Consider the following 72089-nt stretch of genomic DNA (forward strand, 5'->3'; position numbering starts at 1 on the left):
CCAAACCGCGTAACGCAGGTTTGGTAATTTCGAACTCCAATAAAATCTCGTCGATCAGTCTAAAACTTTCTCGACCACTTATTAGGGTACTCGAATATTCGAGCTAAACTCAAACTTCTAATACCCAAGGCGAGACTAAGTCTCAAGCCTAACGATAGTTATACAGATCATTGCTGAAAATAAATCTGTTTAACTATCCGAGTAATTCTAACTCCTCTCTTTCAAGGTAGCGAATCACTCCGGATTACATGGTTCTGCTAAACAGTTCCACATAAATCCAAATTCGCAGGTTCTGCTAAACAGTCCCCTACAAACCTCTTCGCAGATACACATGACTCCTAACACGTTAGGAAGCTGCACATTGCGGAACGATGATTAGGTAAGTCACTATTTGACATTACAATACTAATCATCAGGGTATTAAATACCCGGGAGAAGGAAAAAGACCAATCCGTGTAACACAGAATCAACGATTTTTCCCCAATTAAAACCTTTCAAAATGAGCGAAGAAAAGACCAAACCGTGTAACGCAGGTTCGGTGATTCCCCCTAAAAAATTTTTCAAAATGATTGAAGAAAAGAACAAACTGTGTAACACAGGTTCGGAGAAAGACCAGATCGTGGAATACGGAATCTGTTAAGTTTTATCTTTATTAAAAATCTTTCAAAACTCGAGTAACTTGAGAGAATTTTTGAAGGTCAAACACCTTTTTTTTTTTTTTTTTTTTTGAGCGAATTCTCTGGAGTGAAAAAAAAGATGCAAAGCATTTTACTGAAATTTGAAAATCTCTGTAGTGAATTCTAGATTCCACTGGGATAAAGATTTTTCAAAGAAATTCAACTCCAAAGGAAAATAACCTGACTAAGAAGCTCAATATAAAGAGTGTTCGAACTTCTTTAGTCTCTATTTTATAAAAATATTTATTTCAAATCTCAATGATTACTTGACATCTTTTATGACATAAGTCATAAAAGATGCCCCTAGTATGATTACTTCCATGACAAAATTCATTAGAGAGCAAAAAAAAGGGAATGGGCCAAAGGCTGAACATTTGAGATTACAACAAATTTTTCTGATAAACACCTGGGTTTACAAGGTTTTTCATAGGCACCAGAAACTTGTTACACCCGAAATTTTTTCATCTTTGCCATCTGCTGATATCGAAACTGAGCTGAAAGCTTGCCGACATATGAACATTGCTCTGCTTTACATTATCCACAGGAACCACAAATTCTCTGCTTCTCTAAGCTTCTGAGTCTTTATCACCCCGGCTTTGGGAAGAATACTGACTAAACAGGACTCTGGAAATTGACTTTGAGTCGACAACAAACTAACTTTGACAGACAATGATTAAAGACTTTGACGAGTTTTAAACAAGACTTTAAAAGAGACTGAATCTGCTTCTGAAACTGATAAACATTTTTAAAAATGGTTAAAAGTCCACCACTCTTAGGGCCTTTTTTTTGTTTTTAAAATATCATGTTTAAAGATGTTTCAACCTCTTTTCAAGATCTCCATCATGGTTATTATACCTTCAGATTACTTAGTTTCAATTTCCTGACTCAAAGAGTAACCAAAGAAGCTCTGATGGCACTTATTCAGACATTAAAGAAGAGCCAAAGAGAAAAAGAGAAGTTCAACTGGCTTTCAGATAGCTCTGTCCTTCATGAAGTCTTGCCGTGACCAAATCGCTCTTTTGGGTTTTCGATTTAGCGGACCGCGTGCCTTAATTTTTGCCTGGACTGTCTGCCCTTGCAGATTTTCCATCCAGCAGGCTCAATGCCCTTATTTTTGCCTAAATTGTCCTTTCAGGTTTTCAACTTAGCGGGTCTAAGACTCCATCATTTTTTTTTTTTTCGCTTCTCTTTTCGATTTCTCTACAAATCTGGGTCTAAATACACCAGGAGGACTTTCAGGTAGGCTTAGGTTCAAAAAGGCAGAATACCTAAGGTTCTAAGGATTTGGACCGAATCTGGTCTAGCCAGACTACCTACGTATCCCTGAAGAAATGGGAATCAGATCCGCGTAGTTCGCCCCATTTGGCTTTGTGAAAGACGTGACCGAACCCGAATTAATCAGGCTACCTACGTACCCTTAAAAAGGGATCAGGTCATAACGTAGTTCAAACTACTTTCTTTTCTTTTCTTTTTTTTTTTATATATATAAAAAAAAATGCCCCTAGTTTGGGTTCATCAAAGAAACAAATTGTTTTATAGGCCCAAAGGGTTTGCAAAACGGTTTAAAACATTTAGGCTGCTGACTTAAAGCTCAGGTCGATCAAAGACGGCCTCCTGGTGTACTTAAGCATAATACTTTTTTAACTGATCCAGGTTTGTAGGTTCATTTAATTTTTCTCCATTTTCATTGAGGAGTCTTACGGCTTTTCCAGGCAAGACTTCATCAACGATGTAAGGACCAGACCAGTTTGGCCTGAATTTACCTCGAGGATCAAATACCGGTGCCCTGTAGGACTTTAAAACAAGATCTCCAGGCTTCAGATCTCGAACACGAACTTTCTTATTAAAAGCTCTCTCGATTCGCCTCTGATATCCCTGAATATGGTACAAGGCTCTCAACCTCTTCTCGTCTATCATATGCAGCTCATCATGTCTGGCTCTGGCCCAATCAGACTCTGGCAAGTCAGCTTCCATCATCACTCTCAAAGAGGGAATCCTTACCTCAACGGGGAGGACTGCTTCCATTCCGTACACCAAAGAATATGGAGTTACACCTGTTGAAGATCTGATCGATGTCCGATAAGCCCATAAGGCATATGGAAGCTTATTCGACCAGTCCTTATAAGTCTCAGTCATCTTGCTAATAATGACTTTAACATTCTTATTTGCTGCCTCTACAGCTCCGTTTGTTTGAGGTCTGTAAGGAGATGACTTGTGATGTCTTATTTTAAATTCTTCACATAGGTGTAACACCTCTTTCTTGAAATGCGACCCATTATCTGAAATCAGCTCGTGAGGCACTCCATATCTGCAAATAATGTTGGCACGGATGAACTTCGCAACTGTGTTCGATGTTATGGAAGCATACGAAGCGGCTTCAATCCATTTCGTAAAGTAATCAATTGCGACTAGAATATACTCATGCCCGCTCGAAGATTTCGGATAAACCTTCCCAATTATATCAATTCCCCAGACTGAAAACGGCCATGGAGAAGTCATAGAGTGCAACTCCGAAGGAGGAACATGAATAAGATTTGCATAGATTTGACACTTATGGCATTTCTTCACAAATGCGAAGCAATCTGCTTCCATTGTGGGCCAATAGAATCCAAGCCTCAAAATCTTTCTAGACAACATCTTGCCATTCATATGAGGTCCACAAACTCCCTCATGGGTCTGCTCAATAAGCTCTGCGGCTTTGTCTTCATCAACACAGAGAAGCTGTATGCCATCAAATGACCTTCTGTACAGCTCTTCACCACAAATAACGAAGTTGGCAACCAACTTCTGAAGAGTCTTCCTCTCTTTGCTTGAAGCTTCTGGAGGATGCCCTTTACCAGCAATAAAATTCTTGATATCTATATACCATGGCTTCCCATCTGGACACCTGGCTAAAATCTCTATTGCATTCACATGCGAAGGGGCCCACTGAAGTCTGACAACTAGCGGCTGAACCTCCATTGATATAGAAATGTCTAACATCGAGGCCAAAGTAGCCAAAGCGTCAGCAAAATGATTTCTGGTCCTTGACAAGTGAGTGAACGTAATGCTCTTGAACTTTCTGACCAAAGATTCCAAATAAGTGTTATAAGGGATCAATTTATCTTCTCGAGTTTTCCATTGCCCATTAATCTGGCAAATGATCAAGATAGAATCCCCAAACACATCAATATCTTGAATTTCCAAAGCTAAGGCTGCCTCTAACCCGGCGATGCAAGCTTCATACTCGGCCATATTGTTCGTACATTCAAACTGTAGCTTGATAGAAACAGGAATATACTCTTTCCGAGGGGATATAAGCACAGCTCCTACTCCTTGTCCTCGACTGTTTACAGCTCCATCAAAATACATAAGCCACTTAGTACTTGACGCTTCTTCTTCAATATCCATTATCTCTTCGTCAGGAAATTCTGCCTTCAGAAAAGCATTCTCTTCAACGGGTGCATCAGCCAACTGTTCAGCAACGACACGCCCTTTAATTGATTTCTGAGTGACATAGGTGATGTCAAACTCAGACAATAACAACAACCATCTTGCGGTTCTTCCTGTAAGGGCGGGCTTCTCAAACAAGTATTTTAGCGGATCCATCCGTGAAAGCAAAAAGATCTTGCTCGAAAGCAAATAATGTCTAAGCCGCTGGGTAGCCCAAACTAATGCTAGACATGTCTTTTCCAAAACTGTGTACTTTAACTCGTATTCCAGCATCTTCTTACTGATGTAGTAAATGGGCTTCTCCCGTTTAGACTCTGAATCTTGCTGAGCAAGCATGCAACCCATCGCTGTATCTGTGATAGACAAGTACAACAATAATGGCTGGCCTGGTGTAACTGGCGATAGGACAGGGGGCAAGGATAGACACTGCTTAACCTTTTCAAATGCCTCCTGACATTCTTCATTCCACTTCTTCGAGGAATTCTTTTTCAAAAGCTTGAAAATGGGTTCACACGTCATCGTCAGATGTGATATGAACCGTCTCAGATACTGAACTTTGCCAAGGAAACCTCGGATCTGCCTTTCTGTCTTCGGCGGCTGCATTTCTTGAATTGCCTTAATCTTTTGCGGGTCTACTTCAATCCCTCTTTCACTGACCATAAACCCTAAGAGCTTTCCTGATGTAACACCAAAGACGCACTTACTCGGATTTAGGCGAAGCTGATACTTCCTGATCCGTTCAAAGAACCTTCTCAGGGCAACAGTGTGCTCAGGTCGAGTCTTGCCTTTCACAATCATGTCATCAACATATACCTCGATCTCTTTATGGATCATATCATGTAAAAGAGTTGTAGCAGCCCTCTGATATGTAGCACCTGCATTTTTCAAACCAAACGGCATCACCCTGTAGCAGTATGTACCCCACTGAGTAATGAACGCTGTCTTCATCATGTCCTCGGGCGCCATCTTAATCTGATTGTAGCCTGAGAAACCATCCATAAAGGATAGAAGAGCATGACCAGCTGTATTATCAACCAGGAGATCAATATTGGGAAGAGGAAAGTCATCCTTAGGACTTGCCTTGTTCAGGTCTCGAAAATCGACACACATTCGAACTTTCCCGTCCTTTTTGGGCACCGGTACAATGTTTGCAAGCCATTCTGGGTATTCAACTACTTGAATGAATTTTACCTCCAACAGCTTCTTAACTTCTTCATAAACTTTCAACTCCCATTCAGTTTTGAGTTTTCGGAGCTTTTGCTTCTTTGGCTTAATACCAGGGATTAAGGGTAAGCGATGTTGAACAATTTCTTCACTTAACCCTGGCATGTCATCATATGACCAAGCAAAAACTTCCTTGAACTCTTTAAGTAAGGCGATTAATTCCTTGCGTTCTTCAGGAGATAAAGTTTTACCAATTCGAATCTCCTGAATCAAGGTTTCGTCACCTATATTCACGGTTTCAATTTCCTCTTCGAGTGGTTTTGCTCGGCGATTCTCATCCTGTTGAATCATGTATTTGATTTCAGGAGGAGTGTCGTCGGCATCCTCATCAGAGGGGGAGTCTTGATTGTTATTATTAAGATTATCAAATTCTGAAGCAGAAACAGTAGAAATAAAAGTAGAGACAGGAATGTACTCAGAAGAATTTTTTATTTCATTGAATGCTGAATCAAGTACATGAAATGATGAATCACCCACATCGGGCTTTACAATAGACTCTTGAAACAAATTTACGGACTCAACGAACATATTGACATTTATGTCAATTGACTCTGAACTATGTATGGAAATAATATCTGAATCAACGATAGAGGCAGCATCTGACTTGATCCCTCTGGAAGAAGAGGAATCATCATCGACTTCAGGAGACTCGACATTTATATTACCTGCATCAAAAGAATTATTAGAATAAACAGACTCTGAATCAAACTTAAAGACTGACGGGTACTTATGGACAACTGACTCTTTTGGAGGGACACGACTGTTTAGGAAAGTAACCTGAGGTATGACCTGAAAAGTCCAATTGGTCAATGGTTCTTCTGCCGGGATGATTAAATGGGTAGGGTTCAAAATTGAAATCCTCTGGTCGATCACAGCAATAGTCTGTGAATCTTCAAGAAACAATGAACTCAGAAGGCTCGACTCTACATGCTCTGCCCAATCAGCTTCTGACTCAACTTCTGAAATCTGCAGACCAGTCTGCTTGTCTTCCAACTGCAAATCGAAGAAAATTTCAAAGCCTGGCAACCTTTGCCCTGAACTCTCATCCAGCCAAGTCTCGGCAAAACCACAAAAAGGGACATCAGCACCTTCTTTCCTAAACCGGCCGTTCATCGTCAAACTAATCGGCGCCATTGGTAATTCTAACCCTCTGCGGCGACATTCAGCCCATTTCATCATCAGCAACCTCATTTCTTTAATTTCCTTCTTTGAGGGCTTGTACCCTAGCCCAAACAGACCATTGAAGGATTCGAACTCAGGGAATTCGGTCAAACCCTGATGGTATTTCCCCAGCCCTGCACCTGGCATGTATCCCTGTCGACGAACCATCCGAACGACATTCGAGTTTGTACTGGTCAGGAAACAAATTTCCTCATTCATAGCTTCTTTAAAGGTGATGGTAGCCACCTCTAGTGAAAATCCAGTTAAACTAACATCCTCAGACTTCTCCATTGTCAGGTCCTGAGTAATCAGTCCTACTTCCAGGTCCGGGTCTCCCTTTACGGTTACCACTCCGTTTTTACGAAGAAATTTCAGCTTTTGGTGAAGAGAGGAAGGAACAACCCCGAACTTGTGCAACCAGGGGCGCCCAAGTAACAGCAAAAATGAGGCTTTGATGTCCAAAACCTGGAATTCTATTTCGAAGTCTTCTCCTCCGATTTGTATCTCAGTTACTAGGGTTCCGATCACATCTCGGCGAGTACCATCGTATGCCAGAATACCCTGTTCAGATGGGATGAAATCCGCAGGACCAAATCCAAGAGTTGTTGCAGTACTCAACGGGCATACATTCAGAGCAGAGCCATTATCAACCAACACCTCTGGTACTCTTTTCTTATTGCAAACAACAGTGATTTTCAGAGATTTTGTGTGGTCTCGACCCTCAGAAGGCAAATCATCATCAGTAAAAGACAAGGTCTTAGACACTCTCGTCATGGCAACCAAGCTCACCAATTCATCAGGAGTGGTGTCTACAGAGACTTGTGCCGAGTTGAGTTCTCGAAGAACTAACTTCCTGTGCCTGGACGAAGCCATGAGTAAGCCCCATACAGAAATATTGGCCTGAGTCTTTTTCAGCTGCTTCAGCAAACTCTCTTCTTCTTCATCTGCGCTGACCTTGTTCTGCCTCAGATTCTCTGCATTTCTTGCAACTTCTGCAGGATTTTCTACACATAATTCTTGAGGTTTGAATACACGCCCACCGCGGGTCATGTGACGCATCTCGTCACAATGGTTATCCAACAACAATAACTCATCTTCTTCAAAGTCCTCAGCCCTTAAGACATAAGGAGCTGCCCTTGCATTTCCGACACTGTCAGTCTGAAATACACAAGGCTGGGATGATGATGACTCAGCAACTTCGTCATCAACGAAGGAAATCACATAACGTTCTCTCCTTTCTACTGCCTCCAGCTCCCTATCATCAAACTTCATGACATAGGTTTTTTCTGTTGTAATGGCACAAATGAGGTTTGCTGGATCAAGCAGAGGGTCGTCAGTAAAGATGGCGTTGGTAGTAGGAGGAGGCATGGCATGATGGTTAGGAAGTGGGTTTTGAGTGACGTTTGGTCTCTCCACTGCCAACTCATTTTTGTCAATCATGTTTTGGATGGCATGCTTCAAGGCTAAACAATTCTCAGTCAAATGCCCTGGACCTCTGTGATATTCACAGTACTGATCCGTCTTCCAGAATGTGGGTAAGGGATTGGGTGGAGGTTTGATATCTGGGAGCCGGATCTTCCTGTCTTTCATAAGCCTTTTGAATATTATTATTATCGGATATGGAAGAGGATCAAACTTTCTGTCATATGCAATTCTCCTTGGAGCAGTCTCTGCAGCAACTCTGGCCACAGGCCTGGTATAACTGACAGCATGAATTTCTTTGGACTGGACCATAGGTCTTTTCCCGTCTCGGATTTCAGAAGAAACCTTGGCTCTCAAGCCTTTTGTTATGGCATCTTCTGTCTGAGTACCCGTCTTGATTAAATGGTCAAAGCTCGGGTAATGCTGAGGAGCAAGAAAATGAAAATACGTGGGAGACAAACTCTTCAGAACCAGCTTTATCTGCTCTGATTCAGTCATTTTCTGGCTTAGCTGAGCAGATTTGCGTCTCCAGCGCCTGATAAAGAAAGTGAAGGTCTCTTGAGGACCTTGCTTTAGCTGTTTTAGGTCTCTCTTCGTGACCTCAATACCCTCTTCCATTGAGAATTGCTCTATCAGTTTCTCCGAAATATCTTCCAGGGTTCTCACCTCCTCGGGCTTTAACCTTAGAAACCACTTCTTTGCGATCCCAATCAAAGAAATCGGGAATAATTGGGCCATCTGCTCACGGCTCAGACCATACTGCTGGGACAAAATGATAAACCACCTCATGTGGTTACGCGGACACCCGGTTCCGTCATATTTGTCATAATCAGGAGCTTTGAAGTTGGGCGGTAAAGAAACTGTTGAAGATAGTATTAATTCAGATACGTCAAATTTCTTGGGTCCCTGGACTCTCATCTGCTCCATCTCATGAGCCATCTTGCTGAACTTTTCAGACATTTCCTTCTCAAATTTTTCAAATTTTTCTTTTTCTCTATCAACCTCTGGAGCACAATACTCTGCAGCATACTGATCATCATCTAAATTCACCTCGAAAGACTGGATAACGGGTCTATGCGACTCCGGAGCTGGAACATGAGAAGGCTGAAGTACGGGCCTAGACGTGGAAGTCTTATCACTTATCTGTGTTTTCATGTTTGCCATTTCTTCTTTCATTCCTGCCATGTCTCGGGTGAGGTTTTTCATCATCTCTTGCATGCTCATTAAAAGTTCAGTTGTGTCTGCCATTTGATTTACTTCAAAGGAACCGGAAGACTCTGGTGAAGAAGGTGAGTGTACTGCGGATGGCACAGGAGAATCAAAATGACGAACAAGTCTAGACACTGAAGTAGGTCTAGACCAGGCAGGCTTAGCTTGGGAGTCTTTTTTAGGAGCGATGGTTGCTATCTTTCAGAATCCTGATTGGAAGTTAACAAACTAGATTAATTGATTGACAAATGAAATAAAAGAGTTTGTACCAATAGAGACAAAAGTAAAAACAAACATCCTTTGTATTGATTATACTGGCGGCAATCGGTTACAATGTAAAAATGCTGAAAACCCTGAATCAAAAAAAAATTCTTTGAACAAATGAAAACAATAAAATGACAATCTTGATCCAAAGATCCTCATGGTTCATTAATTCGAGCTCTTCGGTTTGCAGGCTCCCCAAATTCTCTTCCCTTTCGAAGTTTAGACATGAAAATAGATCTCCTCTCCGTGATTTTGTTTCTCCAGGCAGCTACTATGGATGCAATGAGATCAGGAGTAAGGTCTTCACAACAAGGTGGTGTGATAACCTTAGGAGGACACAAGATTCCAATAATCTGAGAAGGGAAACACAAAGGTGCATAGAAAGATGATTTTTCTAAACCCATAAGATGGACAAATGAGTATGGGCAAGTACTGGTAACAATTTGTGGACATGATTGACTCACCCAACGAATTTGGCTTTCCTTTATGGTCTGCAACCAATGGTGCCATTCTTTAAGCTGAGATTGCTTAATCTTGGTCTTCCAGGAATGAAGACTTTTAAGGGTGTACTCAATGCGGTTCTGTGGCTGAAGGATAGTGAGTTTCTCACATAGCCACACATATAACAGCTTGGCACAGCCGAAAAAGTTATCCTGTACCTTTTTACTAGCAATAACGTCTAAGCCATAAAAGGTTTCAGCTAGCATTGTAGGGACAGGATTTCTCCCCTCATTTATCTGATCTACAATTGTTAACAAGGTGAAAGGAGCAGCACTAGAATCTCTACGAAGAACATGACGTGCAAAGACAGCAAAGACTAAGGCATTACGTCGACACTTCTGAAAACGGGAGTCAGTAGGATCGACGTTTTGAGAAAACAGTTCAATGAGGGTTTGAAATTGCACATTTTTCTCAGTTAAGCAAGGCAGAGTTTTCACGATCTTATTTTCAAAAAGTTTGTAAAAAAGATCATGAGGGGAGTCTGTGCTTGAAGGTCGGATCCAGAGTCCCTCGGGAGGAAGCTTTAACAAGGCACACCAGTCCTCAAATATAGGACAGAGTTGAAAAGACCCGAATCGGAAAACATGGAAAACAGGATCCCAACATTTAGCAGCTGCTTGAAGAAACTTCCAATTTATGCCACGACTATTCAGATGAGTAAATGAACCGATGAAACGCTCAGTGATACTCCATTCTTCACACCTTAGCGGAAAAGATTTAATAGTCTCGGCTATCCACTTGTCTAACAGATTGTTCGCCATGATCAGACCTGACACTCAGATAGAACAAGATGATAAGGAAGGGAAGATAACCTTTAAGTGATCAATAGGAATAAGCTTGACAATCTGGGACATGGAATTTTTTCATCAAAGATGAGTGATCACACATCTTTGATCAAACCCTATAATTAACAGATCAAGGACTAAACCTGGCCAAGATAATGGCGACCAAAAAGCCACTGACTAGACTTAGATCTGAATAACGGAATGGATATAACTGATTGAATTAAATAAAGAATCTCTGACTAAGAGGAGAACCATAATATACATAATCAGTATATATATAGGTATATACACATACACACAAATCCTAACCAGGGGCACCAGCCCTAAATCTAATCTAGCGGAGTCGAGAAAATCTCGACTCAAGACAGACTGATGAGTGTGCTAGGACCGTGTTGTAGCCACGCAAGGTGAGCTACTCTAGTCTACAGATGGGACAAAGCTCCTAACTCTAGGCTCCACATGTGTAAGCAACACATGTTCGACCCTATATGAATGCAATCTCGAAACGGGTACTTCCTAGTTGGGCTTTACTAGGTTAGTAAGTATATATAATATATATAAAACAAAGTAGGGCTCCAGACTCAATCTATCGGGTACTATGCGTATGAAACATACTTAACATGTATAACACAAGTACGCCCCATGTTATACATAGTATGTTTCATTGCTCATCGGCTGCTGTAGACAAAAGTACGCCCAATGTCTACGGCTGCAGCACCGGCGCATAGCTTGGAAATAGATTCAACAGTACCATCAGGGTAAAGATATCCCAGTCGGGCACGCATTGAATCTATCCCGTGGAACCAAGAAGGAAAAACAATGAAAGAAATAACAATTATGATAATGCATGATGTGTAGTGTGTGAATCCCTCATTTTAATTACGCGCCTATCTGGTGCCCCTGGATTCTAACGATAAAGTTCCCATTTAAAATGATTTTAGCTCAAATTTCTTCAAAGTTAGTAAAAATGGCATTTTTATAGAGTTAGGCAATGTTTCAAAAAACTCCCCAGCAGAGTCGCCAGCCTGTGGACCCCGATCCGAGAGAAGAAATGAGAAGGTGAGGGAACAGGCCCCCTACACCATCCTCTGGATCATCCACGTGAATGAGAGCTCTGCCAAGGAACTCTCAAAACGGATGCCACCCTCATAGCATATCACGAGTGGCGATATAAAAAGAAAGAGATATGTCTTGATCCGGAACCGAAGTTCAAAATCGAGACATACCTAAAATAAACTCAGAGTCGCCATCCATGGACATGCCATGGAACCCTAAAATCAAATCCTCTGTGCAATGGATAACCAGAAATATATATGGGTTCGTGCCTGGTTACGAATGGAGAAGGTCTGAGAGCACCCCCAATTCGTCCGAGTGCAAGCACTTGGTCTCTTATGCCATTTTCATTAACTCTAAAGAAGTTGGGTAAAAATCATGTGAAATGGGAACAATCCTCAGGAATCGTCTACCTAAGCATGCATTTCCTGAGAATGAAGAAATAAACACATAAAATGAAATGAAAAATGTGTCACCTAAGCAAAGCTAGGTTATGAGTGACATGCCTAATGGGTGTCTAAGTTTCTGGTGGACACACACATGCAAGCTACAACCAAAGGTATAGTATCAGTACAAGAAAGTAAGAAAACACATCAAAACATGAGATACAAATCTATGCTATATATGACAGGACAAGTCCTAACTCTAATGCAGGACTGGACTCGGACCAGAATGGCCATCCATCCTAGCTGCGCTACGTATCCCGGCCTCGGGAAGAATCGGAGCCCACGTAGTTCGATGCCCTATTCTAAGCTAGGATGCCTAAGACACCTAGACCTTTATCCTAGACTCGATCTAAAAGACCGGACTAGTTATTAAAGTTTCTTACACAATTATTTAAATTCTGGTAAATTGTGAATTTTAGGACACCCTATATGCCCTAACTAAATGTAGGTTAGCCCTGGGCTAATGCAGGTGGTTCCTACAACCTATGTGTAACTAGGCCGTGCATCCTAAGGAAAACTATGGGCTGACTATATGCCTAATCTAGCCATCGGTTCGACTAGATGTCTGACCGATCGACTCGAGGCCTCCTAACTCTAGAGACACTCACACGACAAGACATACCATATCAATACCAATCAAGACAAACTCTTAACTCTAGAACACAACCTAAACAGCTAGGACATACTCCTAACTCTAGAGGAAGATCTTTTTGAAAATGGTTTGAATATTTTTGTAATTTTTAAAGATTAAAAATGTTTATTTTTTAAGGTTTGGCTGGACTTAGGATGTGGATCCCGAGCTGCACTACGTACCCTGTTGAAAGGGATCAAGCCAACGTAGTTCGGAACGAACTTTCAAACTACGCTTATAAAAGAAACACTCAACACTTTAGATTTATTTTTTTTTTTTAGTTTTTTTATATTTTCAAATGTTTTTGATAGTTTTAAAGTTTTCAAATGTTTTTGAGTTTTAAATTTCTAATGTTTTTGGATTTTAAAGCTTTTCCAATGCTCTAAACCTTTAAATGTTTTCAATCTTAAAGGGAACACGCGAGAACAACTACAAACTAGGGCAAAGCCCTAAAACCAAAAGGGGAAACCCCGAACAAGCAACTAACGCCTCAAAGAGACGATCCACAACAAGAAACTGGCGTCTCAAAGAGACAAACCACAACAAGAAAGATAGCGTCCCAAGAAGAGAGAAAAACGATCCAAGATCCCAAGCAAGCAAAGCTCTAATAAGACTGAGTTAGCCTCTAATCAAAGCGAAGTAATCAACAACTCTAAAGGAGAAACTCCGAACTAACAACACTAAAGAGGGAGAATAAATGAGTCAGAGACTCTCTAATAACACTATCGAGTCAAAGACTCACTCTAAAAGAGGAGGCTACTCTAACATGAGGCTAAGTAAGCCTCCTAAAGGGGAAACTGTCTACATGAGACAAGGCTTGTCTCCGAGACACAAATGACGTAAAAAAGAATAAGAGACCCTGCGCATATTTGGCAAAGGTAAAACACCCAGCCGGGCCGGACAGCTACCTAGCCCTAGGGTGCAACAAATGTGCAACCAGATACCCATATAGGATAGGGGTATGAAGCCAAGCCGAGTAGGGTGTTCTCCCAAAACCAAACGACGCACAAAGAGGAGGTTTAGCAAGAGAAAGAGACTGGGCAAGTCTCCTATACACAGAGGTAGGATAGAGAAAAAAAACTAGCAAGACTAGGCAAGTCTCCTATATACAAATGAGGGGTATGCTACTTGGACTGAGCAAGTCCCCTAAGGATGGGCTTGGGCTAGCACCTTCATCGCCCCAATATAAGCATTAAAATTGATATAGGCTCCAAACAATTTTTAAAAAAAAGAAAAGGTGAAATTTCCACCCAATATGTAATTCTCTTCAAAAAATGGTCAAAATGCCAAACAAATCATGGGAATGATTCAATATGTGATTTCTGACTTGCTAGCATGCTCATCATATCCCAATACAAGCATTAGAACTATATAGGCTCAAAACAATCTAAAAAAAATGAAATCTCCATTCAACATGTAATTTTCAACAAAAATTGTAAAAAATGCCAAACAAATCATGAGAATGATTCAATATATAATTTAAAACTTGCTACCAAGCTCAAACATCCAAAACAATTATTAAAATTGAATTGAGCTCAAGTTATCCATGATTTTCAAGAAATAGCACAATTATGACATATAATGTGAAAAATGCAACTTTGCACTTACTTTTGGACCCCTCAAACATCAAAACCATAAAAAATACTACTAATCAAAATTGTAGATCTCATCATAAGAAACATTCTCTCAGTTGACCACTTTGTTTGGATCTGGCCAGAAGTGGTCGGAAAATGGCTTCTTCCGATCCATCGCCATTAAAGGACATATTAGTGTTTTAACTGAAAGTTCGGGCTCAGTTTTGACTCTTAAAACATTGCTTCTGGAAAAATTCACTCAAGGACAAAGTATTAGAAAATCTCTTGAATAACATTTTTTCTTTGTATGGCTTCGGACGAAACAGACCTGGAGTAGTCTAAAAATGGCCAACAAGCTGCTGTTGTAGAAATGACATTGTTTTCAGAAAAACTGAAGCTTGCAAGTCGTTTTTGACATATTAAAAAGCATTTATGGAAAACTTTGATCAATAAGGAAGTTTTAGGAAATACTATAACGAACACTTTTCCAGTTCACAGTTTTGAACAATTCTAAGCAGTAGCAGTCCAAAAGTTTCACGACACAGTAATTTCTAATACACAACAAAAACATCAATTAAAGGACATATTAGTGTTTTAACTGAAAGTTCGGGCTCCGTTTTGACACTTAAAACATTGATTCTGGAAAACTTCACACAAGGACAAAGTATTAGAAAATCTCTTGAATAACATTTTTTCTTTGTATGGCTTCGGGCGAAACAGACCTGGAATAGCCTAAAAATGGCCAACAAGCTGCTGTTGCAGAAATGACATTGTTTTTAGAAAAACTGAAGCTTGCAAGTCGTTTTTGACATGTTAAAAAGCATTTATGGAAAAATTTGATCAATAAGAAAGTTTTAGGAAATACTATAACGAACACTTTTCCAGTTCACAGTTTTGAACAATTCTAAGCAGTAGCAGTCCAAAAGTTTCACGACACAGTAATTTCTAATACACTTAACAAAAACATCATTATGGACTGAAAATTTTAAACGGGCATAACTCTCTCGTCTTTTGGCCAAATTTGGGCTGCCATATGTCGAATTGACCGGTTTGACGAGATCTACAAGATTGAGATGTTTAATTTTGAAAATTTTGAGCATTTGAGGTCGAAAAATAAAATAAAAAAAAAAATAAAAATAAAAAATCAGAACTAAGGATCACTATACCTAGGAAACACACATACACATTCAGAGACACATACATCTATTTGTAGACATGCGCATATATATCTGCAAATAAGTACATATCCATATACATCCATTGTATTGACATACCTGATGTAGATAATTCCCTGAGTTCCAGTAGAGCCAAATGAAGGAACTGTAATTGTGCTATTGACGGAAAGATGGTTGGGATTCGACCAGAGTTGTCGAAGTCCACCCGATTGCCGGAGATCGGTGGGATGATCGGCGATGGAGGAGAAAGTGAAGGTGGAGGGAGGAGATGGGATTGAAGTAGAAGATGGTGGTAGGAGAAGAAAATCTCCAAACCCTCTCCCTCTCTCTGTGTTTCTCTCTCTCTCTCTCTCTCTCTCTCTCTTTTTCTCTCTTTTCTTTCTTTCTGTTTCTCTCTTCTTCTTTTTTCTTTCTTTCCTCTTCTTTTTTTTCTTTTTTCCTTTTCTTTTTCTCTCCTCAAACACCTCTCTACACTCTTCTTTTATAGTTGAAAATCTCAGATCTAGATCTGAGATTTTCTCCCAAAATCTCAGATCCAGATCTGAGATTCTCAAAATATCAGATCCAGATCTGAGATTCTCAAAATCTCAGATCCAGATCTGAGTTTTCCCAAAATCTCAGATCCAGATCTGAGATTCCCAAAATATCAGATCTAGATCTGAGATTCTCAAAATCTCAGATCCAGATCTGAGATTCTTAAAATCTCGGATCTAGATCTGAGACTCCCAAAATCTCAGATAAAAAAAAAAAAAAAAAAAAAAAAAAAAAAAAACGAAAATGATAATAATAATAATAATAATAATAAATGATATATATGCCTCCCTTTTCCATGGACAACCACCTTTAAGATGATTCACCCCCCTTTTTAGATTACACTATGTAGATTACACTATGCTTCCTACATTGCTCGTCTTATTTGACAAATCGGCTTGGATTTTGATGAAATTTGGCGGGGGCCTTGGTGAGACCCTACCCTAATTCGCAATGTAATTTGAGATCTTAGCTTAGTGATTGGATGGGGTTTTGCTTGAACACCGCAAGCTTGGGTCTGGTCAAAATGGGGTGTCTACACCGGTATTGATAGTTTGAGTCTTCTCAAACATTCTTTACCCGTTTTGAAATCCGGTATTGAAAGTTTGAGTCTTCTCAAACATTCTCTACCCATTTTGTAATCCGGTATTGAAAATTTGAGTCTTCTCAAATAATCTTTACCCGTTTTGAATGATCTGGCTCTCGATTCCAGGATAAAAACTCGATGTATCCGGTATTGGAAGTTTGAGTCTTCTCAAACATTCTTTACCCGTTTTGTATCCGGTATTGATAGTTTAAGTCTTCTCAAACATTCTCTACCCGTTTTATAATCCGGTATCGAAAATTTGAGTCTTCTCAAATAATCTTTACCCGTTTTGAATGATCTGGCTCTCGATTCCAGGATAAAAACTCGATGTATCCGGTATTGATAGTTTGAGTCTTCTCAAACCTTCTTTACCCGTCTTGTATTCCGGTATTGAAAGTTTGAGTCTTCTCAAACATTCTTTACCCGTTTTGTAATCCGGTATTGAAAGTTTGAGTCTTCTCAAACATTTTTTACCCGTTTTGAAATCCGGTATTGAAAATTTGAGTCTTCTCAAATATTCTCTACCCGTCTTGTAATCCGGTATTGAAAGTTTAAGTCTTCTCAAACGTTCTTTATCCGTTTTGAAATCCGGTATTGAAAATTTGAGTCTTCTCAAATATTCTCTACCCGTCTTGTAATCTGGTAATGAAAGTTTGAGTCTTCTCAAACATTCTTTACCCGTTTTGAAATCCGGTATTGAAAATTCGAGTCTTCTCAAATATTCTCTACCCGTCTTGTAATCCGGTATTGAAAGTTTGGGTCTTCTCAAACATTCTTTACCCGTTTTGTAATCCGGTATCGAAAGTTTGAGTCTTCTCAAACAATTCTTTACCCGTTTCGAATGATCTGGCTCTCGATTCCAGGATAAAAACTCGATGTATCCGGTATTGATAGTTTGAGTCTTCTCAAATATTCTTTACCCGTTTTGTATCCGGTATTGATAGTTTGAGTCTTCTCAAACATTCTTTACCCGTTTTGAAATCCGGTATTGAAAGTTTGAGTCTTCTCAAACATTCTCTACCCATTTTGTAATCTGGTATCAAAAATTTGAGTCTTCTCAAATAATCTTTACCCATTTTGAATGATCTGGCTCTCGATTCCAGGATAAAAACTCGATGTATCCGGTATTGAAAGTTTGAGTCTTCTCAAACATTCTTTACCCGTTTTGTATCCGGTATTGATAGTTTGAGTCTTCTCAAACATTCTCTACCCGTTTTATAATCCGGTATCCAAAATTTGAGTCTTCTCAAATAATCTTTACCCGTTTTGAATGATCTGGCTCTCGATTCCAGGATAAAAACTCGATGTATCCGGTATTGATAGTTTGAGTCTTCTCAAACCTTCTTTACCCGTCTTGTATTCCGGTATTGAAAGTTTGAGTCTTTTCAAACATTCTTTACCTGTTTTGTAATCCGGTATTGAAAATTTGAGTCTTCTCAAACATTCTTTACCCGTTTTGAAATCCGGTATTGAAAATTTGAGTCTTCTCAAATATTCTCTACCCGTCTTGTAATCCGGTATTGAAAGTTTGAGTCTTCTCAAACATTCTTTACCCGTTTTGTAACCCGGTATCGATAGTTTGGGTCTTCTCAAACATTCTCTACCCGTCTTGTATTCCGGTATTGATAGTTTGAGTCTCCTCAAACGTTCTCTACCCGTCTTGTATTCCGTATTGATAATTTGAGTCTTTTCAAATATTTTCCACTCGTCTTGTATTCCGGTATTGATAGTTTGAGTTTTCTCAAACGTTCTCTGCCCGTCTTGTAGTCCGGTATTGAAAGTTTGAGTTTTCTCAAAATACTTCTTTACCCGTTTTGGTAATTTCATAATCCGGTTTTGAGTCTTCTCAAGTATTCTTTACTCGTTTTAGCACTCGATAATTAGCCAAGTGATTCTTGGTTTAAATTGTCAATCAAAATCTTCATTCTTCCATGCAAGCACCGAGTTAAGAGTCGGTGAGAGGTTATCTCCCTTTTGTTTTCAGCCTTTGAGTCTCGTAGTGTTATTCTGTTGTTTCACCCTTGTGAATACCATTTTAAAATCAAAACCCAAAAATTTGCTTTTTCTTATTTTCGGGCCGGCCAAAATGTGTTGTCTTGTCAGCTTTGCCATTCGTGTGACAAGCACACTCTGCCAAAGAGGGGCATCTGTAGACACCCCATTTTGACCGTGCCCTACACCTCCTTGTTTTGTGCATAACCTTTTCAAATCAGTGTGTGTGGACCCCAAATTATGCCCTAGGCTAGCTTAGGGTCCCACCAGGGCCCCTGTAAAATTTTGTCAAGATCTGTGCACGTTTGCCTAGCAAACGAGCTAAGGCAGTGTCGTGGGACAAGTTCAGAAGGGTGGTGATTTAGCCAGAAAAGGGGTGCGCAGAAGCCTAGAAAACCAGTTCAAATATTCCGTAATGGGCTGTCCGGGGAGATATAAGGGTATGCAGATTAGTGTACAACTTAATTGAAGGGTGCATTATCCAGAAGCTGGGCATTTCTGTAAATAAGAAAGATTCCTTTCTTCTTTTGCAAGTAATCATTAGACCCTAATCTAGGTTAAGGGAGGTTAATGCTTAGGAACAGTTGGGAGAGCATCTTAGGAAGCTTCCTAGTTGGTTATGCCTCCTTTGATCCCAACCCTTGAACAAAAAGGCAATTTGGAGGGTTGGGATCAAAAGAGAGAAGATATTTTGCAAAAATTCTCCTCCCCTGTTTCCTACCTGGACCACATGCCCTGTATGGAAGAAAACCAAAATACATAGATGGGGGCTGCCCATGGAACGGCAAAGCTCTGAGTAATATCATTTCTATTTTTTTTTTCACCCATGCCACCCCCCTTTGCTGTGTAAAAGAGGGGTCATTGAATGCATTAGAGGGGTGTCCATGAAAGAGGGGGGGCATAATTTTTTATGGTTTTATAAGAGACCATCGAATTAGGGCAAAAGAGAGGATTTTCTTTTTCTGGTTTTTCTCTCGTTCAAAGCCGAGAAGAGAGAAAGAGAAAGTGAGAGAGGAAGAAGAAGAAGAGGGAGGAATCCGGCCACCCTTGCCGGAATCCCACCACCTCAATACCCATTTCCCCTAATATCCAAACCCACTTCAACCCTCCCTATTCCAGCCATCTCCTCCGATCTCTCTGGCCGGAATCCGGCAAGACACCTGCCTCATCAACCCCATTCCCACCACCACGAACCACCTCAAACCCATTCTCCTTCTTCTTTCTTCTCTTATTCTCAAAACCCCTAAAAATCCAAACCCACACCCACCTCCTCCATCTTCTTCTCCACCAGAACTTTTCCACCGGAGCTTCTCCACCCCAGCCACTCTTCTTCGCCCAATCTAACCCCATCCCCATCTCCGGCCGCCTCCATTGAGCCACACCCAACCACCAACATCCATCACAGCCACCACCTCCACGAACCCCATCTCCGGTCCCCACTCCAGCCACACCACCCCTTTCTTCTCCGGTCGGATTCTCACCGGAATCCGACCATCCGCCCATCTAAGCCACCATCACCACCCTTCTTCCACCTCCATCTTGTTTTTCTTCTTCTTCTTCTTCTTTTTCCCCATCTCCTACCTCACTCCTGCCGGAGCTCCAGCCAAATCCCACCGCCACCTCCAACCAGATTTGCAGACGCCTCCTCTCAGCCGCACCTCACTTCCATAACCACCATCACCAGCCATCTCTTCCACCTCTGTAACTCCGACCGCCATCTCCATTTACCGGCCATCTCCTCCGGCTCCATCTCTCCTACCTCCAAGTTCCGATTGGATTTTCACCCAAACCCTCATCACCAGCCATCTCTTCCACCTCTGTAACTCCGACCGCCAACTCCATCTTCTCCGGCCACTCTCACCAACTCCGGCCGACCACCACCTCTCTAAGACCCAAAACCCAAACCCATTTCAAATCTCATCAAACCCTCTTCAACTTTACTCTTTTTTTTTAGCAAAAATCAGAGCATCAGAGAGGGAGAAGAAATTGCAGAGAGGAAGAGAAATAGAGAGAGAGAGAGAGAGCGGGAGAGGAGAATCCGATCCTCTCTACCCATCTTCTCCGGTGGGTTCTTCACCGGAATCCGGCCGATATTCTTCAACCACCGCCGTCTCTACTTTCCGGGGAAAAGAAGGGAGGCTCAAGTCGGACAAAATTTTCCTAGAGCAAGGTGTTGTCAAGGACTCTTGGTGTCTAAATAAGGAAGAAGAGAGCTAGAATGGGGCTTTGTTAGCCATTTAAAGAAAAAGGGAGACGAAAGAATAAGGCAAGCTTCATCGTAGAAAGGAATTAATCTCTAATATCTTCTACTTATCATTTATGCTTTTGTTTGACCTCTGGAATCAATTTTTTGCATGCCTTGGATTGTGGTGATTGATGCTTTGGTATAATTTTTTTGTTTTTTGTAAAAGAAATCAGAGATGAGCTACGGTTACTCATTGGTTTGGCCATCAATTTATCCTTTGGCTGGGTATTGCAAGATCTGTAAATTGAATTCTTCTTCAGCTTTCTTAGTCACATTTCTGTGATTTGGTCCTCGAGAATGGATCAATTTGTTTCACTGCATTTTAATGGTGGTTTGGAGTTATTTATCCATGGGTTCTTTATCCAAAGGGTTTTCATGTTGAATGTATTTTCCTTCCTTTATTAGGATTATAATCTCAACTCCAAAAATAGAACCGAGTTCATAGCAATTTATGAAGGCACTACAGGACCTTGAGTTTGCCGGCCCATTCATAGGTTGTATGAGTTACTGTGTTTGACAAAGAATATGACATGATCCTAAATACTAATTTGATGTGATGCTCATATAGTTCCTGATCAAATTTTTTATTTTAACTCCAAAGGGTATCTGAGTTTGTATCGCAAGTAGGTGTTCAATGAAATATCAAGGTCTGATGGTGTTTATGTCATTGCTCATCATATGGCTGAATTTATGGGTTCCATGTCAGTAATTGGTTATGAACTGTATGCATTTTATATGATAAGCTGTATGTGGAAATCGATATTGGAATAAGGTTTAGCTGCTATGTCTTTGAAAATCCTGGGGTTATCGTACACTCTTCAAATTAATTTTATGAAGTCTTGATTTTTGAGGATTTGAATTTGAAGGCTACATTGCTTCTTCCATCACCTGTCTTTATATTCGTTGGTCATGATTTGTGCTTCTAAGGGTGGGGGAATATTAATTAGAAATCTTTAAGGTTTTGGTTAGATGTGATCGTCATTTATCCATGAGTGTTTGAGTCATTGTCTTGATGCTATGTATCTCAAAATTTGCATGACCAAACTGTCATTTGTCTCTACTTGGGTAATATGCATATAGTCTAATTGGCATTGTTAGTGTTAATATGTGACAGGGTCAGCAGCCTTGTTAGACCTTGACTTGGTGCGCCTCACCTTTTTGAGTAATTCATAGTGTAATTTGTGATGTGTCACCTTCTTAGGTTTTATCCATTAGTCCAGGGTTCTATCCCTTAGTTAGGAATTTGTGTAGCTCCATTGTAGGGGCGATGAAGGCGATAGCCCAAGCCCATCTTTAGGGGACTCGCTCAATCTATGTAGCGCTCCCCTCTTTTGTTTAGTAGGCCTACCCAACCTTTTTGGATTTCTTTTAACCATTATTTTTTTTTAAAAAAAAGAACCCTTCTCTGGGCAATGATAAGGTTACTTGGAGCTCGTCTTTATATTTTGTGGCTCACCGCTTCGCACTTGGATCTGCACAAGTTGATGTCCCCTGTATGCACTGAAATTTTTACTAATTGGAATTATCATAATCTTTTGATATTTCTAATACTCTTCTTATCTTAAGCATTGAGTTAGGTTCTGAAGATAATAATGAATGGACTGTTCAGGTGAGATTATCTTGAAGCTTATCATATTTGTTTAATTTTATAAATTATTTTAGGAAATAAGGAGATCAGATGACTACTCTATTCGATATTATCGACATGAGTACTGTCTGATTTCAAGGCGGGATTAGAAATATTATCATGTGTATTATGAAATCAGATGATTACTTTAGCATCATCTGATTTCATCCCCATATTGGGGTGGGGTTTGTGGTTGGGCATAGAAGTGTTTGATATTGTTTTTTTGCTTTATTAGGCTATCCAACGGCTGGTCTGGACTAATTAATGTTGCTTATCATTTTATGATTGCTATAGATTGTGTATTTTTTTTATTGAAAATTCTTCTTTGCTTAGCACTTGTTTTATTTTTTATAAGAATAGAATGGGTTTGCGATTATCTGGTAGCCTTTTCTTCTCTCTTTGATAGACTACCACAGTCTTATAGATTTCTGTTAAATTTCTTTAGATACTAGAATCCCCTCTCATTGCGAGGGCGATGAAGGCGCTAGCCCAAGCCCATCCTTAGGGGTCTTGCTCAGTCCAAGTAGCATACCCCTCCTTTGTATATAGGAGACTTGCCCAGTCTCATTCTCTTGCTAAACCTCCTCTTTGTGCGTCGTATGGTTTTGGGAGAACACCCTAATCGGCTTGGCAGCATACCCCTACCCTTATGGGTATTGGGTTGCACATTTGTTGCACCCTAGGGCTAGGCAGCTGTCCGGCCCGGCTGGGTGTTTTACCTTTGCCAAATATGCACAAGGTCTCTTATTCCTTTTTACGTCATTTGAGTCTCGGAGACAAGCCTTGTCTCATGTAGAGAGTTTCCCCTTTAGGAGGCTTACCTAGCCTCATGTTAGAGTGGCCTCCTCTTTTAGAGTGAGTCTTTGACTCGGTAGTGTTATTAGAGAGTCTCTGACTCATTTGTTCCCCCTCTTTAGTGTTGTTAGTTCGGAGTTTCTCCTTTAGATTTGTTGATTACTTCGCTTTTGATTAGAGGCTAACTCAGTCTTATTAGAGCTTTGCTTGCTTGGGATCTTGGATCATTTTCTCTCTTCTTGGGGCGCTATCTTTCTTGTTGTGGTTCGTCTCTTTGAGACGCTAGTTGCTTATTCGGGGTTTCACCTTTTGCTTTAGGGCTTTGCCCTAGTTTGTGGTACTACTTGCGTGTTCCTTTTAAGATTGAAAACATTTAAAGGTTTAGAGCATTGGAAAAGCTTTAAAATCCAAAAACATCATAAATTTGAAACTCAAAAACATTTAAAAACTTTAAAAATATCAAAAACATTTGAAAAACATAAAAAACCTTAAAAAAATCTAAAGTGTTGAGTGTTTCTTTTCGAAGCGTAGTTTGAGAGTTCGTTTCGAACTACGTTGGCTTGATCCTCTTCCACGAGGTACGTAGTGCAGCTTGGGATACATATCCCGAGTCCAGCCAAACTTTGTAAATAAAAATGCTTTAACCCTTCAACTTTAAAACCTTGTTTTTAACAAAAATCTTTCTCTAGAGTTAGGAGTTTGTCCTAGATAGAGAGTTTTAGAGTTAGGAGTTCGTCTTTGATTTGTTGTGTGTTTGTTTGTGTTTGTTTTAGAGTTAGGGGTTTGTCCTAGCTAGGAGTGCCTCCGTCCGGTTAGTTGGCGATTCACATCGCCGACTGATGACTAGGTCTTGGATACGTTAGCAATCCTATTGTTTTCCTTATGGCACACAGCCTAGTTACACATAGGTTGTAGGAACCACCTGCATTAGCTTAGGGCTAACCTGCATTTAGTTAGGGCATATAGGGTGTCCTAAAATCTACAATTCACTGGAATTTAAATAATCGTTCAAGAAGCTTTAATAATTAGTCCGGTCTTTTAGATCAAGTCTAAGATAGAGGTCTAGGTGTCTTAGGCATCTTAGCTTAGAATAGGTGCGAAGAACTACGTTGCCTTGATTCTCGTGGAGGCAGGGATACGTAGGCTTCTTTGGATGAATATCAGACCATCCGAGGACTCGGGCTGAATTGTTTTAGAGTCTTAGGATTTGTGGTGTTGTTATATTGTATATTTTGTTGTGTTTTCTTACTTTCTTGTACTGATCTTATACCTTTAGTTATAGCTTGAATGTGTTTGCACATCAGAACTTAGACACCAGTTAGGTATGTCACTCATAACCTAGTTATCATTAGGTGGCATTTATTTCGGTTCTCTTGTGTGTGCTTATTTTCATCTCCGAGACATGCATGATTAGATAGACATTTTCTCGGAGATGCGTGTTCCCATTTCACATGATTTTCGCTTGAAACTCTTCAAGGTTAATAATAAATGGCATAAGAGACCAAGTGTTCGCACTCGGGCGAATTGGGGGCGCTCTTCGGACCTTCTCCATTCGTCATCAGGCACTGACCTTTTGTATCTCTGGTTATCCATTGCAAACAGAGCATTTGTTTTGGTTCCATGGCGTGTCCATGGATGGCGACTCTGAGTTATTTTTAGGTACATCTTGGTTTCGAGCCCTGGCTCCTGATCAGGATGTATCTCTTTCTTTTTATATCGCCACTCATGCTATGCTGTGAGGGTGGCATCCGTTTCGAGAGTTCCTTGGCAGAGCTCTCTTCCGTTGTGGAGATCTTAGAGGATTGCAGGAGGGATCTCGCGTCCCTCGGCGCGGTCGTCGGATCGGGGTCCACAAGTTTATAAAAGGAAGACCATCCCGGCATTTTGTCATTGCTTTCTTTTTGAGATAGGTGTTTCTCCGCATTTTTTCCCTTTTTTCGGCAACATGTCTGGTTCCCCTTCGCGGGTTAGGGGCAAAGCCCCTCTTTCCCAGGAATCCTCAAGTGACCCCGACCTATCCTCCGACTCGGAGGAGGACCTTACGGCCCGTCGGAAAAGGGCTAGGAGGGACTCGGGCCCTCCCTCGGGCTTTCCCCCCCTTCGCCTCTCCTCCTTGCCTAGCAAGGACAAGTCGTCTCGCTCCTGTGTTGCCAAGGAGTGGTCTTTTTTCTTCCGGGCCTATCAGCAGGGGATGGAACTGCGTGGCCGGGTCTCGAAGATGGGTAAAGAGATTGAGGACTTGAAGCGGGAGAACGAGGCGTTACAGAGAAAGGTTCACGCCCTCAACGAGCAGCTGCTTGAATAAGAGGTGGACCCCTTGCTGGAGAGCTCCTAGAAAGAGGAGGGGGACCCTTCGGGAGAGGAGTCTTCTTCTGTTCGTTCGAGCGATTAGTTTCTGGCTTCCTTTGTTTTCCTGTTTCACTTTCCTTTCTCCCCCCTTCTTGTCGGGGGTTATGGGGCCTGCGTGCCATATGTTTGGTTTCTTACCCCCCCCCCCCCTTTTTTTTGTAGGCCTGTGGGCCAAAAGGATGTGAATGGATGGTTTCTTTATGAGTTTGTGCTGTGTTTCTTATGCTGCTTTTCCCATCTGTGTGGTGGTTAGTTTTATTTGAGAGGGAGTGGTGGTGATGAGGCCGGGCTTTTATAGGACCGGGCCCTTTCCACTGTATTTGGTATATATTTTCCTTGTTCCGAGGAATTGTGACAAACTTTGCCCGAACTTGCGCGGGGTTCCAAGCCTTTACCTAGCGCGTTTAGTTTCCTCCGCTTGTCGGGTTCGTATGTCGAGCTCTCGTGCCGTGGCTCTGGGTCCAGGCGCGTATTTTTCCTCTAGTGGCTTTGAGGTCGGATCTCTTTGCTTGGTTTCCCATCTCCGAACCCTTCCTTTTCATTAGATGGGGAGGAGTTGAAACTGGGCCAGCGTGGGCGATTTGAAGTCCGAGCCCTTCCTTTGATTAAGTGGCGAGGATTTGAAACTGGGCACGTGCGGGTGGTTCAAAATCCGAGCCCTTCCTTTCATTAGGTGGGGATTTTATAGGGATGACTTGCTGGGGGAAGTTTTTAAGTGGTAGGGGTAGCAACGTCTTTTCAGTCGGGGGGGGGGGGGGAATGACGCTTCGATTTCTGGCGGTTTCCTGGAATTCCCCAATCGGCGCCACGTGTGCGCGTCCCATCCGATTAGACAGGGAGGGAGATTAATCGACGGGTGTCGAAACCCTAGCTCTTTTTAAGGCTTTTTTAGGAATTTCATTCTTGCCTTATTTCTTCGTCTTCCTCGGGTGAAGTGGGCTTCCTTCTGCGGCGATTTCTCTGGGTGCTGCTCTTCCCCAACTTCTCTCTGGTTTTTGCCCTTCTTCGTTTATCTGCCTCGGTGAGTTCTGTGCTTTTTATTTCATTTGACATTTGATTATTTTACAATGCCTCTCGCAACCGGTTCTCAGAGTCTGTCTACCGAGTCAGTAGAAGTAGTGGAGAGGGCTCCGCCAAGGAAAAGGAGGCGGTTGGTAAAAGGCGGGGGCGGTGGCTCTCGAGATGAACAGCTGCCCAGGGAGTTGGAAGATAGCTCCGGGGTTTCTGGATCGTCGTTAGGGGCCGCTCCCTTTGAATCTCCCACTCGAGTTTCTTCTGCGCGCGAGGCAGAGATTATGGACATTCGGTCAGGTGCCGTTATCCGCCCTGGTCGGGTGGCGTCCTGTAAGAGTTCTTTGGAAGAAGGGGCAGCGGAGAGGATTAGGAGGGAGTTTCACATTCCCGAGGATTACGGGATTAGGGTTCCTTCTTTTAGGGATGGGGTGTGTGAGGGCGTTACGGAGGAAGAGGTAGCTTTCTACGTGGAGGCTTTTCGGGCGGGGATTAGGTTTCCGCTCTTGGGTATCATAGTAGAGGCCCTCGAGTTTTACTGGATGGCCCCCTCCCAACTGGCGCCCAATAGTTGGCGTACTCTCTTGGCTTTTGTGGCCAAGGCGGGTCTTCACAAGATTCAGCCTACCCTCCCTCTGCTGAGGAGTTGCGTTGCCCTTAGCCCATTGGTGAAGGTGGAGGACAGCTGGTTGTACCTGACCCAGCGTCCTCAGGTGAAGATCGCGGCGAACTTGCCCTCTTCCATTAAGAAGTGGAAAGAGGAGTACGTGTTTATTATTCCTCCGTCGGATGCTGGTTGGGGCTTCCCCCATTCTTGGAGGAGCTCCGTTGAGTGGCGAAGGAAATCCCTCACCGACGAGTCCGACTGTAGCAAGTTTGACTTGGAGAAGCTCGCCTCCGGGGAGGCTATTGATGTTTCTGAGTTTAGATGGGAGAGGGGTTTGAGGAGGTTCGGTCTGCTGGGTGCTATGGAGAGGAGGGCCCACTGCACGGGCGAGGAGGTGGGGAGAGTTCCGCCAGTCATCGCGGTGAGCCTTTTTCCCTGGGCTTGTCCCCCCTCCTTTTTTTTTAGCTGTCGTTTTCTTCGCTCTGAGTTGTTGTTGCTCTTCTGTTTTTGGCAGCAGGTATGTCTTCTTCTGGTGATGCTGGTAGGGGAAAGGGGGTTATGGCGACAGCGGCGAAGGGTCCAGCTAGCCGTCAGAAGATTCCCTCCGGCTTTATGGCTGCGGCCAGGAAAGACCAGTCGCAAACTAGGCTTCCCACGTCCGCGCCGTCTAGTTCTTCCGGTCGATCGGTCGGAGTGAAGGATACGGCTTGGTCTCCTCCTCGGGAGTTGGAGCCTTCCGCCAAGAGGGTTGCCCCTTCTTGTGCTAAACAGGGGAAAGCTGGTCGTGGGGCCCGTTCTCCTACCGCCTTTGCGGAGGACATGTCGAGCCGGCTAGAAGGGTCGGTTATGACCAAGCTGCTTCTTGAGAAAATGGAGTTTTCTCCGTAGTGCAACCGGGCGCAAGGAGAACTGTTTAAGCCTGAATGGAAGATCGGCGTTGAGGATGGCGTCCATGGGAATCCCCGAGTCGGGGTGGAGCTTGGGTTGATGACCGCCCTTCCTGGCGATGAGGCTGAGTTAGAAAACTTCCCCCGCAGGGCCCTGGGGGCCCGGTACCTTCATTCTATGTCCTGCGTAAGTACCAAGTGGCTGGCTTTTCCGCTTGCGTTTTTCCTTTTTGGTTGTCTTTGAGACTGCACGCGGCAATTCTTTAATGGTTCGCTAGTGGCGGGGGCTTTTGTAGGTTCAAAGTTACGCCAGGAAGATGATGCAGTACATGGTTGAGGACGAGTCCGAGATCGGTGCTTTCGAGGAGCGAGTCCACAAGCTGAGCGAGGACCTGGAGAAGGCCCAAGCCGAAAAGGCGACGCTTGACGACACCGTTTCTCAATTCCGGGGGGAAGTCCAGCTGTCCGAGGACGGGAGGAACTGTGCGGAAAATAACTTGGTGGTGACCCGACAAACGTACGCTGAGGAGCTTGTGAAAGCGCGGGAGGAATGGCGAGATTCTGAGGAGTTTTTTAAGGCCGCAGCCTCATTTAGCGTGGATATCGAGATGGATACTTTCGTCGAATGCCGGCGGCGCATTCGCGATGTTGATCCTTCCTTCCCTTTTGAGAAGTTGGTGCACGAGGCCGAGGAAGCCGTTCCGGATGATCTTTTGCCGGAACCAGTGGATACCACGAGACCGGTCGAGGATCCGACGGTTGCCCCAGATGCCTCTACTGTTATTGAGACCTCTGCGGGGGGTCGGTGAGGCTCGGACGCCTTGGGATTTTTTGCTTCTCTTTATGGTTCTATTGATGCGCTGGGTCTGTAATAGCTATTTGAACTCTCTCTTTTTTTCTTTTTTTTTTATATATACAACGCGTCGTGGGCCAGTTGAGCTTTTTGGTATGTTTCTTCGTGGCGGGTTGCTATTAAATTCTAATTTGGTCGGCAAGAATACTTCTAGTGCGCCTCTGTAGGGCGTCGCCTTAGGGCGTCTTGTTCGTAGAAGGGCCATCTTCCCCTCGAGCGATCAGCTCGGAGTTAATGGTTGCTGCCTGCCCTTTAAAAAGGGTAGGTTTTTTTTTCATGGGGAGCGTTTTAGGGTATTTTCGGGGGGATCAGCCTAGATGCTACCTCTGTCCCACTCCCTGTCTTCTTCCGGCCCTTTATTCATCATGGGCCGAAAAGTGGAGATGCGCATGGCTCAGGTGGGAACGCTATTCCATTGATTTGTAAAGGGGAATACATGGCTTTGCTCTGGAAACAACAAAAAGAAAACAAACAAAACATCCGTCATAACTTAAAATAAAACACGGACCTTACCCTTCCTTTTTACTGGTAAAACTCTCGGAGGTTATCTATGCTGCAACTTCGAGGGACTGGAGCCCCGTCAAGGTGCTCAAGCTGGTAGGCCCCGGGGCCGAGCGCTCGAACGACCCTGTAGGGTCCTTCCCATTTTGATGCGAGTTTCTTGGTGTTTCGGGGGTCGGATACCTCCGCACGCCGTAGTACTAGGTCTCCGGGCTTTACCGTGCGTTTTTTTACTCGGGCATTGTAGTATCGTGCCACCCTTTGTTGGTAGGAGGCGGTTCGGAGGAGGGCTTGCTCTCTTTTTTCGAGCACGAGATCGAGAGCATTCCGGAGGAGCTCAGAATTTCCTTGTTCGTCGTAGTTCTCCGTGCGGAAGCTGGAGAGGCCGATTTCCAACGGAATGACCGCTTCGGCCCCGAAAGTCAAACTAAAAGGGGACTCCCCGGTTGCGGTCCAGGGCGATGTCCGGTAGGCCCAGAGGACGCTAGGGAGTGCTTCTACCCAACACTTTCTGGCTTCTCCCAACCGGTTCTTGAGGCTTTTGAGCAAGATCCTGTTAGTTACCTCCACTTGTCAGTTGGCCTACGGGGGTGCTACGGAGGCGAAATGGTGTTCGATGCTCAGATTATCACAAAACCTGCCAAATTCAGCACTTGCGAACTGGGGTCCATTGTCTGTTACGAGTATTCTCGGAATGCCGAAACAGCAGACCACGTCATGATAAAAAAACTTCTCTGTCGCTTTTGAATTTGGCCTTGCCACGGCTTTAACTTCGACCCACTTGGTGAAGTAATCGATGGCGACGTACAACATCGTGTGCCCCTCGGGGGCTTTTGGGAATGGCCCGAGCAGGTCCATGCCCCACATGGAGAAAGGCAGGGGCCCTACCACCGCGGTGTACGGGGTGGCCGGTTGACGGGGGGTGGTAGCGAACCCCTGGCACAGACTGCATTTTTTGACAAATTCCTGGGCGTCTCTGAGGATTGTAGGCCAAAAGTAGTCGTGCCTTAAGATCTTCTGGGCTAGGATCCTGCTGCCTCCGTGGTCTCCGCAGATTCCCTCGTGTACCTCTCGTAGTGCGTATTCCGATTCAAAGGGTACCAGGCATCGGAGGTATGGCCATGTGTACGACCGTTTGTACAGCCTGGGTCCGTGGAGCACGTAGTGGGCGGCCTTTGCGGTTAGGCGTCGGGCTTCCAGCTTATCTTCGGGCAGTATCCCATCTTTTAGATACCGCATGATGGGGTCCATCCAGTTTGGTCCTGGTGGAATTTCCAAGACTTGTACTTCATCGATGCTGGGGTGGAGCAGTATCTCTGTGAGCACGGTATCGAAGTCATGGGTTTCTTCAGAGGTCATTTTTGACAGAGCATCCGCTCGATTGTTCATGTCTCGCGGTACCTGGAGAATCTCAACTTCCCCATTCTCTTCAGCTTCTCTTTTACCTTCTGGAGGTATCTCTTCATCCTGAACCCCCTGGCCTCGTATGCCCCGTTTACTTGCTCGGCGACCAACTGGGAATCGCTATAGACCTTTAACTTTCCTGCGCCGAGCTCCGCGGCTAGGCATAGCCCTGCCAATAAGGCCTCGTATTCAGCCTCGTTGTTGGAAGCTGTGAAATCTAGCCAGAGGGCGTACTCTACTGTGAATCCGTCGGGGCCGTGGAGGACCACTCCTGCCCCGCGCCGCGTTTTACCTACTGAGTCATCCACGTGCAGGGTCCAGTGAATCTCGCCGCTCTGTTCCGTCGGGTCGGGCCCCATGTCTTCGTAATCCATTTGCCCGGTGGGGCCCCTGGTCTTCTCCATTATTGCCGATTCCGTGGCAAGGGCTGTGGATTCCACTATAAAGTCGGCAAGGGCCTGGGATTTAATGGCCGGCCTTGGTCGGACCTGTATCTCGAACTCTCCTAACTCGACGGCCCAGCTTACCATCCTCCCCGAGGTCTCCGGTTTTTGGAGAATCCTCTTGAGGGGTTGGTCAGTCAAAAGTATTATGCGATGGGCCTGGAAGTAGGGGCGGAGTTTTCGGGCGGCGCTGACAACTGCGAGGGCGAATTTCTCTATGTTCAAGTACCGAACCTCCGCATCGTGGAGGGTCTTGCTTACATAGTACACCCGGTGTTCCCTCTTGTCGCTCTGTTTGGCCAATACCGCACTTACCACTGTAGGGCTGATGATACAAAAATAATTCTTCCCCCGGCTCAGGTTTGGCTAGTATGGGCGGTGTTTGGAGGTATTGTTTCAAGGCGTCGAAAGCTTCTTGACAGGCCGGGGTCCATTCGAATTCTCGTATGTTTTTTAGCTGTTTAAATAAGGGCTGACATTTCTCCGCCGACTTTGGCATGAAACGGCCGAGGGCGATGATTCGTCCCGCAAGCTGCTGCACCTCTACCGCTGTTGCCGAGGGCTCCATGTCTAGGATCGCCAGGATTTTTTCGGGGTTGGCCTCGATGCCTCTCTGGCTAACCATGAACCCTAAGAACTTTCCAGAAGTCACCCCAAAGGCGCATTTTACGGGATTCAGCTTCATCCGGGCTTGTCGCAAGGTGTCAAAGGTTTCTTGAAGGTCGGAGATGTGTTTGGAGGCTTCCAAGCTTTTTACCAACATGTCATCTACATACACCTCCACGTTTCTTCCGATCTGCTTTCAGAATAGCTTATTTACGAGCCGTTGGTATGTGGTCCCCGCGTTTTTCAACCCGAAGGGCATGACGGTATAGCAGTAGACGCCCTGATCGGTGATGAACGCAGTTTTCGGAATGTCTGGTTCGTGCATTTTTACCTGATTGTAACCGGAGAAGGCATCTAGGAAGGTGAGGAGCTCGTGCCCAGATGTGGCGTTGAAATACTCAAGAGGGGGGGTGAATTGAATTTAACTCAATATTAGGCCTTTTGAAAATTATCTATAAACCCTAATTGGAATTTTTCTTCACTTAATTAAATATTTGGTTAGTGCAAATATAATTGAAAGAACAAAGTGAAATGCCAAGCCAAACAATAATGGAAATGCAAGAGTGAGAAATGACACACCGATATATAGTGGTTCGGCCAACGGCCTACTCCACTCTACTCAAGGTCGCACTTGAGGGATTCCACTATTGGAGACCTCCACGATGCCCGGCTCCGAGGCGGTTACAATTCCAAGGGATATTAAACAAGGATGCCCTTACACCTTTACAAAGACTCTCCTTCTCCGCCGAGTTCTAAGCGGTTGCTCTCTAGGGAATTAAAAAAGGAATGCTCTAGCCACCTATACAAGATATGGAAGATTTGATAGCTTGGCTTCTTCTTGAAAGCTTGATGCCCTTTGTAGTTCCTTGATTGCTCTTCAACAAAGATTGCAAGTGATAGCTCTAAATCCAAACTCAATAGGTTCACAAGTGAAAGGCAAGTTTGGAAAAACAAAATCTTAAGCTTGAAAGGGTTGCAAGTTTGCTTGAGTGCTTAAGATGGTTTTTCAAAAATCAAGAGAGAGGAAATAATCCTCTAGAAGTTGTATAAATAGTATCTCCTCAAAATATGACCGTTTGGGCTTAAGAGAATAAGAAAACAATTTTTTAATCAAAACCCAACGGCTCTTTTTTGAGCTATCGCAAGGTTCTCGGAGTTCCGAGAAATATTCTCGGAGTTCCGAGACAACGGTCAGAAGAAATAAAATTTCTACTGGACCATTTCTCGGAGTTCCGAGAAAATGTCCAGACGCTACTGGACCTTTTCTCGGAGTTCCGAGGGAACTCTCGGAGTTCCGAGGGAACTCTCGGAGTTCCGAGCTCGGAGCTCCGAGACAAATCTCGGAGTTCCGAGAAGCCTAAAAATCCGCAGTTTTTGATTTTTATTGCTTGTTTGATTTTTAGCTTTTGGAACTCAACTCCTATGGTTATTTTGGAATGTTTAAAAGGGTCCCAACATGTTGGTCCACCACATAACCATTCACTAATCCATTTTAAGTTCTTAAGTGTTCTTTGAAAAACAAATTGAAAACACTTTGAAAACGTTTTGCCTTGACTTGAAAATCTAAAGAGAAAGGATGTACAATGATACCTATGCAATCTTCGATCCCTCTTTAGCATTGGTCTTCAAATGATCTTCCATCTTTGGATGCTTGCTTGAGTGATGATGTGAGCTACACTTAGCTCCTTTGGCTCTTGTTTGGTACACCTTTAAGCATGACCAAGTTGAGTGTTGGTTTCTTCAACGATCAATCCTATCTTAAACACAACACTTCAAAGCAAATTGATTAGTATTCAAAAACACAATCAATTATGTTTAGAATCATCAAAACAAGATAGGAGAGTAGACCCTTGGGCTTACAATCTCCCCCTTTTTTATGATGACAAACAAAATTAATTATGAGGTGTGTGTGGAGTGACATAGTAGGCAAGTGAATACTGGAACTCCCCCTCAATATATGCACACATATAAATGATACAAGTTATAAGCAAGTGGTGCATATAGTCAATTGAATAGATAATCAATTTCAAACTTCTCCCCCTTTTGTCATCGACAGAAAGGGTGTAAAAAAAATTTAGGAGTGGATAACTCCCCCTAAATCAATGCTTATGGTATAAAATATATAACCAAGTAATGCACATATACCTGTTCATGATCGAGATGTTGACATATGTCAAGATGTTAGGTATTTTAATTAAAGTGAAGATACCTCTCCAACTTAGAAAAAACTAAGAAGGCTAAGAATATCAATTGAGTGATTTTTAAGATTAAAAATTTGACATCTCATTCATGCAGATACTACCAAACAAAGATTATATATATAAATACTATATAGATAAGCTGGTTAAAGGCACAAAGTATTTATTTGGCAATTTCTTTGATTTGATCCGCACTCCATATGTTTAAGGCACTTCGGATATAGCAAATTCTATCATCACTAAGGGGTTTTGTAAAGATATCCGCTAATTGTTCTTCAGTGTTGATATATTTTAAGCAAATATCCCCCTTTTGTGAGTGATCTCTAATGAAGTGGTGCCTGATCTCAATATGTTTTGTTTTTGAGTGTTGTATGGGGTTCTTTGTTAAGCTTATAGCACTAGTGTTGTCACATTGGATGAGAATATTGTCCATTTTAATTGCATAGTCCATCAATGTGCTTTTCATCCATAGGACTTGAGCACAGCAAGCTCCAGCTGCCACATATTCTGCTTCTGTTGTGGACAGAGCTACTGAATTTTGCTTCTTGCTAAACCATGAAACAAGTGATTTACCCAAGAATTGGCAAGTCCCACTAGTGCTTTTCCTATCTACTCTACATCCAGCAAAGTCTGCATCTGAATATCCGATGAGAGTGAAGGAAGATGATCTTTCATACCACAGTCCTAGACTTTGGGTTCCTCTTAAGTACTTGAAGATCTTCTTAACTGCTGATAGGTGAGATTCTTTAGGATCCGATTGAAATCGAGCACAGAGACAGACAGTAAACATAATGTCTGGTCTGCTGGCTGTCAAATAGAGCAAACTACCTATCATACCCCTATACAATTTCTAATCCACAGATTTGCCAAATTCATCTTTTTCTAGCTTAGCAGTAGTACTCATGGGAATTCTTGATGTCTTACTGCTATCCATGCCATACTTCTTTAATAACTCCTTTGTATATTTTTCTTGATTTAAAAATATTACATTTTTGTATTGTTTAATTTGGAGTCCTAAGAAGTAGGTTAACTCTCCCATCATGCTCATTTCAAATTCATTTTTCATTAAGGTTGCAAATTCATCACACAATTTTTGATTAGTTGAGCCACAGATGGTATCATCCACATAGATTTGGACAAGGAGGATATCATGATTTTCTCTTTTGATAAATAAGGTTTTATCCACCTTTCCCATCTCGAATCCCTTTTCAACTAAGAAAGTGCAAAGCCTCTCATACCAAGCTCTAGGAGCTTGCTTTAATCCATATAAAGCTTTATCAAGCCTGAAGACATGATTTGGATGTTTGAAGTCTTCAAAACCTGGAGGTTGCTCAACATACACTTCCTCTTGGATATAGCCATTTAGGAAGGCACTTTTGACATCCATTTAATATAGTTTAAATCCTTTATGAGATGCATATGCCAAAAGTATCCTAATAGCCTCCATACGGGCAACATGAGCAAATGTCTCATCATAATCTATCCCTTCCTCCTGATTGTACCCTTGGGCTACAAGCCTAGCTTTATTCCTAGTGATAATTCCATTTTCATCCAATTTATTTCTATACACCCATCTCGTGCCAATGACTGGATGATCACTAGGTCTAGGTACTAGCCTCCACACTTTGTTCCTTTCGAATTGACTTAGCTCTTCTTGCATAGCCATCAACCAATATTCATCCTTTTCAGCTTCCTTGATGGATTTTGGTTCTAATTCGGATAGGAACGCCAAATTGTTACTCACACTACGATAGTATGATCTAGTTCTTACTGGCAATGTGGCATCACCTAAAATTTGGGATTCAGGATGATCTACCAATGTTCTCCTATCCCTAGGCAATGAGTCATCATTTTCATTTTCTACTTCCTCACTAGGTAATGTATGACTTGTTGATGCATGAGGAGGAGCACTCAATTTTGGAAAAAGATGTTCAATGGGTTCATCCTCATCATGTGGCATTTCTTGTGGTGTTGGCTCTCTTTCATCAAATGTCACATGCATGGATTCTTCTACTACTAGGGTTCTCCTATTAAATACTCTATATGCCTTGCTATGAGAAGAATACCCTAAGAATATTCCATCATCCAATTTCCTATCAAATTTGTGTAGATTATCTTTGATGTTTAAAATAAAGCATTTACATCCAAACACTCTAAAATAGCTTATATTTGGTTTCAAGTTTTTCCAAAGCTCATAAGGTGTTTTCTTATAAATTGGCCTTAGATATACCCTGTTTATGATATAGCAAGCGGTGCTAACCGTTTCCGCCCAAAAATATCTAGGGAGATCATTTTCATGCAACATAGTTCTAGCCATTTCTTGGAGAGTTCGATTCTTTCTTTCTACTACTCCATTTTGTTGAGGTGTTCTAGGTGCGGAAAAATTATGTTTTATGCCATGTTCATTACAATAAGTGTCAAAATGTACATTTTCAAATTCAGTTCCATGATCACTTCTAATGTATGAGATAGCAACACCTTTTTCATTTTGTATTTGATTGCACAATGTAAGGAAGTTTTCATAAGTTTCATCTTTGTGTGCTAGAAATATGACCCATGTGAATCGTGAGTAGTCATCCACAACTACAAACACGTACCTCTTTCCACCTAGGCTACTAGTCTTCATTGGTCCAAAAAGATCCATATGAAGTAGCTCCAAGGGGTAGGAAGTTGAGATCATATTTTTAGGTGCAAATGAGCTTTTCAATTGTTTTCCTAATTGACAAGTTCTACAAATGTGATCCTTGATGAATTTGAACTTAGGCAATCCTCTAACACTTTCTTTTGAGGAGAGGGTCGAAATGAGATCCATTCCGGCATGACCCAACCTCCTATGCCATAGCTAAGAATCCTCACTAATGGCATTAAGACAAGTTACATTTTGGAGTCTAAGATCATCTAATCCAATTGTGTAAATGTTATTGTCTCTAGAACCTATGAATTTGACTACTCCATCTATCTTATTTTTAACAATGCATTTATCGGAATTGAAGACAACTTCAAAACCATTATCACATAATTGACTAATGCTAATAAGATTATGGGACAAGCCATCAACAAATAGTACATCATGTATGGGAGAGGTAGAGTTACCTATGGTGCCTTCACCTTTGACTTTTCCTTTCTTATCATCTCCAAAGGTAACGTCTCCACCATCCTTGAGCGATAGGGATGCGAATTGAGTAAGGTCTCCGGTCATATGTCTAGAGCATCCACTATCAAGGTACCATGTGTTCTTCTTGTTATGGCTTTTAAGGCATACCTACATATGAATAGGCAAGTGAGATCCCTTAGGTACCCAAATCTTCCTAATCTTGCTATGTTCATTTGTTTTCACATTAGAGTTCAACTTAATCTTATCTTGTTTAGCATGTAAGCAAGCAACCTTGTAATGACCTTCTAGACCACAATAAAAGCAAATTTTGGTACCGCTAGAAGAAACCTTTTCAAGTTTAGTTTTATAGTTGGATATTGTGGTGTTCCATTTATGTCCAAGTCCACTTTTGTCACTTGACATTCTTTGAAGATTTACAAGCCTATCCAATTTTAATGAACTATTTTCAAATTTTTCAAAAAGTTTCTTTAGTTCATCATACTCAAAAGATAATCTACCATTTTCATGCTTTAGATTGTTGTTTTCATTTGAGAGTTCTTGTCGGTTTTTATTTAAGATTTTGATAGAAGCATTTAACTCATGAATTTCTACTTTGTATTTTTCATTCTTATCATCTAAAAATTCATGATCCTTTTTTAACCAACCAAATTCTTTTGTCATGTTAGCAAGAGAATTTTCAAGTGATGCAATTTTATCAAATTGAATTTCAAGTTCATCATTTGCATTTTGTAGGGAATCAAGAACTTCTTTTAAAACAATAACATCATTTAAAGTGTTTACCTCATTGTTGTCGTTTGTTGAGGCCATGAAGCATACGTTCCTTGCTATCAAGCAATCTTCGCCATCATTTTGTTCGCCTTCGCTTTCAATTTCCTCATCCCATGTGGCGGTCATTCCTTTCTTGCCTTCTCTTCTCTTGAAGCGGTTGTTTGAAGTGGGTTCATTGTTGAGTGGACAATCCGGGCGAATGTGTCCAAGCTTCTTGCAACCGTAACATCGTGGTTGACAAGATCCATCACCGAGTTCTTCTTTCTTCTTGAATGGAGGGTTTGTCCTTCTATTTCTCATCCCTCCCATGTTCCTTTGCAAGAATTTGATCCTTCTTGTTAGGAGGGCAACTTCATCTTCCATGTCTTCTTTTGCATCTTCATTTTCACCTATATTACAAGCAAAAGCAATTCCTTTTCCTTTTTCGATTTTAGATTCGATTTCGGGTGCTTTTGTTTTGAAAATCATTTCATGGGTGATCAAGGACCCTATTAGTTCATCTAGGTTCAATGTGTTCATGTCCTTGGCTTCGGTGATTGCGGAGGTTTTGGATTCCCAAGACAAAGGTAAGGATCTAAGGATTTTAGTCACTAAATCTCTATTGGAAAATTGTTTTCCAAGACCCCTTAATCCATTTACAAGATTGGTGAATCTAGTGTACATGTCGGCAATTGTTTCATCGGGTGTCATTTGAAAGAGTTCGTATTGCCGAAAAAGATGGTTCATTTTAGATTCTTTTACTTGATTGGTTCCCTCATGGGTGACTTCTAAAGTGTCCCAAATTTCCTTAGCCGAATTTAAATTTGATACTCTATTGAATTCTCCGGGAGATAGAGCACAAATAAGAGAATTCATGGCTTTGGCATTATAATTCGAAGCTTGTTGTTCGGCTTCGGTCCAATCATTTAAATTTCTTGTGGGTAAGATGTATTCATTATTAATTGCTCTCCACATTTGATAGTCTTGGGTTAAAAAGATTTTCATTTTGGTTTTCCAAAAACCATAGTTTGTTCCATCAAAATAGGGTGGCCTAGTGTTTGAATAACCTTCATGGTGTTGAGGGTAGTTTGCCATTTTAGAATCTTTACTCTAGACCGGTTAGGGTTTTCTAAAAATTAGAGACGAGGCTCTGATACCAATTGAAATACTCAAGAGGGGGGGTGAATTGAATTTAACTCAATATTAGGCCTTTTGAAAATTATCTATAAACCCTAATTGGAATTTTTCTTCACTTAATTAAATATTTGGTTAGTGCAAATATAATTGAAAGAACAAAGTGAAATGCCAAGCCAAACAATAATGGAAATGCAAGAGTGAGAAATGACACACCGATATATAGTGGTTCGGCCAACGGCCTACTCCACTCTACTCAAGGTCGCACTTGAGGGATTCCACTATTGGAGACCTCCACGATGCCCGGCTCCGAGGCGGTTACAATTCCAAGGGATATTAAACAAGGATGCCCTTACACCTTTACAAAGACTCTCCTTCTCCGCCGAGTTCTAAGCGGTTGCTCTCTAGGGAATTAAAAAAGGAATGCCCTAGCCACCTATACAAGATATGGAAGATTTGATAGCTTGGCTTCTTCTTGAAAGCTTGATGCCCTTTGTAGTTCCTTGATTGCTCTTCAACAAAGATTGCAAGTGATAGCTCTAAATCCAAACTCAATAGGTTCACAAGTGAAAGGCAAGTTTGGAAAAACAAAATCTTAAGCTTGAAAGGGTTGCAAGTTTGCTTGAGTGCTTAAGATGGTTTTTCAAAAATCAAGAGAGAGGAAATAATCCTCTAGAAGTTGTATAAATAGTATCTCCTCAAAATATGACCGTTTGGGCTTAAGAGAATAAGAAAACAATTTTTTAATCAAAACCCAACGGCTCTTTTTTGAGCTATCGCAAGGTTCTCGGAGTTCCGAGAATCATTCTCGGAGTTCCGAGAATTCTCGGAGTTCCAAGACAACGGTCAGAAGAAATAAAATTTCTACTGGACCATTTCTCGGAGTTCCGAGAAAATGTCCAGACGCTACTGGACCTTTTCTCGGAGTTCCGAGGGAACTCTCGGAGTTCCGAGCTCGGAGCTCCGAGACAAATCTCGGAGTTTCGAGAAGCCTAAAAATCCGCAGTTTTTGATTTTTATTACTTGTTTGTTTTTTAGCTTTTGGAACTCAACTCCTATGGTTATTTTGGAATGTTTAAAAGGGTCCCAACATGTTGGTCCACCACATAACCATTCACTAATCCATTTTAAGTTCTTAAGTGTTCTTTGAAAAACAAATTGAAAACACTTTGAAAACGTTTTGCCTTGACTTGAAAATCTAAAGAGAAAGGATGTACAATGATACCTATGCAATCTTCGATCCCTCTTTAGCATTGGTCTTCAAATGATCTTCCATCTTTGGATGCTTGCTTGAGTGATGATGTGAGCTACACTTAGCTCCTTTGGCTCTTGTTTGGTACACCTTTAAGCATGACCAAGTTGAGTGTTGGTTTCTTCAACGATCAATCCTATCTTAAACACAACACTTCAAAGCAAATTGATTAGTATTCAAAAACACAATCAATTATGTTTAGAATCATCAAAACAAGATAGGAGAGTAGACCCTTGGGCTTACAGGCGTCGATGAGCTGGTATATACGCGGGAGCGGGTAAGGGTCTTTTGGGCAGGCTCGGTTTAGGTCTGTAAAGTCTATACAGGCCCGCCAGCCCCCACTGGTCTTCTTAACCATGACCACATTGGACAGCCACTCGAGGTACCGGATCTCTCTGATAAATCCGGCTTGTAGCAGTTTCTCCACTTCGGCTTTTATGTGAGTTTGGCGCTCTACTGCGAAGTTCCTCTTTTTTTGTCAGAAGGGTATGAGGGTCGGATTTATGTTTAACCTGTGAACGGCCATTTTCGGGGGTATACCGAGCATGTCCTGAGCGGACCACGCGAACACGTCTTTGTTGGCTATGAGGAAACTGATCATTTGGTCTCATAAGGTGCCTTTTAGCAAGGAACTAATCCGGACTTGCTTCTCTGGTTGATCTTCGGTTATAGGGATGGAGTCTAGCTCCTCAGCAGGCTCCCCTCTAATTGTACGGGCCCGCTCCCGGGGGTCTTCACTCCTGATCGTGAAGTTTTCGGCCGGGGCGTTGCTTCCTCTCAAGCTTGCCCCGTAGCATTGGCGTGCTATCATCTGCTGCCCCCGAACTTCTCCTATCCCGGTTTGAGTGGGGAACTTCATCTTGAGGTGGGGGGTGGAGACTACCGCTCCCAAGTCTCTCAGAGCGGGGCGCCCTATGATGGCACTGTAGGTGAAAGGTATGTCTACGACCATGAAGGTGGTCAAGATGGTCTTTTGGAGGGGGTACCTTCCAAAGGTTACGGGTAAGTCGATTTTGCCATTGACCCGCACTGATGCCCCGGAGAACCCGTAGATGGAGTACTCTGCGGGTCCTAGTCTCCCCTCGCCCAGTTTCATCTCTTCAAAGGTTCCGAGGTGCAGCACATTGACGGAGCTCCCCGTGTCAACCAAAATTTTTCTTATGTCGAAGTTGGCGACAATTAGCCTAACGACCAGTGCGTCGTCGTGCGGAACTCGTAGTCCGTTGAGGTCTTCGGAGGAGAAAGTGATGACCTGATCGTCATGGGGAGGATTCGTCCGGGCCTTTTTGGAAGGTATTTCCAGGGAGAACAGCCGCTCCGCGTACGCTCGTCGACCGGCTGTTGTTGGTCCTCCCGCCGCGGGTCCACCTGCGATGATGTTAATTTTTTCGACAATGGCCTACGGCTGTTTGTGGGCCTACGGCCGTTCAGGGGGCTCTTCTTTCTTGGGGTGCTGGTGGCGGTGTGTGTCACGCCTGCTGCGGGATTGGTGTCTGCTCCGGGAGCGATACCTGCTGAGGGATCGGCATCGGCTACTGGATCGGCGTCGGCTACTGGACCGGCGCCTGCTACGCGACTGGCGCCTGCTTCTGAGTTCGTCGGCGGGGTGATGGGCTTCGTGCGAGTTTTCGAAAGGGCTCCTGAGGTAATGATTTATATGCCCCTCCTCGGCCAGTTTTTCTAACTGGAGCCTGAGGTGGAAACAATGGTCAGTTTCGTGGTCGTGGTCCCCGTGGAAATTGCAGAACTTTCTGGTGGACCGCTTCTTCGGGTCCGTGGTCATTCTCTTGAGGGGGTCAGGAGACCCTGATCTCTGATAGCGAGCAGGACATGGGAGAGGGGAACCTTCAGGGGGCGCTTCCCAGCATTTCAAAGACGGGGACGGGGTTCCGGCTTGCTTGTCTTTCCTCGGCCCATGGCCTCATGACCCTTCGGCCATCGTTGCTTTTTCTTTCCTCGGGGCCGGATCGGCCCCGCTCTCGTGCACATGCTTCTTCCGCTCGGTCCGGTCTGGTTCTTCGGTTCTAATGGCTAATTATTAATTATTAATTATAATTTATAAAAACTTTTAATTAAAGTTATAATATAAGTTACTTTCTTATTATAAGAATAGTATTAACTATTACTTATTAATATTATAAGTAATTTATATTATTAAGTATATGTATAATAGAAATATAAAAATATTATATATATATATATATATATATATTCAAAGTTCGGTTCTTCAGTTCCGGAACCGAACCGAGAACATTAGACCCGGAACCGAACCGAATAAGTTCGGTTCTTCATCAGTGGAACCGAACCGGACCAAAAATATTTTTTTACAGTTCGGTTCCGGTTCGGTTCTGGTTCGGTTCTGGCCACCCCTAGGTGGTAGCATGCTTCAGTGTTGCGACCGCTATTTAGACGTCTATGTTGGAAAGTTGGGCTAGCTCGGCGTTGAATTTTAACATGAAGTCTCTTAGCTTCCTTGTCGGAGGGCTAAGAGGGCATCCGCCGGATCGTGGCGGAGGCGGTTGTTTGCAAATCTTGCGCTGAACTTCCTTCCGAATTCGTGAAGGATGCGATGGAGTCGGGCTCCAGTCTCATGTACCAGTCGTTAGCGGTCTTTCTTAACAGGGAGGCAAAGGCTCTGCACATAAATCCGTCCGATGCGCCCTGGAGCGTCATTACCCTTTTGAAAGTTTGGAGGAACTCAAGAGGGTCTGTGCTCCCATCGTACAAACTAAAACGGGAGAGGTCTACTCCTGCTTCCACTGGGGTTTTTAAGACCTCCGAGGTGAACGGGGATGCCGTTTCCCTCTCCCACTCGTCGAGGATGTCGTAGGCGTAAGGCTATTTCATTTCCCATTTTACTTCTCGGATTTGCCTTTGCAGGTCGGCTAGTAGGTCCAGTCCGGGGGGTTGCGCTGAGGTCGCTACCTCCTCTGTCCGAGCTGGGGATGGTTCCTGGAAGCGAGCCGTCCGGACAGGGGGAGCGCGGCTTAGCATAGCTTGCTTTCCGTCGTTTCGCTGGTGCCCCCTGGCTGTGGGAGGCAAAGGGTGTGGGACATGATCCCGCGAGAGGGGCGTGGGGCGAGCCGCCGCGCGCTCTCTCTTGGTCTCTCGTTCCCACGCGATTGGCGTGTGCATTTTATTTGTTGATTTGAATTCGTCTTTCCTGTGGACTTGGGATCACTAAGGCAATCCGAATTCCACACGAAAGAGACTGACAGAGTCGCCACCTAGATGTGGGATCTAGGACCCGTAATTAACCAGAAATCTAGACTCGCTACCTGGTTACGAGAATGGAAGGTATGGGGAGTTATCCGCCACATGCACCATTCCTGCCCGATAATCGGTCTTCGATTCCAAAAGTTAACTCTTTTAAATTTATTTTAAATGGCTCATTCAACTCTATGTTAATGTGCGAACTAAGTGACATGCATCCTAGAATTTAATTTCAATGTGAATCCTAGATGTGTATCTTGATTTATTAATTTGTCTGGATTCATTCTAAGTGAAAGTTCTCCTAGAATTCTAATTTCATGGAAAACCCTAACTGATTTGATTAAGTATTTACAAGAAAATTAATATACAAAACACCACAATTTGTTGTGGTGCCGACTCGCGGGTGGTATGCCGTCAGACATCCAAGCTGCCTACGTACCCAAGCCTCACTGGGATCAGAGTCGACGTAGTTCGGTGCACCTAAGCTAAGCTACATATGCCTAACTCAACTAAGACACCGACCTAGACGGGATTGACTGTTTCAACAGTTTTAAGAGAAGTTGTTTAATTCAAGTTGAGGATTTTATTATCTTAGGATTTCATCGAAGATGCTATATGATTCTTATCTAAATGCAAGTTGTCCCTTAGACTAATGCAGGTTAGCCTACATCCTAGTCTACTAGGCATGTCTTAGGGAAAGATGAGGTGACTAGTGTAACTAGACCTATGGTACGGTTGCTATACATAGCAAGCGTCCGTGATGAGGCTGGACTCCTAACTCTAGGACTCCCTAAAACTTAGGACACGACACAACACTAGTGTTCCTAAATTGGGCTCTAATGGTTCTTAGATTGGAAACCATAATCCAATGGTTCCGGAAGACTCGAGACAAATCAATTCAAATTCTTGAAGTTAATTAATTTCAGATTTCATGGATTTTCGATTTATGGACACTTGAGGATTACCAATGGTTCTAGGGTTCACCAATTTCGGCCCAGAATAGCATCCAAGGAAGGGAATCGTGCGTTCTTTCTTTGTGCAATTTAGTACTTAGGTTATGGCATCTTATTGCCTGGCAAATCTCAGGATTTCCGTGGACAGTAACCTCGGAGCCAACAACATGCTATAGCTTAAATATTCAAATTGTCAAAGATCGGTTGCAATTGGGATACGATTATGGATGCACTGGCCATTTTTCCAGGAAAATCTAAAGATCCTAAAATTTCTGTTTCAATGGATTAAGGAGTGAACATGTGACAGAATTTAAAAGTTCTTTAGGAATTTTTACAATAATTTTTAATTAATTTCGAATTTTCAATGGATTTTAACAATTTTAAGCCTATGAGTGGTTTTACAAGTGAAATTGTTGCAAATAAATTCGAAATGATTTGAAATTTCAACAGCAGCAAGATGGGAATGTATGTAGCTTACTGGATGAGTTTTATAGATTTTTATGTTAAATTCATATTTAATCTTGATTTATCAATTCAATGACCAGATTGCAAATTAACACAGAAACTACAAGAAATAGAAATTTAAATTCTATGAAATTTCTACAGATATAAGATATGAATAGACATAGCATGCTGTGAGAATTTCATAAATTTTAAAGGCTATTTACTACCAATTTCGGATTTTACAAGTTTCAGACCAGATTGTGAATTAACACTACATCCCATATGAAAACAGATCCAAAGAACTTGAAACTTTTACAGAAACAAGGAATATGGAATATATGACTACTGTAAAAATTGGAAGAATTTTAATGGTGATCTAGTGTCAGTAACAATTCTCACAAAATCTGATAATTTTCAAAGAAAGTATTAAATAATATACCAAATAAACTCCAAAAATCGTTACAAATTCATGGTAGAATGTGTCAGTATCATAGTATTTTTTCACGAAATTGCATTAATTTTGGAGTCTGTTTAGTATATAATTTATGTTTCTTTGTCAAAAGATGTTTTTTTTTTTTGAAGAGTTTTCTATTTTTAAAACACGATTTGCGGAAAAATTCGGAAAAATTCGAAAAACAATGTACCTACCTGTGGTGAAGATCTCCGCCCAATCCAAGAGTTAAGAACAATCGCCGCCGCCGATCCGCTCCGCCGTCTTTCGCTTTCTCTTTCTTCTTTTTTATTTTTTTTATTTTTTTGTTTCCCTCACTGTTGATAGAGGAAGTGATTGGAAGAAGGATTTTTATGAGATGAGCCACCTTGGTCCTCTTTTCTTCCTCTCATCCCCTCTTCCTCTCCTCTCTTTATATAGTGAAAAACTTAGTGGGAGAAGATGGAGAGGTGGAAAATAAAAAATGAGAATGGTGGGTATGGTGGAGAATATATAATGGTAATGGTGGGAATGGTGGTGGGAATAATGGAATATATAATGGAATAGTGGGAATGGTGGTGGGAATAATGGAATAGATAATGGAATAGTGGGAATGGTGGTGGGAATAATGGAATAGATAATGAGAATGGTGGGAATGGTGATGGAAATAATGGAATATATAATGGGATGGTGGGAATGGTGGTGGGAATAATGGAATATATAATGGAATGGTGGGAATGGTGGTGGGAATCATGGAATATATAATGGTAATGGAGATAATGGTGTTATTTTAAAAGGGAAAAATAAAGTTAGTGGAAATGGTAGAGAAAGTTAAGTCATGCTAATGGTGAGTCCCACTTTGGGGGTTCCGCACAAGCGGGTCCCACATCAGCGGGTCCCACACAAACGGGTCCCACACTAGCAGGTCCCACACTAGCAGGTCCCACACCAGCGGGTCCCACACAAACGGGTCCCACACTAGCAGGTCCCACACTAGCAGGTCCCACACTAGCAGGTACAAATTCTCCCTAGTTTAGATTTTTCTGAATAATCCTTCTCAACATTTAGCGGGAAAATGCGAAACACGACGGAAATGACCAAAAATATTTAGAAATGTAACAAACGGATGCGGGAAAGAAAGACATTGGAAAACCGACGGAAAACAAACCCTAATTTCTTTATCGATTAAGGTAGAGCAAAATGGGGTGTCTACAGATGCCCCTCTTTGGTAGAGATGACGTAGTCATCGAATACCAAAGTCAAAATGACAGAGCCATTTTGCGTAGCTTTAATCGACAAAAGACTCTACACAAAACGGAACTTAGACGCAAACATTTACTACCTAATGCAAGGCCCTAAATGAAATCCTAGAATTAGAACATAATAAGAAATCCTGATGCGGTGCCGTTTACAAACGAGCAACGAGAGAATGAGATACCACTTTCGAATGGATTCCGAAGAGAAAGAACAAAGATCGTTCTCAAGCGGTTTTTTTTTTTTTTTTTTTTTTTTTTTTTTTTTTTTTTTTTTTTTTTTTTTTAAAGAAAATGAGACATCTTTCACAAGCGGGCTCAAGGAGGATAAGAGACCATTCACAAATGGACTCAGAAAATGAGGTACCGTTTACAAACGGGCTCAAAGAGAACACGGGACCATTCACAAATGGACTCGAGAAACGAGGCACCGTTCACAAACGGGCTCAAGGAGAACATGAGACCATTCACAAATGGACTCAGAAAATGAGGTACCGTTCACAGACGGGCTTAAGGAGAGGACGAGACCATTCACAAATGGACTCGAGAAACGAGGCACTGTTCACAAACGTGCTCAAGGAGAACATGAGACCATTCACAAATAGACTCAGAAAATGAGGTACCGTTCACAAACGGGCTCAAAGAGAAGACGAGACCATTCACAAATGGACTCGAGAAACGAGGCACCGTTCACAAACGGGCTCAAGGAGAATAAGAGACCATTCACAAATGGACTCAGAAAATGAGGTACCGTTCACAAACGGGCTCAAGGAGAAGACGAGACCATTCACAAATGGACTCGAGAAACGAGGCACCGTTCACAAACGGGCTTAAGGAGAAGACGAGACCATTCACAAATGGACTCGAGAAACGAGGCACCGTTCACAAACGGGCTCAAGGAGAACATGAGACCATTCATAAATGGACTCGAGAAATGAGGCACCGTTCACAAACGGGCTCAAAGAAACAAGATAGCTTCAACAACGAAGAATTTAGAGATTTTTCATAAACTTGAATTTGACGTAGGATTGGATTTGATGAATTTTTGATTTTTCAGAAATAAGGCACCGTCCACAAACGGGCTCAAGGAGGACATGAGATCATTCACAAATGGACTCAGAAAAATGAGACACCGTTCACAAACGGGTTCAAGGAGAAGACGGGACCATTCACAAATGGACTCGAGAAACGAGGCACCGTTCACAAACGGGCTCAAAGAAACAAGATAGCTTTGATTGATGAATTCAACAATGAAGAATTTAGAGTTTTTTCATGAACTTGAATTTGACATAGGATTGGATTTGATGAATTTTTGATTTTTCAGAAATAAGGCACCGTCCACAAACGGGCTCAAGGAGGACATGAGACCATAAATGGACTCAGAAAAATGAGACACCGTTCACAAACGGGTTCAAGGAGAAGATGAGACCATTTAGAAATGGACTCGAGAAAAGAGGCACCGTTCACAAACAGGCTCAAAGAAACAAGATAGCTTTGATTGATGAATTCAACAACGAAGAATTTAGAGATTTTTCATGAACTTGAATTTGACATAGGATTGGATTTGATGAATTTTTGATTTTTTGAACTTAATGAAATCGGGGATGTTACAGATCGTGCTTGACAAAGATATCGGAAACTAGGACTTTGACGAATGATGAAACGGCAAACCGTGACGAATGATGAAACGGCAAACCAAAGAACCATTATTAACAAGAATGGATTAGAAACACTTTTATGAAACTTCAACAAGATTTTTCTCAAAGAGACTGCTGGTCTTGTCTTTGGGGATTTGGATGACTGAAACCTTGAACAAGACACTTGAAATTGGTAATCTAGAACAACGGCTCTCTTAGATATAATCATGGAAAAGTGGGACTTGCCTCTTGATAGGTGTTTAGATAAACATTTCTTGACCAAGATAGTATTTAACTAACTGGAAGGAAATTCTGAATTTTAACGGTTCATCTTTCTGAGAAATTGGCTCGACCATCATTGCATCTGAGGCTCTTCCAAGCTTAAGATGCCTTCCTGGAGTATGATCTTTTTACGGAAGCTGGGCTTTCTGATGTTTCTACTTCTGAATTCTTCTGGGTTGATCATCTTTGAAATGAAGCTGTTTGACTGGATTCTCAAGCTCTTTCAGGTACAATCGCAGGGAGCTGACGAAGTCGGGCCTCCTTCACCGAGACAGTTGCATCATTTTGGACACAAGGACGACGATTGACTCTTTTTAAAGAGAAAACTTAGATAAAAGACACTACTCAAAGGATTGAGGATCTCTGAAGGAGTGAACATAGAATAACAACGATTGATTAACTACACTGACAGACACAGTAATGCTTCTGACTTAGTTAATATTTTATTTGGTAAGTCTATCCTTTCAAGGAATATTTTTTTTTAATTGGTAAACACTGGACTTTTCCCTTAAACAGTAATGCCTCAATGATTTAATTACAACTCCTAGGATTGCTTAGCTCCAATGCCCCCAGTTTTGAGGATGTCACTTGAATTTGCTTGAACTTCAGTTGATCTTCAGTCCTGATACCGGCTGTAGCCTTCTTACAATGATTCTCTTACCATGACCAAGTCACCTCTTCAAGGTTTTTAACTTGGCGGACCGTGCTAGCCTTAACTTTTGCCTGAACCGCCTTTCTAGGTTTTCGATTCAGCAGGCTATCCCCTTAGCTTTTGCCTAAGCCGCCCTTTCGGGTTTTCAACTTAGCAGGGGAATGATCTTAAATTTTGCCTAAACCGTCCTTTCAGGTTTTCAGTCTAGCAGATCTTCAAACTCCATTTCATCATCAATTTTTTTTTTGTTTCGGGACCTAGATCATTAGTTCTGAACACCGGAAGGACTTTATAGGTAGGATAGGGCTTTTCAAAGAATGGCTTAAGGTTCAACAAAGATTTCGACCGAACCTGTGAACATGTTGCCTACATGTCCCAAGGTAGGAATCAGGTCGTGTGTAGTTCAGGGCGAATGCCCCTAGTTTGAAGATAAATTGTTCGAAGGTTTATTGATTTTTTTTTTCTTTCTGGAATAATTGACTTCTCTTCTTTAGGAACTTGTCCCTCTTTTTTCTGAAAGGATTGAATTTCTTTTTTTTTTGATTGATTGAATTGCTTTTCTTTTTTGAATCGACCGAACTCAGTTTAACCGAGCTGCCTACGTACCCCAGTGTAGGGATCAGGTATCGCGTAGTTCGGGGCGAATGCCCCTAGTTTGATGGGTTTTCAAGAAAATTTCATTCAGGCTCAAAAGGGTTTGCAAACATGTATTTGTTTTGACATTGGGTTCTGATTTTGGGATTTATTCGGCCAAAGAAGGCCTTCCGATGTTTAGATTGGGAGTCGATCTAGTTTACTAGAGTCCCTCTGGTACTGATTATTTATTTTATTTATTTTTTTTTTTTACGGAGTTTGACGGCATTTCCAGGTAAGAGATAATAGATCTTCTTCTTTCAAGATTCTAAAACGCGCCTTCGACTTTCATAGAGCGAAACTTGTTCTTCGACATCCTCCATCTATGGATTTGTAACTCTTGATATCTGATGATCACTTTTCAATGCTTGCTCTTGAACTTCTTATCTCGAATTTGATGGCTTCATGTTATGAATTTGAGAACCAAGGTCATTCATTGGAAATATGAAAGTTGTTTCCACTCCATGCCCCTTGCATAGCATATGATATTCACTTCATTCTTTCTTGAACCTTCTATCTGGGTCTTTCTCCTGGCATTAATGGTAACGCTTACCGGACCATCTTTTTATCCTCAAAATGGGTTTACCAATTCTTCACACTCTTCAGAGGGTAATGTATTTTCAATCGGCATTTACTGGATCAAGGTTTCAGTGCCAGTGTTTACCACTTCAATTTCATCTTTGAAAGGCTGGGATTGGCGCTCCTCCTCTTGTTCAAGTAATTGTTGTGACCCAAGTGAAGTTTCATCAATTTTGTCCTCATTTGAGGAGGGAGTCTTATTTTAAGATCAGAAGCACACTTAAGAAACGGACACAAGTGAATTATTGGGACTCAAATTTTATTTAAAGAGAAAGTTCTTACATCTGACAACCTATCCTGAACATGCTCAGGATTCACAACTCTCAATCAAAAGAAAAGCAAAAGATAACTTGCCTGGACTAGCCATTGACCTTGAACTGTAAGACCGGACTCAACAATTGTCCTGACCATGATGACTGACTCAATCATAAAATAGGAAATGACAAAACTTTAACTGCTGCAACTGTCTGGTTTCGGAGGCTCGGCGAAAGCTGGCTCATAAATGGTACTTTCAACTTCTGATTCTTTTCATTGCAACCGGACCTGTGCCCCTTTGAACCTTCAGTTATTTAAGCATTGCGAACGGCTGGCGGCAGTACTGCATGATTTGATAATGGGTTATTGGTAGCAACGGGACTTGGCTCAAACACAAGGCTTTTATTGTCGAGTAACCTCTGGATTCTGAATTTTAGGGCAATGCAATTATCAGTGAGATGGCCAGAATTTCTATGGTATTCGCAGTGTTGATCTGTTCGCCAATTTGCTGGTAAAGGATTAGGAAGAGCCCTAATGTCGGGCAGGATTATGCGACCTGAGGCTAGACACTCCTTGAGTATCACAGATGGTGGAAGAGGGAGAGGGGTAAATTCTGTCTGGGCCTGTGGCCGAGGTGCGACAGCAGGTTGGGTATAATCCATCACCATGGGGTTCTGAGGTTTTGAAGGCTGAGGCTTGGAGCGGGAAAGGTTATTAATTTCAGCTGATGGAGGCTTCCTGAATTCTTTGGTATTCGGGTTACTTCGGTTGAACACACCTTGAGCCATAGCCTCCTCTATTTGGGTGCCTGCCACGATAAAGTGTTTGAAGTCCGGATAATACTGCAACGACATGTGATACTGGAGCTGGGGGGAAATATTTTTCATGATTATTTGGACCTGCTCTTCCTCAGAAGGGCGCTCCATCATCTGAGCTGCTATTCTCCTCCATCTTTTCACAAAGGTCAGAAAGGATTCCCTCAAGTCTTGCTTTGTCCTTTCCAAATCCTTTCTGGTGATTTCTGTCCCGTCATCATATTTGAATTGCCTGATGAACTGCTCGCCGATATCCTTCCATGTCCTGTAACGAGTCTTGTCCAAGACCATGAACCACCTCCTGGCAACCTTGGTTAGGGAAACCGGGAACAATTGAGCCATTTGCTCAGAAGATAAGCCTTGAGGTTGACACATGATGGTGAACATTTGCAAATGTGTGATTGGACAACCCACACCATCATATTTATCAAAGTCCGGCATTTGAAAATTGGCTGGGAGACGGATTTCTGGGAACAGTGTGAGGTCACTTGGATTGAAACCACCCTGGTCCTGAAACTGAATGTCCTGAACCTTCCTGGTAAGACTTTCTAATTTCTCCATAACTACTTTATCAACCATGGACTGAGAAGGCCTGCTGCGATCTTCGCTGTACTGCTCTTTTTCAAAAACTTCTTCAGTTTTGTCAGGGATAGGAATGAACACTGGCTGGGCAGGTGCGGCTGAAGTAACTGTATGGTGCATGGACCCTTTATCTTTGGACAACGATGGCCCCAACTTTTCAGAAAGCTGGGCCTTGATAACTTGGTTCTCTTCTTTGAGTTCTTGAAGCTGCCGGAGAATCAAGGTGAGAGTATTGGTAATAGCAGCGGGTGGAAGACTACTGTTCTGGTTTTCTGCCATTGGGGAGGATGAGGATGGGAAAGAAGGAGATGCTGGGGTCCTCAGAGAAGGTGGCGGGGAGACAGATTTCCTCTGCAATCGAGAAGAGATCCGAACCCAAGGAATAGTAGGGTTAGCTATGGTGTTTAGTGCCCTGTCATGGAAATAATGAACACGAGGTATATGAGCTTGACATTCATGGAGTGTTTCTTCTCAATGACTGAAAAATATTACACATTTAAGCAAGTAATTGGGACAATAGAATGAATCCAAATGATGAGGGGAATGCCCTTAGTTCAAGGATTATGAGAGTAAACTCTGAAGGATTTAGCAGAAATATTCTTGAAAAAGGTAGCCCCTAGAGGAGGAAGAGATCAAGGGTACAGGCAAGATTGGATCATCAAGATTGCACGATCAAATGATTGAGACACAATTTTCGCCAATGAAGACATAATCGAATCCCACAAGAGACGAATGATAGACACATGATCAAAATGTGAGATTGCATAGGATTACTTTCAACTGGTAGATCAAGAATAACTAATCCTATGAGATCTTTAGAAATGATGGGATTTATATCCTAACCCCAAAGGAAAAGTTTTTAGTCTTCGCACATTTTAACAGTGTTACCTGAAGGCATCAACCCTAATCCTAATCTAGCGGAGTGGAGAGAGGATCTCGACTCATGACTTTGTTTGTGTACCTAGGACCGATCGTAGCCATTGGAAGATGGACTACGGCCTAATCTAGACACAAATGGGTAAGATATCCTAAACTAGGCTCACACATGTGGTGCACATGTGTTCGTATACTGCATGCATGTGTGGGTTAATCTAGGGGTAAGGCCAAGAGTCCCCTTAGCGCGAATCCATGTTCGATATACTGTACCAGTGTCCGGCGTATCAGTACGTGAACAAGAGATCCGTTTACGCACCATAAAGGTACTAGGCTAAGGGTGGAATGCTTCTCTAGCACAGAGGCACCAGGTGATGAAATCCCAGTCAACCATGCTAGATAACACTCCGGGTTCCTAAAATAGGACGTGTGTGCATGTGAAATGCAAGGGTTTAGATGCAAGTGATGTAAGTGTGTGCAATAAGTTCGCGCAATCTATGATGCCTTCAGGTTTTGTTAAATTAAGTTCAAGTAAAATGTGATGAGAAAATAAAACGAGACAAACTAATCTAACAAGTATAGAGTTTTTATGAGCCAGTTAAATTAAATTCAAATGAATTATCTTTTGAAATTTTAATGAAGTTAGGTGGTCCCCAGCAGAGTCGCCAGACTGTGGGACATGATCCCGCGAGAGGGGCGTGGGGCGAGCCGCCGCGCGCTCTCTCTTGGTCTCTCGTTCCCACGCGATTGGCGTGTGCATTTTATTTGTTGATTTGAATTCGTCTTTCCTGTGGACTTGGGATCACTAAGGCAATCCGAATTCCACACGAAAGAGACTGACAGAGTCGCCACCTAGATGTGGGATCTAGGACCCGTAATTAACCAGAAATCTAGACTCGCTACCTGGTTACGAGAATGGAAGGTATGGGGAGTTATCCGCCACATGCACCATTCCTGCCCGATAATCGGTCTTCGATTCCAAAAGTTAACTCTTTTAAATTTATTTTAAATGGCTCATTCAACTCTATGTTAATGTGCGAACTAAGTGACATGCATCCTAGAATTTAATTTCAATGTGAATCCTAGATGTGTATCTTGATTTATTAATTTGTCTGGATTCATTCTAAGTGAAAGTTCTCCTAGAATTCTAATTTCATGGAAAACCCTAACTGATTTGATTAAGTATTTACAAGAAAATTAATATACAAAACACCACAATTTGTTGTGGTGCCGACTCGCGGGTGGTATGCCGTCAGACATCCAAGCTGCCTACGTACCCAAGCCTCACTGGGATCAGAGTCGACGTAGTTCGGTGCACCTAAGCTAAGCTACATATGCCTAACTCAACTAAGACACCGACCTAGACGGGATTGACTGTTTCAACAGTTTTAAGAGAAGTTGTTTAATTCAAGTTGAGGATTTTATTATCTTAGGATTTCATCGAAGATGCTATATGATTCTTATCTAAATGCAAGTTGTCCCTTAGACTAATGCAGGTTAGCCTACATCCTAGTCTACTAGGCATGTCTTAGGGAAAGATGAGGTGACTAGTGTAACTAGACCTATGGTACGGTTGCTATACATAGCAAGCGTCCGTGATGAGGCTGGACTCCTAACTCTAGGACTCCCTAAAACTTAGGACACGACACAACACTAGTGTTCCTAAATTGGGCTCTAATGGTTCTTAGATTGGAAACCATAATCCAATGGTTCCGGAAGACTCGAGACAAATCAATTCAAATTCTTGAAGTTAATTAATTTCAGATTTCATGGATTTTCGATTTATGGACACTTGAGGATTACCAATGGTTCTAGGGTTCACCAATTTCGGCCCAGAATAGCATCCAAGGAAGGGAATCGTGCGTTCTTTCTTTGTGCAATTTAGTACTTAGGTTATGGCATCTTATTGCCTGGCAAATCTCAGGATTTCCGTGGACAGTAACCTCGGAGCCAACAACATGCTATAGCTTAAATATTCAAATTGTCAAAGATCGGTTGCAATTGGGATACGATTATGGATGCACTGGCCATTTTTCCAGGAAAATCTAAAGATCCTAAAATTTCTGTTTCAATGGATTAAGGAGTGAACATGTGACAGAATTTAAAAGTTCTTTAGGAATTTTTACAATAATTTTTAATTAATTTCGAATTTTCAATGGATTTTAACAATTTTAAGCCTATGAGTGGTTTTACAAGTGAAATTGTTGCAAATAAATTCGAAATGATTTGAAATTTCAACAGCAGCAAGATGGGAATGTATGTAGCTTACTGGATGAGTTTTATAGATTTTTATGTTAAATTCATATTTAATCTTGATTTATCAATTCAATGACCAGATTGCAAATTAACACAGAAACTACAAGAAATAGAAATTTAAATTCTATGAAATTTCTACAGATATAAGATATGAATAGACATAGCATGCTGTGAGAATTTCATAAATTTTAAAGGCTATTTACTACCAATTTCGGATTTTACAAGTTTCAGACCAGATTGTGAATTAACACTACATCCCATATGAAAACAGATCCAAAGAACTTGAAACTTTTACAGAAACAAGGAATATGGAATATATGACTACTGTAAAAATTGGAAGAATTTTAATGGTGATCTAGTGTCAGTAACAATTCTCACAAAATCTGATAATTTTCAAAGAAAGTATTAAATAATATACCAAATAAACTCCAAAAATCGTTACAAATTCATGGTAGAATGTGTCAGTATCATAGTATTTTTTCACGAAATTGCATTAATTTTGGAGTCTGTTTAGTATATAATTTATGTTTCTTTGTCAAAAGATGTTTTTTTTTTTTGAAGAGTTTTCTATTTTTAAAACACGATTTGCGGAAAAATTCGGAAAAATTCGAAAAACAATGTACCTACCTGTGGTGAAGATCTCCGCCCAATCCAAGAGTTAAGAACAATCGCCGCCGCCGATCCGCTCCGCCGTCTTTCGCTTTCTCTTTCTTCTTTTTTATTTTTTTTATTTTTTTGTTTCCCTCACTGTTGATAGAGGAAGTGATTGGAAGAAGGATTTTTATGAGATGAGCCACCTTGGTCCTCTTTTCTTCCTCTCATCCCCTCTTCCTCTCCTCTCTTTATATAGTGAAAAACTTAGTGGGAGAAGATGGAGAGGTGGAAAATAAAAAATGAGAATGGTGGGTATGGTGGAGAATATATAATGGTAATGGTGGGAATGGTGGTGGGAATAATGGAATATATAATGGAATAGTGGGAATGGTGGTGGGAATAATGGAATAGATAATGGAATAGTGGGAATGGTGGTGGGAATAATGGAATAGATAATGAGAATGGTGGGAATGGTGATGGAAATAATGGAATATATAATGGGATGGTGGGAATGGTGGTGGGAATAATGGAATATATAATGGAATGGTGGGAATGGTGGTGGGAATCATGGAATATATAATGGTAATGGAGATAATGGTGTTATTTTAAAAGGGAAAAATAAAGTTAGTGGAAATGGTAGAGAAAGTTAAGTCATGCTAATGGTGAGTCCCACTTTGGGGGTTCCGCACAAGCGGGTCCCACATCAGCGGGTCCCACACAAACGGGTCCCACACTAGCAGGTCCCACACTAGCAGGTCCCACACCAGCGGGTCCCACACAAACGGGTCCCACACTAGCAGGTCCCACACTAGCAGGTCCCACACTAGCAGGTACAAATTCTCCCTAGTTTAGATTTTTCTGAATAATCCTTCTCAACATTTAGCGGGAAAATGCGAAACACGACGGAAATGACCAAAAATATTTAGAAATGTAACAAACGGATGCGGGAAAGAAAGACATTGGAAAACCGACGGAAAACAAACCCTAATTTCTTTATCGATTAAGGTAGAGCAAAATGGGGTGTCTACAAAGGGCTATTTGCCGAAGGGGAGGGCGTCCGGCAGGCCGGTACTGGCCTTCGCCGGGGATGACACTCCCCCGGCTGTTCCTCGTCACCTTCGTCATAGGATTCCGTCTGGTCATGTGTTGTCAGGGTCCTCCCCGGGGCCGGAGGTTCCTGCGGAGGCAAACGTTGGAGTAGCTCTTGGCGGAGTTCGTTAAACATTTCCATGGTGGGGACCATTTGCGGTGTGCTGGAGGCGGGCTGGTGTCGGCCCGAGAGCGGCGAGTTTGGCTCCCGGGAACTTGAGGCGTGGGCTTGTGCGTGTTGGGCCTGGCTTCTGGTCATTACCCCTGTTTCTTGCTGTTGGGTGTGGTTTCTCATCGTTGTAAGGCATTCAATACTCGACGAGTCCCACGAATGGCGCCAATATGATGGCGTCAGAATCCGGGTCTGCGATCGCGCGGTGGGTAGAGAGCCTCCGCGGGGTCTGCAATCACAAACAAAGGGGTCAGGGGGGTCCAGGGTGGGTCCCGGACGACCACTTTGACACCCAAGTCAGATTCTTGACCAATCAATATAAAGAACAGCGAGAAGAGGCGAGGGTTTGGCCAGGTTTACCAAGGTCAAGGCGCAGGTTCTCTTCTTGGTGTGTGGGTGGATGGGTCGGAGGGGACTAACAGGGAGAGTGGGATTAAGCTCCCGGCCTCCTCTGTTGTTGCCTTGCCTCTTTCTTTCTTTTCCGGTTGTCTTGAGGGAGATCCCAAAAATCTGTGTTCTTCTTCCCTTCTCCCCCTTTTAAGGGGTGGCGTGCGGACCTTTTCATCATCATGGAGAGAAAACCTTCCTTTGTACGATTGGGTCGTTCTCCTGTTTTGACGGCGCGCATGGTTTCGCTGGATAATCCCTTCCATAATTTGTGATGATGAGGCTTGGACGGCGAGAAGGTGACACGTGTCGTAATCGTATGGTCTTGCCTTTTATCAGCATCTTTCTTCATGATGGTTAGGCTCAATTGGTGCATGGACGACATGTGGCGAGATTTGGGAGTAGCACCGTATTTATATCCCATCACAAGCTCTCCGTGAAAATAGGGCGGCTCTGGCACGTGACCTGATGAAAGTCACCGACACCAAGGTCTTCTCAAATAGCCGAAGAAGATGAAAGCTAGTGGGAAATGACAGAACTTGAACAAATATTGTGGGTTCCACCAAGACGGATGAATGATGGCACCTCAAGGAGATTCAAAAGCTAAAAATTGTTAAACCACAGTCAGCTGAAAAGCTCAGTACATAATGACGCACCACAAAAGTGGGGTCAAAAGCATGCTATATAGAGGGTCAATAGGTAAACGAAGATGGTAAAAGCTACACATGAGGTAACTAATACAAATACAATATCTGAGAAACAAAGCTTACAAAGTCATATTTCAAGGTATCACATCAAAGAAGGTCTCAATATGAGAAGTCACAAAGTCTTAAGAGATCACTGTAAGTGATCAGAAAGGTACGAAATCACCCAAAGGTCATCGGCTTAGCCCAAAAAGCATGCTATTTTATCCTACTGCCCGCAGTTCGAAACTAGTTTTTAAGTTCATATACCTGTCGATAGGGTCAACGAATAGCACCCACTAATAGGACCCAAAAGCCAACGTATAACCCTCATTGGTGTAGGCTCTTATAGTTCACATATAACATAAGCCTCCACAAAAGATGTCCACATATTCACAAGGTCCAAAGATACGTACAAAGTTCCAAAGATTGTAGTTCAAGTTGGTTCCACAAGATTTTTTCAGAATAGTTGAGTATACAACAATCAAAAGGTTCTTATGATTTTCTTGTTCTTGAAAATATTCTATCTCCTAGATGTCGTAGAAAATTGAGAATTTTAATGTGTTTCAATTCCAGTAATGAGAATATTGTGGATATAAATCCAGTATATAAGGGTCACATATTCAATGCGAAAATCGTAGGCTATCAATGAGTACAAAATTCAATAGATTGTGTTCAATAAAGGATAAGCATGCAAAGACTCAAATCAAAGACTAAAATTATCAGAGATTTCATATTTTCAAAGAGAATAGAGAGTTACAAATCAAAGGGGCATATCATTCAATGGAGAATTATATCACCAAAGTGGTACGAAATTACATACCTTGATATCGAACTACTTTCCTTTTCATAATCACCTACAATCAAGAGTATGAATATTCTCCATGAGTTTCATAATTAATTTCTCTCCTATCAGGCATATATATACTCATACTGACATAAGACACCCTTTGGTGCCTCTTCGGAAAAGAATCGGCAAACCGTCCTAGTGTTCTTTTTAGTATTTTGGAATTATTATCATTATAGAGTCTCCAAAAAATTTTGAAACTATTTTTAACAGAAAGTACTCATTTCTGACATGCCCGTAGAGTACAAAAGCGTCGAAAATGGACACGAAACGAAGAAGTTACGAATTTTTGAAGTTTCATAATTTCTTTGCGATAATTTCAAATTCGTCCCCGATTTTGCCATAACTTCTACAGACCAAACTTTCTCGTTTTAGCTCCGATTCGCGCTTGTTCGGATCCGTTGGATTCGTATCGACGAGATGAATCCAACTAATATAATTTCACGCTCGAATCGACACATATAATTATTATAAAAATAATCTAAACTATTTTGTTCGACCCTTCAAGATAAACTTTTCTAAAAATCAAAATGATCCGATCTTGGACTCGTTAGGGATTCCATAACAAAGCGAATCCTAAGGAAACCGAGATCAATCCTAAGGCACATATTAAACGAAATAAAACCTTCGCTTTCATCTTTTCAAGATCACATAATTCTTGTTTTAGGGTTTCTAATAACATAAATCAATAAAGAACATAGTTCTTACCTTGATCTTCACTTTCTTTTTCCAAAACTCGATCTCCTCTTTCTTTCTCACGAGAATCCTCTCAGGGTTGTAGAAAATGTTTTAGGGTTTCTTAATGGTTGTAAAATTCTCCTAAGATGTGTATTTATAGGCTTTCTTAAAGAAGCCCTAATTTTAGTCTAATTCTCATGGACAAAAACGTCCTTCATTTTTAGAGAGGAACAAATTTTTGAAAGGGGATAATTTAGGTATTTGCAGGGAGGGAGCCCGAATCCTTATAAGCCCATCCACATTGTTCCACTCATCCGATGTGGGGTAACCCCAGCATGGAGCACGGATATCAGCCACGGGGACAAAAGGACTAACATTGAAAGCAACTGTATATGACTCTCTCTCTCTCTCTCTCTCTCAGTGGTCCTCCAAGGCACATTGAAATGATTGAACATATGTGATCCACTTCTTTTTGAGGTCATTTTCCGCCCGACATGGCAAAAGTGACATGTTTCCATACTATTCTCATTCCAATGATACAAACGCCAGTATTATGGGAGAAAGGACGGGAGAAATGACGGTGACAATCCCACGTTTTAGTAATGGCAGTCCTCTCTATCAATAATCTCATACGAATTCAGAACTACTTATTTATTTTTTTTGAGATCTTTTCCTTTTGCTTGAATAGAAATTTTAATCAATCCATTTGAGGTTGAATAGAAATTACTTTACCATGCAATGAAAAGATCCCAAAATTGCTTAAAAATTCTGAAATTTTAATGAATGGCACCGACAATCAAGGTGGTTAGATTGTGTCGACATACAATCCAAAAGACAATATTGCCCTCAAGTGCGAATAAAGTATAGAAAAAACGTCAACTATTCCATCTTATTTTTTCTACTTTTTTCATCTTTACAACTCCAAAGAAGAGGAAGAAGAGGAAAAGGGGGAAGAATAAGAAGAAAAAAAGAGAAAGAAGAAGAAGAAAAGTAAAAGAAGAGGAGGAAGATCGACGCTGAAAAAATAGCAGGCGCTTAAAAAATAGAAAAGAAGAGAAAAAAGAAGAAGAATTGACGCCAGAAAAATGGAAGGCGTCATGAAAATGGAAAAGAAGAGGAAGGATGAAAAAATAGAAGACGCCGAAAAAAATGGAACACTCTTAGATTGACCAAACTCAGGGTCATCTCAGTCTGTTCAGGGTCATCTTGGTCTGACAGGGATCGAATGCCCCCGAGTTCTACTAGAACGACATTGAATTCTATCAAGATGAGCGATGACCCCAAGTTTGACTGAGATGACCCTGGAGACAAACCACAATTATCCTGAGTTTGACCGATATGACCCCGATTTAGACCGAGATAACCCAAAGTCCGATTGAGGTGATCCTGAGTCAGACCGAGATGAGCGATGACCCCGAGTCAGACCGAGTGACCCGAGTGACCCAAGTTGATTCTTATTTTTCCCGTCCTCTACTTTTCTTTTTCATTTTTTCCTGCATTGATTCTTATGTTGTTTCTTCTTTTTTTCGGCACCTTCCATTTTTCTGGCACCAATTCTTCCTTTTACTTCTTATTCATCTTCTTTACTTCTTCTTTCTTTGCTTCCTCTTTTTTTCCCCTTCTTCCTCTTCTTTGGAAGTACAGAGATGGAAAAACTAGAAAAAATGAGAGGAGGGGAAGAAGAGGATATTTTTCTGTGCTTTATTTGAACTTGAAAAAACGTGGGTGTTCACCATTGCTTACCCCGACTTGATGTTGCAATGCTGCTCTGATACCGGTTGATCTTAAATTCGGGTTTAGATGTTGTATAATCTAGTGGATCAGATACCACTTGATCCAAGATTTAACAGACCGGATCTCTTCTGTATGGCTGCATTTGGTAGGAGAAAATGATAACACACGTTCTTAAGTGGAAACAAGCAAATCATGAACTGCAATGGACAGTCAATAGTTGTAGAACAATAGCAGACAAAAGATCGTAATCTGTAACCCATGTAGTTGTAGACAATAGCAAACAAAAGATTGTAATATGTAACCCATGATTTTCTTTTGGCCACAGATCGAAGAACGTGTGTTATTATTTTCCCCTACCAATTGCAGCCATAGAAAGAGATATGGTCCGTTAAATCTTGGATCAAGTGGTATCGGTTCCACTAGATTATACAACATCCAAACCCAAAATTTTCATCGCTTGTAACTTCTTTTGCATAGAAATAATTAATCCGACATCATCAGGGGTGGAGCCAGGAATTTGCTTGAAGAGGGGCAGAACATGGGTGACGCCCATTACTCTTTTACACTAGAGGGTTTCTCCCAAGTAAAAAAGGGGGCTAGTATAACTTTTCCCTTACATTTCATGTAGTGGGGCCAAATTATATTACACATGTTTTGATGGGTTGGGTCCACTATTTAACACTCCTAGCATGGCATGGGTAATTTGTTTTGGGATGGTGAAAGTTTGTGTAGTCTGGTATCATTCAAAAAGTATTGTACAACTTACCATATGATGATCCAAGCCGTTCATTTGATAGGCCACAATGTAAGGCTATGCCAGAAAACTCATTTCAATAGAATGATCCTAGCTCTATGAAAGGTCTCCATAATATGCAATTCCAATTCAAATCGTAGAGCTAGGATCATCCTATTGAAATGTGTTCTTGGGCTATGACCCTAACATCGGAAATACATTGCACCCAAAAACCATTTTCATTGGGGTGCAATGTATTTACGATGTGGCCTAGGATCATCCTATCAAAATGAGTTTTTGGGCTATGACCCTAACATCGTAAATACATTGCACCCCAAAAACCATTTTCATTGGGGTGCAATGTATTTACAATGTGGCCCATCAAATGGACAGCTTGGATCATCCTATGGTAAGTTATACAATACTTTAAAAATAATAATTTGAGCTATACGAGCTTACACCATATTATAACTGATATATTTTGAGCGTATCAGTGGAGATTTTATATGGTGTGTGTATGCGTGAATTCCAGTTTTCTTCTGGGTCCCACTTCAGAGTTCATTTGTGGGCCACAAATCCACAATGTCATAGGATATTTTTAGTTCGCTGGAGAGAGAGAGAGAGGATGGAATCGAGACGATGAAAGAGAAAAGAGTGAAGACCATAATTTTATTTTCTATTTTTCTGGGATCTCTTACTTGCATTGGTGAACAACATTTGACAAGTATTATTAGACTTGCATAAACGTTTGCAAATTATATGAAATCCCAAAAGAATTTGACTCATAGGCTTCTACCTACCTTTAGACTCTTGGGCGATCGATGTTCCTTTTGGACTTTGAGACTTGGTTTTTAGTCCAAAATTGATTCTTGGAGTCAATTACATTTAATTATGAGTACAATATAATATTTTGGAACTCAAAATCAATTCCCAAAATAAAAAACAAATAAGGCCTTAATGTCACTCATGTTTACACTCTGAGTACGAAAAACAAATAATAGAAAAAGGGAAATCTTACCGCACAACCATCAATCGAGTAAGGTTTGGTTGGGAGCGAGCCGTGGAGAAGTAGGCACAAATCCCGCCTCCTGAACCGTTGAACTACTATAATGGCATGGCGATGAAAACTTCGATTCGCTCCACAAAGGGCCTCGAATCAAAGATTAACACACTTCCTTTCATATGCTAATTCAAATCCTTTCTTTCTATATGAAATTCCTTTAGGCCACATTTGGATACCAGCGAGAATTAGATTTGGATTTAGTTGATATTTTGAACTGGATCAGATCCTTATATTTCCAAATCAGCTACGTCAGTGCAAAAAAGTCCGATTCTACGAGACATTATTTGGAAATCAATATTTGTGGCAACTTCCGTCACCATCGCTACTCCTCGACGTTGCTCCGGCAACAGCGATACATCTCTCTCTCTCTCTCTCTCTCTCTCTCTCTCAAAACATGATTATGAAGATGATTGATGTGTTTTGTATCTAAAACTCAAATCCAAATCAAAATACAAATGCATGAGGTATCCAAACGGGCCCTTAGTTTCATGCCCCCCAACCTTGGCAAGGTGCCTTTCGTTGGTGGTAAGTTGGGTCAAGTGATAGAAGGGGGAGGGAAAAGGCAAATATTTGCCATTTGTAACTATATCAATCAACAATTGTTTAAACCAGCCCATGATTGGTTGATGTCGGTTCTTGATCGGATCCTACAAGATGGGACCTTCAATCAAAGTCGACCTCTTTTGATATTTGTACAACCACATCTTATATTTCACCATTTAATTAAAGTGCTTTCAAAGGCTATTACCGTTACCAAAAGCTCTGAGAAGCCAATTAAAAAAGAGAAGAGAAGAGAAGCTGCATTTATATGCAATTATTAAAACATAGTTGGGGTGCCCTAAGATAAAAAAGACAAATTTCTTATTGGGGACTGATATCTGATATCACGACAAAATTTTGATAATGAGGCGAACTCACGTTGTTTTAGCATATTTAGCCAGCTGTTAAAGGCCAGCAATCTAATTACATATGCCTCTATCTTTTGTTGTTGCGTTAAATGCGAGAAATAGTGAATTTGGAGGTGACATCATAGAGCTCCTCCTTGGCCTTGGGTTGGGTAGTCATGGCGTGAAGCTCCACCCTCAACTTTTCCATCGCGCTACTCGGCAAGTAAAAAGGCACAACAATCCCATCCCCGAATGGGATATAAAAGCTTGTCAACTCTTGAATGCCCCTCATCACACCCTCGGCGACCCCACCATAAACTGGCCTACCCCAACCGAAATCTATGTCCTCGAACCCAGAATATCTCACGTCCGAAACCAGGTACGTGCCCACCACCTGAAAGGGAGGCCGCCCTTTGGCCACCATGAAGTCTGCCAACGATTGCATGTACGCCTCGTTCATTTCCGCCTTGGCCTTCCTCACCAACTCCAAAGCGTACCCCAACGGATTCTCACACAGCTTCCCGGCCCTCGATATGGCCGCCGGGAATGACAAAGCGTTCCCGTAATAGCCGTCCGGCAGTGGGGGGTTGAACTTCCCACGTGCATTCACAGCGCACAGCATTCGGACCTCTTCGTCCGCGTTGAAGCCCAGAGCGATGGTCCGACATCGCCAGAGGCATGCGATCAGCAGATCGAATGTGGAGCAGGTGCGAAGGTGGGGTGGCAACTGCTTCCTCAAAGCTGACACCTATTGTGGCCCGAAGAAGAAAGAGCCGTGGACCATGTTGTCGAATGGAATATTGATGGTCCCATTTGTGTGGACTACCTTGTCGTACTCGCGGTGCGTGTGCGTCACATGTGGTGGGTTTCGCGCACTGAACAACTCTCTATGCCACACGGGCAGCACGGACGGAGTAGATGCGCCTCGGGCAATCTCGCCCACGGCCCGCATGAATTGGACGACCCCGAACCCGTCGCTCATGGTGTGGTTCAGCCGAAGGACGAAGATGAAACCTCCACAACTCAGCCGGGTCACCTGCACTCACCACAAATCATAACTCAGAAACTACCTCTACCTGCGATGAATGATCCATGTAAGGGTGGGCCCTTGCATAAAGAGCTCAAAGAAATTAAAGGGCCCTCCATTGGATCAAGTCATTAATGATGTGCAACAAGGGACGCAAGGTCGGTTTCAACCCAAAAAAGTCGCGGTTCCGGTTGTGTTTGAGTCCGGTCGGGTTCGGATTTAAGTGTCAGTTTCTCCCTGCATCAAAACCTGACATATTTATTTATTTTATTTATTTTTACAAATTTTCAGTTTTGTATTTTTAGAACATAAAAACCTTAAAGGAAAAATATCACAATAACTGGGTCAACCCGACCCAAATTGGGAAATTGAGTCTGGCTCGGGTTGAGACATTAATTTTTCGGGTTGGATCGGGTTAGCCTTCATCGGGTTGAGAGTGTTGAGAGTCGGATTGGGCCGGATTTGGGTTGACAGTTTAGAGATTTGGGTTGGAGTTGGCTTCAACCCGACCTGAGTTGCACCCCATATGCAACCGATTTTAAAAGGTCATAAAAAATGACATGAATCCAATCACGGTCCCATCTCTTTATGCAAGGGTACCCTTGTATTTATCATTCCTCCGATTATACATACCAAAGTCAGTCGTCTTTTGTTGTTTTTTTACACAAAATTTTTTTTATTGGAAAATTTAATTTAATTTCCAGCATCTTGGAGACTCATTTTCTATGGAAATTGTTTTACAAAACTGATAACTTTCCTTATTTTCATGGAATACCTACAACACATTTTTATCCCATGAATATTATTTTCCCTAAATTTTTCTACACGCCATGTACAGCATGGCTGTAGCCCTCCATTTGGCATGTCATGTTTGAAGGGTGTGGCCACCATGTTACCCCATGGGTGATCAAGGCCCATCATCTCCACCCAAATCCATGGATAAGGTGAGGCCCACTACTTTATACTCATGCACATAGCTTGGCTAGAAATGGTAGTAAAAAAATAGCCGAGTTCGTTAAAACTTAAAAGAATATCCTAGTCACGGGCAATCATTGTTTAATGCTCTGTTTGGATGCTGGTAGATGTTGGGGGGATTTAGAGAAGAAGAAATCAAAAGGAAATCAAAAGGAAATCAGTCAACAGGGAGATTGTGAGCAAATCTCCCTGACGTTGTTTGTTTGGGGGTAGGAATGTGCAGGAGTGTTTTTACCGTATTTTTTAAGATTTTTTTGGGGAATGTTATCAGCACTACTGTTTTTTGATGAGGGCACTCCTCACTTCATAAAAAGTACGGTATGGCCCGCACCACAGGATTATCCAAACCGTCCATTAGATGGGCCATAGCCTAAATAGGTTATGCCCCAAAATTATTTCCATTGGTTGATTCTAACCCTCTGAGATCTATAGAGGGTTAGGATCAACCCTCTAACATTCAGATTGGAGGGTTAGGATCATCCTATTGGAATGATTTTTGGAGCATAACCTATTTAGGCTATGGCCCATCTAATGGACGGTTTGGATCATCCTATGGTGTGGGCCATACCGTACTTTTAATAAAGTGAGAGTGCCCTCATAAGAAAACAGTAGTGTTGATAACATTTCCTTATTCTTCTTTTTTTTATAGGAATTTACTAGCAAACTTCTCCTATGTCACTTCTCAACATGTGGCCATCCTTGGTGCAAAGATGCGCACATGAGCAAAGGTTGCTAGCAAAAGCAAAAATAAGCAAAAAAGTAATCATTACCTAGAAATGGTTATAAAGATTGAAAATTGCGAAAAAAATACCAAACATATGACAATTATGGAAAAAACTACAAGCAAAAATAGAAAGTTATGACAATTACGGTGAAAAAGAATTTTTCTGGGAAATTCTCCTATTTTTCCTTCGATTTGGAGAATTTCGTCCGGCGAATTTCAAGGGTTCCACGTCACCCGCCGAGCGCCCGACATAACCGGCGGTCAAAATTCCAATTTTTGCTAAATCCCTACCAAACACCCCTCGGGTAATTAGTAGAATTACATTCCCTGCTATTTTACTCAAAAAAACATACGGGAAAAATCTTAAGTTCAAGTGTTTAGGCTTTTATAGAAAGTTAAAAATCATGGGTTAATGAATAAATGACTGCACCTGAATCAATAGCAAGGGGCAGTTGAGTATCTCTCCCGTGCCAGGAACTTCATAGAGAAACTTGTCTAGCCAGGGGAAGGGCGGATGCAAGGTCTCACCCAATTGCTCCAGTCTCACATCCGCATCTGCCTCTACGAACAACACGCCCTCACCGGTGCATTCCACTATTAGCTTCCTACCGGACCCTTCCCTAAGCCTACCCGCGAACGGGTAGTAGAAAACGAGCACCTTAGCGAGCGCGTCTCTCACAACTCCAGCTGGGTCTCTCCCTCCCATCCTTGTGTCATTATGGTAGAATTGTATGACAGTAATTTGGAACCGAAAAGTTTCCTGGTCATCGATGTCTGAAAGGGGCTTGAATTCATGTGGTGTGGGCTTGGCAGGGGTGACCAATACTGGTTCACGCCTTGTCACAGAGAATACTAGAGGGGATGCCATGAAAGAGGTGTCTCGACAAAAAGAAGTGGGTGATTTTAGTTAGCTGAGAGAGGTTCGAGTGTCTGTCTTGATGACTACATGGGACATGGATTTATGGTGAGAGAAAATAAGTCTACACTCAATCGTTTCAACTTTAATTTTCTGGGAAATGACATCCCGCCCACCTCTTAATATCTTTTAAACTTTAATTTTCTGGGAATTGACATCCCGCCCACCTCTTAATATCTTTTAAACTTTAATTTTCTGGGAAATGACATCTCACTCACCTCTTAATATCTTTTAAACTTTAATTTTCTGGGAAATGACATCCCGCCCAACTTTAATTTTCTGGGAAATGACATCCCGCCCACCTTTTTCACTGCTTGACGATAAATTCACTCCCTTAGGCTCTCTTTGGTTGCTTTTGGGTGTTGGGGTTTGGGTGGAATTAAAAGTCAAACTGGATTTAGGTGGGATGTCAGTCAAAAAGGAGAAAGCTGGCATCTTTCAAAAGTGGTGTTTGGTTGTAAAGGCAAAAGGTGGAAGTTTGCTGGAAATGACAGACATTCCTGCATTTGGTTGCAACAATATGTTGAGGAGAGGTGTGGGAAAGTTCTAAAAGTGGCATTTGGTTGACGGAATTTGTAGAGGAGCTTTGAGGAGAAGTTGTAAAAGTTGCATTTGGTTGGTTGAATATAGGTGGGAGACTATTCAATGTTATGTTTATTTTCAATGCTTGGGCTTGGTTATATGAAAAAAATATTGGCCACACTAGAGGATGATCCAGGCCGTCCAGTTGATGGGCCACACCATAAATAGGTTGTATGTTATGCCCAATAATTCATTTGTATAGGACAATCCTAGCCCTCCCATCTATAAATGAACAACATATTATAGAAAGTTGGAAACGTATTAAAAATGTATCGGACGGCTAGGATCATCCTATGAATTAAAAGTTTTGGCGAGAAGCTATTTACGCTTTGGCCCATCAAATGGACGGTTTCGATCATCCTAGCCCATGAAATGGACATTTTAGAGAGGACAACAATAACTTTTCAATGTTATGTTTATTTTCAGCAAATGGGCTTGCCCAATAATTCATTTGTATAGGATGAACCTAGCCCTCCCATCTAATTTTTTTTATGATGTTTCCTGGGTCCTGGGGATGCCCTTGTTTGTTGGCCACAACCAATCTTATTATTTGCCCCTCCTTGATCAAATTCCTCACACCGTTTGGATGATGCCTCTTGTCCCGTGTTTGTTGTCCTACATGTAGATGCATTTTTTTTTGTTGATCTCAAAAACATATTTTGTTGTCCCCATGGGGTACGAACTACTTAAGTTGTGGAGTGCAGTGGGCTTCCTTTGGTTGATCTCAATAACATTTGATACACCTATATCTCTTCAATGGATGATTCACGCCAAGATCAGAAAAAGTACAAACATCACCCAGCTGATGCAACTGAAATTCAATAAAGTGAGTTTTGGTTCTTTCTTCCATCTTTCTTTTCCCAGATCGAACCTTAGAACTTGATTGGTTACCCCATTGTTCTCTCCCTATCGCCTTTACGTGCGGCTACACGTCTCCGGTAAGCTCCCCATAATTGAAAGAGAAGCAGCTTTCAGCGCGCAGCCCTTATTAGTATGAAATGCCATCTGCAGTTAGATTATATACTAATAGATGGAACAGAGAAAAGCACACAAATTCAATTGCAAATGATTTCCATACAAACCCAAGTGTATTTACCATTCCAAGATTTAAAAAAAAACAACTACTAAGCTAAAAGCCACGATGCAAAATAAGATCCGTGACTAGGATCATAAAGTTTACAGAAGCGAACACAATACCACACCTAATATCAGAGAATAAAACATACTACAACTGTCTGATGCAAGAGCAAAGTTGTCATTCAAAGGTGATATTCCTCCACTGTAACTGATACTTTTGTAACAAACAACACAGTTCAACCTAAGTGTAAGAAGAACTGGTCACAACAGAACTTGTTGAAGCTTGGGAATCTGCATGAATGTTCGTATCTTCTTTTATATCTTTGGTACGGCCACTAATGCCATGGAAAAACGCATTAAAGTCAGCTTCAGCCTCCTCCCTACTCCTATAGGAACGAAAGCACGCTCCACTAAACCCGTTAACTTGAACATGACAGTGTTGCCAACTGTCATAAACGCCTACCTGCCTTCCCTTAAAAACCACATAGAACTTGTTTTTCGCCATTAACCTGCAGAAATGCACATAGAACATTGAAGTACTACTACATTAGTTGAAGTGCAGCCATGAAGATGAATGTTGGATCAAGTAGAAATAATAGTAGCAATGGTGAAGAAAGATGAACTTTTGTTCGGAGTAGATATTTGTATATCATTTTGATGTGTTTTTATTGAATTGGGCTGTGGATAATGCCAACCGTAGATACTAAAGAACAGTAGAACTGATCAACGAATAAAAACTAATATTTCTAACAAACCATTTCATATGTAAAGGCTATAACATTTGCAATCTATTGAATTATGTGCTATTCATTTTGCTATATTTTCTCGCTTAGAACGCATAATTGCAAGCAAAAACCCAATCCGAAAACTGTTATTTTATACCCATTCCTGACTGTGCAACCATCCCCGTCCTTGCTTATTGCTTATGGTAACTATGGAATTACTAAGTTGGTTTTTTTCCCACAAGATTAGAAGATTAAAATCTAATCATAACAGCCATTCAAAAAAAAATCTAATCATAACACCAACAGTGGGAATATCCCAACTTACGAAGCGCATAGGAGTTACAGAAACGATTGCAGTATGGTAACATGATATTTAGGATACCTGTAAAAGCCAGTTACATGGAAATTACAGTTGTATTAATAAACAATTATTACAACTGTAATTTCCATGTTTGCATCAATTCTTCTAGATTGATGGTTGCAATTCTTCAAGGATGCAAACAATAGGGGAAAGCTCCTACTCTTCAAGGAAGGAGTGAAACTCTTCTAGGTTTCAAGGAAGAACTCTTCAAGGTTCAAAGGAAAATGCACTAAGCAAATTTTCATTCAAATATTCAACTAACTCCATTACATATGTTTGATATTCTTTAAATAGATAAATACATGAGAAAATTCATTCAAACTAGTCCACTAACTAGTTTAGGGACTCACATACATCATTAGTAGTTTTAGGAACTCTAAACACATTAACTAGTCAAAGCTGGCAAACACAGTCTACCAAAATAGCCATAACTCTTCAACAACTGAGCCAAATTAGGACCATGAATATTTGTTGGAAAGATAATTCAAAGATCTACAACTTCCTAGTTAAGCATTTGCTCTGATTCGTCCATCTAAAGGTCCAAAAATGGACTCCAAAAAGTGGTCAGACTCATTAATGCGGGACTCCAGCTCGATCAGCGTGTCCATGGTGGTCTTTATGCTTAATGGATTCAAGTTGGACATGAGCCTTGTGTTGGGCTTGGATGCGGGCTGACCTTCTCACTTGCTTAGGATGGTTCATCTGGGCTTCAAACTTGTCAACCTCATGGGTTTGGGCTGCATCACAAAAGCTGAGGCAAATGGTTTGTTAGATCAGAAACCTGGAATGAAATAATCATGAGTTCCCATCAGAGAAGATTTGAAGAAGCCATCACTTCACAGGGCAGGATCTTGGAATCTAAGTAGTGTCAGTGAGATTTACTTTGACTCCTTTCTAAACTATGGGCATTAAAACTGAGCAATCCAAAGGGGTAATAACCATGATAGAAATCCTGATGGAGGAAATTAGAACTTCTTGACATGGTTTTCAAAATTATTTTAAGAGTGGCTAACCTTACTATAAAAAAAAAATACATCAGGTCTAAGGGTGAATTAAAAGTGAGTCAAATCCCTTGAACAATGTACATCTTCTTTGATAGAGTCCTGGAAGTCTGTTCCTCATTCTTATCCATTTTCTTTTCAAGGTCCAAAGTTGTCTGGCACTGGGAGAGTAGGTGTATACCTTCCAAAGTGAAAAAAAAAAACCTCAGAATAGACCCTGGTTTAGGTACCAGAGAAAAGCGAGAAATATCCTGTTCAGACAGGTTGAATGTGTCAAATTTCAAGCAGTAGGTGGTGGAAAGAGTGAACCTCAAATAATAGTCAATGAAAAGAGAAATTTTCTGGCTCAGCCATCATCCTATTTTTATTCCAAACAAGGAACCCATGAAAACCCAATTTTTCTTACATATCCTGGTTCTACTTTCCTTGGGACTCTTGTCATGGAAGTACAACACACTAGGGGCATCTTTTATGACTTGCGTCATAAAAATATCAAGCACACAAAGGCAATCAGTAACAATGTTTATAACAAGTTGAGAT

At 41.7% G+C, this 72089-nt stretch overlaps 2 protein-coding genes and 1 pseudogene across 4 annotated transcripts; all 3 read right to left on the reverse strand.

The window, feature by feature from the left end:
- Positions 1-5557: 5557 nt before the first annotated feature.
- On the reverse strand, positions 5558-16182 carry LOC143859370 (uncharacterized). 2 transcript variants are annotated; one of them, XM_077370090.1, is made up of 3 exons: positions 15654-16182; positions 6111-9334; positions 5558-5998 (listed from the first exon to the last, which is right to left on the reverse strand). In XM_077370090.1, exons 2-3 carry the CDS (start codon positions 9162-9164, stop codon positions 5990-5992), a joined length of 3063 nt encoding a protein of 1020 aa, XP_077226205.1. In that variant the 5' UTR covers positions 9165-9334; positions 15654-16182; the 3' UTR covers positions 5558-5989. The 2 variants fall into 2 exon arrangements, with proteins under 2 accessions (XP_077226205.1, XP_077226206.1); XM_077370091.1 differs by having other exon boundaries at positions 5559-5998; positions 6123-9334.
- Positions 16183-30923: 14741 nt separating this feature from the next.
- On the reverse strand, positions 30924-31953 carry LOC143859383 (uncharacterized). The gene is made up of 2 exons (XM_077370100.1): positions 31863-31953; positions 30924-31702 (listed from the first exon to the last, which is right to left on the reverse strand). Exons 1-2 carry the CDS (start codon positions 31951-31953, stop codon positions 30924-30926), a joined length of 870 nt encoding a protein of 289 aa, XP_077226215.1.
- A 32095-nt stretch (positions 31954-64048) lies between these two features.
- On the reverse strand, positions 64049-67901 carry LOC143859350 (benzyl alcohol O-benzoyltransferase-like; annotated as a pseudogene). The gene is made up of 2 exons (XR_013239242.1): positions 67318-67901; positions 64049-65197 (listed from the first exon to the last, which is right to left on the reverse strand). The product of XR_013239242.1 is annotated as a benzyl alcohol O-benzoyltransferase-like (transcript).
- Between the last annotated feature and the right edge of the window lie 4188 nt (positions 67902-72089).

The sequence above is a fragment of the Tasmannia lanceolata genome, unplaced genomic scaffold (genome assembly GCF_043159265.1).
Source record: "Tasmannia lanceolata isolate RefF3 unplaced genomic scaffold, GAP_Taslan_0.1 ptg000029l, whole genome shotgun sequence".
NCBI classification, from domain to species: Eukaryota; Viridiplantae; Streptophyta; class Magnoliopsida; order Canellales; family Winteraceae; genus Tasmannia; species Tasmannia lanceolata.

Bases quoted from the DNA above. Each gene is read 5' to 3' on its own strand.
- LOC143859370 (XM_077370090.1), bottom strand. From the start codon at position 9,164: ATGGCAGACACAACTGAACTTTTAATGAGCATGCAAGAGATGATGAAA.
- LOC143859383 (XM_077370100.1), bottom strand. From the start codon at position 31,953: ATGGAGCCCTCGGCAACAGCGGTAGAGGTGCAGCAGCTTGCGGGACGA. The intron at 31,703-31,862 runs GTCAGCCCTTAT...TCAGCCCTACAG, and splicing joins GCCAAAGTCGGCGGAGAAAT to TGGTAAGTGCGGTATTGGCC.